At 38.8% G+C, this 60,948-nt stretch overlaps 6 protein-coding genes across 12 annotated transcripts; 3 read left to right on the forward strand and 3 right to left on the reverse strand.

The window, feature by feature from the left end:
- The first annotated feature begins 6,279 nt into the window (after positions 1-6,279).
- Positions 6,280-9,822, forward strand: egr2a (early growth response 2a). The gene is made up of 2 exons (XM_027172810.2): positions 6,280-6,596; positions 6,921-9,822. Exons 1-2 carry the CDS (start codon positions 6,455-6,457, stop codon positions 7,925-7,927), a joined length of 1,149 nt encoding a protein of 382 aa, XP_027028611.1. The 5' UTR covers positions 6,280-6,454; the 3' UTR covers positions 7,928-9,822.
- Positions 9,823-10,609: 787 nt separating this feature from the next.
- adob (2-aminoethanethiol (cysteamine) dioxygenase b) lies at positions 10,610-12,015 on the reverse strand. The gene has a single exon (XM_027172811.2). The coding sequence runs from the start codon at positions 11,743-11,745 to the stop codon at positions 10,984-10,986; it is 762 nt and encodes a 253-aa protein (XP_027028612.1). The 5' UTR covers positions 11,746-12,015; the 3' UTR covers positions 10,610-10,983.
- A 19,681-nt stretch (positions 12,016-31,696) lies between these two features.
- On the reverse strand, positions 31,697-37,820 carry znf365 (zinc finger protein 365). Of its 6 annotated transcripts, none has more exons than XR_003444639.2 (7): positions 37,425-37,820; positions 36,073-36,770; positions 35,795-35,966; positions 35,592-35,635; positions 35,047-35,166; positions 34,630-34,793; positions 31,697-32,198 (listed from the first exon to the last, which is right to left on the reverse strand). XR_003444639.2 is itself a non-coding variant. In XM_027172184.2 (7 exons), the coding sequence occupies exons 3-7, from the start codon at positions 36,762-36,764 to the stop codon at positions 34,769-34,771; spliced, it is 1,053 nt and encodes a 350-aa protein (XP_027027985.1). In that variant the 5' UTR covers positions 36,765-36,770; positions 37,425-37,506; positions 37,585-37,815; the 3' UTR covers positions 33,396-34,768. The 6 variants fall into 6 exon arrangements, 4 of the variants coding, with proteins under 4 accessions (XP_027027985.1, XP_027027984.1, XP_027027986.1 ...); XR_003444638.2 differs by having other exon boundaries at positions 31,697-32,549; XM_027172184.2 differs by lacking the exon at positions 31,697-32,198 and having other exon boundaries at positions 33,396-34,793; positions 37,425-37,506; positions 37,585-37,815.
- Positions 37,821-37,932: 112 nt separating this feature from the next.
- rtkn2 (rhotekin 2) lies at positions 37,933-43,815 on the forward strand. The gene is made up of 12 exons (XM_027172182.2): positions 37,933-38,161; positions 39,068-39,270; positions 39,351-39,403; positions 39,516-39,569; positions 39,979-40,096; positions 40,184-40,384; positions 40,793-40,887; positions 41,216-41,322; positions 41,444-41,575; positions 41,752-41,914; positions 42,030-42,137; positions 42,213-43,815. Exons 1-12 carry the CDS (start codon positions 38,027-38,029, stop codon positions 42,806-42,808), a joined length of 1,965 nt encoding a protein of 654 aa, XP_027027983.1. The 5' UTR covers positions 37,933-38,026; the 3' UTR covers positions 42,809-43,815.
- Positions 43,816-43,927: 112 nt separating this feature from the next.
- cfap99 (cilia and flagella associated protein 99) lies at positions 43,928-48,548 on the reverse strand. Of its 2 annotated transcripts, XM_027172180.2 has the most exons (16): positions 48,276-48,548; positions 47,897-48,038; positions 47,642-47,786; positions 47,442-47,536; positions 47,131-47,243; positions 46,747-46,924; positions 46,257-46,337; positions 46,089-46,157; positions 45,861-45,947; positions 45,665-45,753; positions 45,328-45,532; positions 45,078-45,219; positions 44,841-44,992; positions 44,540-44,745; positions 44,221-44,407; positions 43,928-44,065 (listed from the first exon to the last, which is right to left on the reverse strand). In XM_027172180.2, the coding sequence occupies exons 2-16, from the start codon at positions 48,002-48,004 to the stop codon at positions 43,955-43,957; spliced, it is 1,968 nt and encodes a 655-aa protein (XP_027027981.2). In that variant the 5' UTR covers positions 48,005-48,038; positions 48,276-48,548; the 3' UTR covers positions 43,928-43,954. The 2 variants fall into 2 exon arrangements, with proteins under 2 accessions (XP_027027981.2, XP_027027980.2); XM_027172179.2 differs by lacking the exon at positions 48,276-48,548 and having other exon boundaries at positions 47,897-48,196.
- Positions 48,549-48,725: 177 nt separating this feature from the next.
- On the forward strand, positions 48,726-58,841 carry zfyve28 (zinc finger, FYVE domain containing 28). The gene is made up of 14 exons (XM_027172178.2): positions 48,726-49,198; positions 52,315-52,455; positions 52,597-52,734; positions 52,917-53,119; positions 53,649-53,738; positions 53,965-54,054; positions 54,177-54,278; positions 54,602-56,005; positions 56,240-56,332; positions 56,533-56,696; positions 57,191-57,307; positions 57,392-57,493; positions 57,681-57,784; positions 57,884-58,841. Exons 1-14 carry the CDS (start codon positions 49,160-49,162, stop codon positions 58,013-58,015), a joined length of 2,919 nt encoding a protein of 972 aa, XP_027027979.1. The 5' UTR covers positions 48,726-49,159; the 3' UTR covers positions 58,016-58,841.
- Positions 58,842-60,948: the final 2,107 nt, after the last annotated feature.

The raw sequence follows: 60,948 nt of genomic DNA on the forward strand, positions 1-60,948 counted from the left end.
GATAGCAATAGATTATACATGCATTCAGGAGAGACATAATTTAACACTGATCAGGCAAACCCAGTTGATGTGCAACCCTACAATTTCCTTCAAATTGAAAATGTATGTGACTTGAATGCTGCTTAGTGCTCACTGACAAAAATGGCAAAAATTCATTTGTTTGTTGACTGACTGAGTGTTTAATTGAGTATGAATTAAATAACAATAAATAATATGATTCTAGTATATGGTCCTGACTCCTCAGCAGCACTAAATAGCTTAGAGTGCTCCATTACATAATTGGTGTTACACCATCTATAATCCAGAAAGTGTCTTACCAGTTCATTTTCTGTCCTTAATGAAGCTCCATATGGGAGATCCATAAATAAGCAAAGCAAATAAACAACAAAGGTACTGGAAAAGTAATGGCTTTAATTTCGGTAATTCTCATTTGGATTAATATTGATGTTAACAAGTTGTTTTTGTACACTGTGTAATCAGTCCTCAGTATGTATGATACAAATGTCAATAATAAAGCTAGCAGTGGTGCTACAAGCAGTTAAGGTTCTGGATTGTTGATCTGTGGATTGGAGTTCAATCCCCAGCACTGCCAATCTGCCACTGTTACATTTACATTTACAGCATTTGGCAGACGCCCTTATCCAGAGCAACGTACAAGAGTGCTTAAGTCTCTATCATTTGATGCATTAACTCTGGTTTACTGTTAGTCCCTTTAGTGAGGCCCTTAACCTTCACTGCTCCATGGGTACTGTAACATGGCTGAACCTGCACACTGACCTCAACCTCCAAAGTTAAGATATCCACAGAAAGAATTTCACTGTGCTGTAATGTAGATGTGACAAAGACTTTTATTCTATAGCTCAGTAGTTATGTTATGCCATCCAGTCTGCTGAGTGGAGTGAGATGTATGTCTTCCTCTTTAGTCACTCTAAATAAAAATATCTGTCAACAAATTTAATATAATTAATTTAGATCAAACTACTTTTTAAATGGACCTAATTCTCTTGTTCTGTTAATCCAATCATTTCTGCACCGAGTTGAACAGGAATTTCAGCCGCATTCAGAACACAATTGGTGTTTTTATTACTTCACCTTTTTCCTTTTTTTTATTATTAAATTTCAAAAAGGCTGCTGTTGAGCTCTGACTAAACTAAACCAAATTCTTAGTACAGCTCTATTGCCTCAGAGGGGCGCTCTTTCGATCAACTGTAAATCGCTCTGCGTCTAATTGCCATTAATTGTTGGTGTTTAGCGCCACCTTCTGTGCTGTGTAGGAATTATCAGATCAGACACCACAACAAGGTCAAATTAAAGACGCTTTAGAGTATCCCTAATAGCATTTCATGTCATGTCAAATATCAGAAATAAATATATATATTACTATTTATTTTTACATTTTACACAGTAAAATTCATTGAGTGGATCAAAGTGAGCTGACTGCCAAGAGAAGGTGTATAAAAACAAAAAACAAATGTTAATGACTTTGTAAACAAAATATTATTATTATTATTATTATTATTATTATTATTATTATTATTATTATTATCCTATTTATGTACAGCATGATGAAGAATTTGTACAAAGGTTTTTAAAGGCATTATAACTGAATTGAAACCTATATATATATGTGTGTGTGTGTGTGTGTGTGTGTGTGTGTGTGTGTGTGTGTGTGTGTGTGTGTGTGTGTGTGTGTGTGTGTTCTGAATTGTTATGTGTACTGTTATACACAGTACAAAGCAAAATTTACAAATTTAACATTATTTAGGAAGGAAGACTGGATAATACACCATCATGTCAAGCCCATTTTCTGGTCAAAATCAGAAACACAGAAAAAAAAGAAACACAGGAATCAGATACAGAAACTGCTTTGATTAGAAAAACATAGAAATACACATTGGTCATCATGTCATATATAAGCAGTTGTGTCGATTTTTTGGTGGGTCTATGTCGATTTTACACCTAATGATCAACACCCCCATGCAATCCATCCTGCTGCCTTATGTCTTTGTTTCTTGGTGGTGACATGGGCAATACCTATCACGCTTTAGAAGCATGGTCATCCATCTTCCTGGGCTCTCCACCCACGCACTGGGTAGAAGGGTGACTGGGGGTGCACCAGTCTCCAAAACAGAGTTACACTCATTCATTAGAATTACAAACTGGCTCTTCCTATATGTCCTATTATTTTATTACATTTCTTATCTCAAGCTCCTGTCTATGAGTTATCTGACATATACGTAATTGATCATATGATCAGTATAAGTTATATTTGTATAGGAGACTTTTATTTTACATCAGATTTGGATCTTTCAAAACTCTAAATAGCTGTTAAGATTACATGATTTATGTATGTTTACACAAATATGTACAGAAATATTAGGCAAGATAATAGATAATTCCCTAAATTCCTAAACATGTTCTAACTTTACAGCGCTTTCTTGTTATGCACTTCAAATAATATCAAAATAGAGATTGTGATATTCCATATAAAAAGTGTTTTAATTAAACATATTTAGTTTGCCACTAATACTTTTATGTTTGATTGGTGAGGCTGATTTCGGCAAAGGGTCAGCTGTTAGTAAACCCCGCCCTGAGCCTAGTGTGCATATGTGACCCAAACACCTACGGACTCCCCCCAAGCAAAGCTACATTTTCTGGTCCAATCTCCTAGCTCTCTCCAAAACCTTATTCATTATCATAACAATTTCCACTCTGAGGATGTGTAGAGGTGGGAACAAACCCACAGTCTGAATTATTCAGTTGCTTTCTTGGAGTACGAACTGAATATGAGCGGTTCTGCTCTTATAGGTCTATGAAAGAGTACTTGATAAGGTGTCCTGTATGAGTGTGTATTGGCAGCAACAGTAGGGAGGCCTAGAGTTTCAATATTCTGTGGATATTTTTAGCTAAATAATCCAATGTGCCAGAGAAGAACTGAAAGAGCCCAAGTAAGATATTGGTAAGTGTTCAACTACATTGTTTATAAAAATCAGTGTATGATGTGTTTGGCTACGTTTTTGTCCTACATCTGACAAATCCATAATATCGATTCTATCAGTATGTTTATATCTATTTTAAGTAAAATAGGAGCAAAATGTTAATAGTGCAAGCCAAACAAAGAAACAAACTTTGTCAGATTTTGCATTTTGTATTGCAATAAAATCAAGAAAAATTGTAAAACAAATGTTTATTATTTGAGGGTATGATTAATCTACAATTAATATAACTTAATATATTGTAAAATTATGCATTATCTAAATATGATCAACAAAACTATGAATTAAATTGTACTTATTTTTTAGAATGAAAGTCAGCATATAAAATTAAGTACCAACCACTATAAATATAACAATGTAAAAAAACGTACAGGTTTCAAAAGGCCCAGATAGCACTGTTTTGGGGCCCAATGTCCCAGTATACAAAAAAGCAGGCATTCAGTATTAGTCTGGTGTATAATGAAAGGGAATAATCTATTTTAAAGAAATCTCTCTGTGACGTTTGATTAATCGGTGTGCGCAGGGGTCGACAGACCCCCATGCAGCACCACAGCACACGCAAACAAAACGGGTGGTGAAACACGGCACGGCGTGGGCGTACAGGGCACAAGAGGCATGGGAGGGGCACAAAGGACTGGGGGTGGTCGAGGCTATGCCAAACAATCAGACAAACCATTATATTATATTTTAAATATATAGAAAATAACCAAATTAAACCAATATCCTAGTTAAAGATGAACTTTTTGTTTTTGTGCCATGAAAAGTTTCATTAACAAAGCATGCTGTTACTGATGTGACTAATTTAAATGCCCTGTAATTTTAGTACACTTTAGCTTCCATATCAGCTATTAAGTTGTGCCTATTCTCTTTTGATAGATTAAAATAGAAATCTAAAAGGGAAGCTGGCAAGCAGACACAATAGGAATACATTTTTGTGCCTGTGGGTGTGAAACAAAGGACAAGGACATGGAGTGGGACTGAAGCTCTGCCCCAACAATGCTGAAGCAGCAAGCCTGAATCCAAACTGCCTCGCTATTTAGATTTAAAGCTCAAAATAGGATGTGGAAGCCCTAAACCCATCCGTATGTAGTGCACTATGAGCTATTTGGAGTTTGTCCTTCATAGAAATAGCCAGGCATTTCCTCAAAACTTTGATATCCGTAATGTTTGTCAGCCTCAGATTTGGCCTGTACTTTGAAATGCATGTGAAGAACTCAGACAACCTACAATCATTTGACTATGTAAATGACTTCAGGGAAGACACTTTCTTAAAAAGTCATTACAACTAAATGTATAAGGATATTAAAACAGCTTATGAGATGATTTTCAGATTAGCCCTTTATCAGGACTGCAGAATCTCAGATGACAGAAGGGGAATTGATGTAGTGTGTATTTAAGCGTGGGAAGACAAACTCTCATTAGTGAACTGCCATCACACACAGTGTGTATATGCCATCACATTTATCTGTGAGTGACATGGTTCTTTAATCACTAGGTTTCCAAACTTGCCATAATTCCAGCTGCTCTGTCACACCCATGTATAAGTTAGAAATTTAAATAGAAAATGCACAGAATGTAGTCCAGAGTGATAACTCAGACATAGACTACTTGTGAAACTGGTTGCGTCACTTTGGGTTGTGTGAAGAGTTGGTGAAGACATGTGCATGCATGTGTGTGTGGGCGCGCAAGAAGCTAGGAGCGTGCGGTAGCTCGGCAGGGAGGAGGTAGAAGAGCGGCAAGCTGTAGGAGGGCAAAGCTATTCAGCAAGGAGAGCCTCGGCTTTGGCTGAGAATCCACGGAGAAGGGGCTGTTCTCTTGTGTGGGTGGCTTTAAAATTAGGCCTCAATCACAAGTACAGCAACTGCTCGATTGCTCACGCCGCCACAGATGAAAATAGATCATGGTGGCAGAAAAACAAAGAATGACGACAAGGGGTTTGATGCTGTGTCAGAGATACGGTATGTAAAGTGTCTTCCTGCCAGTCGAAGGAGGAAAGGAGAAGTAATTTTGCATTATAGAATTGTTGCATGGCAGTACAGTCACTCTTAGGTCTATTTGGAGCACACTAAAGATTTCCATTACATTACATTTCCAACATTTAGCAGACGCCCTTATCCAGAGTGACTTGCACTTTTTTAACTAAGCAATTGAGGGTTAAGGGCCTTGCTCAGGCTCCCAGCAGTGACAGCTTGGTGGACCTGGGATTCAAATTCACGACCTTCCGATTGGTAGCCCAACACCTTAATCACTCGGCTACCACATCCACATTCAGAATTTGCCTGTGTCATCTTTCCCATTACTTCTTTTAAGTTTGCAAAACATACACATCACACACTACAGAGCAGGAGGTAGATATCAAAAATTATACTGCTTTGTATAGAGTTGGCATTCACACGTTATTAATTGGAGGTGAGATGGGTTGGGAGATGATCATGAATTACACCTCTTTAGCTTGTTGAAGAAAAAAATCTGATACAATGAAAGTGCTGTCAAGTGCAATAATTCCAGACTAGAGCTTTGTAGGAGAGCAAAATACTGTAAACTCATTTGCATTTTTTTAAAAAATAGACAGCACTTGTCTTTTCAAGTTCAAACTACAATTGTAATTGTTAGCTATAACACTCGGGTTTGTCTTTGGCTACAATGAATCACACAATCTCCAATCTACAACAAACCGTTAGCAAGAGTTTTTGTTGTTGTTGTTGTTGTTGTTGTTGTTGTTGTTGTGTGAGTATCCTAAAAAAATGAAAAGAAAGCATCTACACGATTAATCCATTTTTCCTCAGAAAATAAAATAATTTTTTTTTCTCCAGTTTTATTTAAATATTCGTTTCCTTTATTCAGTCAAGGAAGCCGGGCTACGATTACATTGAACTGTGGTTATAAAAATGCAAATTTTCCGGATGTTCGTTTATAGAGCTGGGCGTGTTTAATCCGCCGGATTATATCCATCTATGGGATTGACCTGACCGGAATTCCTGATTACGATTAGGAAAGTTGGCTGCACGCTTTTTCCCAATCTGCAGAAGAAATGACATAAAACAAACCTGTAAAACAAGCAATAACAGACAGATGAGACTTGACATCTGGAAAAGAACAAACCTAACGCTTAGTAAGATCCCTTGATAGACAATGATTCTCAGTCGTGTCACAGTGTGTGCCTCCTATTAGCTGCCCAACCTTCTTTATCTCATATCCTTTTATGGTCAATGACGTAACACATATTGAAAGCCTCCTTTAAATGCCTACTAACGCACGAGCCTCGATTATCTACCGTCAGAAAACTGGCAAGTGAAGGGTGCGGATTAACAAGGGAGAGCAAGTCATCCTATTTAAGATATCCAGTAAATAATGAAAAACGATTGTTAACGATTTATATGGCCTAAATTATAATGACTGACTAAAGCTGAACTTTAAAAAAAAGTCAGTGCTTTTGAGCAACTTTGCAGTGGCTTAAAATGACAGCTAACAGTGTGGTCGCTGACTCGCTAAATGATTTCATACGTTGCATTGCAACCGATCCGTGTCCTATGGATGAAATCTCTACAGACATATCCAATGGCTTTCCTCATGTAGACGTGGGAAGCGAGGCATCAGGAGGTAAGTCCCCAAATATAAGCGATCAAACAGCTCTGCCACTCTGTCTATGACATGTCATATGAATGGAATAGTTTAGCTGTGCAAAAGTGAGATAGGCTTTAAAGTTTTTCTAGTTAGAGGATATGTCTTAATAACCTCTCTGCCGGGGAAAAAGTCGTATAAAAGGCATTAAAGGAATCAAATACAGAGCAGCTCACGTGTAAACCAACATTTTAATGGAATATATCAGATATATTTGTGTAGCCAAATGTTGCGTATTGTATAATGTGGTGAACCTAAAACGTCATGTGTGGAGTTATTTCTTTATTTCTTGTTATGTGACAGGTGGTCTGGGTGAGGAAAGTTTCTCTAAGGAAAAGCGCATTGATGACTTTATTGATCCGAACAGCACAGAGAGTTCTCTACTCGCCTACACGGGCAAAATTTCCATCGGCGCACAGTGCGCACACGGCAGCTGGAACTCAGACAGCTTGATAAACTTGGTGTGCGCAGAAGTACAAAGCGCTGCACCTTCCCTCACCTCTTACCCTACCGCGTCTCCAGGACCCACAGATCTCTCAGGGGCTCCAGCTTGTTTCAAAGGACACGAGAAGGATATGGAGCACATGTATACATCACCTCCACCTTATGCGGATGGCTACCAGGACCCCTCGACCTACTTACCCGCCAGTACATGCCCATTAACGTACCCGTCAACTTCCTACACATCCCCAAAATCCACCATAGACGGTGCGCTTTTCTCCCTCATCCCAGATTACGGAGGTTTTTACCAGGGCACCAGCCAAAGGGATGCTCCAGTCTTCCAGGATCGAAAACCGTTCTCCTGCTCTCTGGACTCCGTCAGAGTTCCTCCTCCTCTCACTCCGCTGAACATGATAAGAAATTTTACTCTTTCGTGTCCCGTGGACGGATTGAGGCCACCCACGGACTCAAACCCTCAGAGTGTCCCGTTACGACCAATATTGCGACCGAGGAAGTACCCGAGCCGGCCTTGTAAGACACCTGTCCATGAAAGGCCGTACCCGTGTCCAGCAGAGGGCTGCGACCGCAGGTTCTCGCGCTCCGACGAGCTCACGCGCCACGTGCGCATCCACACCGGCCACAAGCCATTTCAGTGCCGCATCTGCATGCGCAGCTTCAGCCGCAGCGACCACTTAACCACGCATATCCGCACGCACACGGGTGAGAAGCCCTTCTCGTGTGACTTCTGTGGCCGGAAGTTCGCCAGGAGCGATGAGCGAAGAAGGCACGCAAAAATCCATCAAAGACAGAGAGAGAAAAGGGTGAGCGCGCTTCCTGCACAGACATCAGGCGCTCAGGGCGCCATGTGAAAAATAAATGTCCTCCTGAACCCTGACACTGTAACACGAAAAGGGGACGTTGTTAACTGTTTCAGGACGAGATATATGGTTTAAATGGATACGTCCCAAATCGTGCACTAACTTACTTAACCAGGGCATGCAGAGTTCTACAGGGGCATGTGCTCAGATTCAAAACATGGCAGCCACACGTCTTGGAGTACCCACTGTCCTGCACAATTTGATGTCTTTCCTATTCTAACCCATTCGATTCATGTATGTGCAGGGTACTTCAGGACCTTGCCTCAGAACCCACGGTAGGCTTTAGATTCATTATCATGCAGTGGAAAGGCTGACCTAGACCTACAGACTGCATTTGCAGAGGGCCTAAAATGTAGAATATGAAATATAAACAAACACATGCTTAACTGAATATATTTTTATATTGTTATTTTACTTGATTGGGTAATAGATAAGAAAGTGACTTGCCCTGCAGCCTCTATCTCAGTCTTGCTTTCCAAAAGACAAGCATGTAAGACAAACATGTAGCCCCCATAGCTTATTCCTTTCTTATTCTATATATAAAGTGATTAAATTACCATTCAATCAAGTTCCTAACAGCTGCATTACAACTTGCTTACCAGCTTAGATGTTCAACCTCTCTTTAGTTCATATATCATATTTTGTTCAATACAGTAAAACAGCAATGTTTTCTTGGCAGGTATGAGTTTGCTAATTGATAAACATCACTGCCAAGGTTAAACCTAAATGCATTGGACATAATCACATTGTGACACATTGTACAACTGATTTAGTCATATTAACACAGGTTTTTTTTTCTTAACCCATTTTGCTTACATTATTGTTGTATATATTACATTGCCTACAACATATCTTTAACTGAAATGGGCTCGAAACGAATGCCCCGATCTCTGCATGTGCCTGGTCATAAAAACGTTATGTAAAAACAGTTTGATACAGAAAAGTACTATGCGATTTCTAACCTGGCCTGTGTGTACAAGTCAAAAGCAGCTTTTATATGAATCTTGTGTATGTTTATGTATTTTACATGATCATGGAGAAAAAAAAATATGCTGTTCCAAGTATGCTATTTGAGTTCTGTATATTTTGTTTCGTTTATGTCTTGGTCTACTGTTTAAAAGTTTGTAACTGTTAATTTTCATTGTAACATTCACAGATCACTTTTATAGTATAACTGCTGCTTTTTGTAACTGGTGACGTAATGCTCACTTTACTATCTTACTGTGACTTTTGAGCTAATTTAATTTGTGTAACTGGGTCCTAGCCAAGAACTTAATTTGTTTCTATTGCTCGTTCTGTACACAAAGGTGTGTTCAAATCATGCTATCAGGTGTGAATCTGTAAATAATTTAATTTAGATGATGTAGATATGCTGTACATGTTGTGCTGCAAAGTGGGAAGTTATAAAATGCCAGTCATTATATATTTATACCACTAGAGGCTACCCTTTGATATCTTTGGTGAGAAAGGAAGGTAACGTGAGTAAACCTAAGCTCTCCTTTGCACCTGGACATTTCAAACATCTTGTATCTGGGTTGGCTCCAGATGAGATATTAACCATGTGCATTTACACTTGTAGACAAATGTATCTATGGCCAGAAGAAATCTGCCTTCATATATGTTCATATGCAAATCAGCCCTTTACTGTTAAACACCAATTGCATCATTGTTCCTCACTTTTAGTTTAGTTTAGTTTTTGAAGGATGAAACATCAGGTTTTTTCATAACTTTTTATATTTCACTAGTATTAATGGCACCAACATTAGCATTCATGGAACATAAAATTAATTGACATGTATGATGTGGTCCTTTGTTATGGTTTCAATGTTATGGTTGTCTTGGGTGAATTTACACATTCATTGATCTGGGTGTAATATTGACATGAGAGAGAGATTTGTTCTAGAACAATCCAGGCATAGAATTAAGGAAATCAGAAATTTATTGTTTGTAATTACCCCAAATTGTTGGGATTCAACAACACTAAACTGAATAATTTACAAAATAGTTCAAGCTTCAATCATGCAGATAGCTGTGTAAGTGCTAAAAAAAAAATCAAAAAAAAAAAAAAATCACGTCATTCAGTTATGTAAGGTACTCTTTAGCAGTGGTTCTTAAGTGCTCTTGATTCACAAAGTCATAAAACCTTAAGTCATTACCCTAAAACCTACCAGTGTGTTGTGCTCTATGTAAATGTAAGGTGAAGCTGACTGGAAGATTTTTTTGTCATTGTTTACTGTCAGGCAACCAATACAGACAAACAAGCAGTGTAAGCAGTCAATTAATGTCTGTAAGTGGGAAATACCAGATGCCTTTCAAAATAAAAATGCATGGTTAAAATTTGTGCAAACCTATTCAACCTCTTGACTGAGAACATACCATTGTCCCACTTCATGTCCATATGCAATCCACTTTTTCGAGTGCGACCCAACAGATGAGAACCACTGCTGTAAAGAGTCTCATTTGATTTGGGCACAAGGTCCATAGTGAAACTGAAATGCGAGCTTGTAAGGAAATGCATGCTGGATACAAAATTACTCATTTACTTCAGTACAACATCAGCCCAGTGTGTATGACATACTGAAATGTAGATTAGCAAATCACAAAGCAGGGTGGGTAATAATAATAATAATATCAGGATTTAAAACCAAAGAAAATATGCCATAGGTCTGGCTCTTTAGAAAGATTTGTTAATTTATTACAGATTAAATTTAAATGTCTTTTCCACCACACACTATATACAAGAAACAGGCCTATTATGTGTTGAATATGTACTTATTCAAATAAGAGGCTAAAATAGAGTAAATCAAAGAGCATTTTGCTTGGAAATAGTCAACACACAAGGCAGTCTTAGCTAGACAGGCCATGATACAACTGTAAAATTGAGACATAGCAACAGGTCCAGGAGAGGTCAAAAATTGTTGTGGTTGTTTGCAGAGTCCAGCTTGCTGTCAGGACAATACAGTACAGGAGGAAAAACAGAAGTCAGGCTTCCGTAGATCTACAGTGCCTAATCCTTCAGTATTCCTTCAGTGGAGGTGGCAGTTCGTTTAAAGGATAACTTTTGGCCCAGGGTAAGGTTCAGCACCACACCAGAAATCACTAGGCTGAGGGATCTCCACTAGCCATAAATCTGTCTGGTCCTGGCCACCATCCTTTCTTTCTGCACCTTCAGGATTCTGCTGCAGAACTTTATAGTAGTGGCAGTCTCTGCCGTCGTCTGGGTCGTAAGGTGGGGCCAGAATATCAAGGAAGGCAGTGGGTCCGTCCACGGCCTCGATCTGATGCAGGTTGTCCCTTTGTGGGTATAAGACACACGGGGGGCTTTCCTCTGTGTACTCCCCTACAGACCGACGCACGGACGGCCGCATGGCGCTTTTCTGGAAGGGGAGCAGTGGAGGATTAAACTGTCTCCCGCTTGCGCTGTCGGGTGAGGAGTCCAACCTGTCGTAACAACTAACCCTGACCTTGCCGTAGAGCACTTTTAGCAAGCCGTACATGTTTGGGTGGTCATGCAGCGGGATCGAGGAGCCGTGCTTTAACAGAAACACCCCCATGCTGAAGGAGTCAGTCTCGCAAATGTGCATGTAGGTGACAGGCGGACCGAAGAGCTGCGGAGGCACAGAGGTGCTCTCTATACACCGAGGCACAATCTTCAGATCCGCCGTCCTGACCTCCGCCAGCAGGTTCCTCAGCTTGCTGTGGTTCTCCACAAATGCCTTGCTCTCCTCACTGGCCTGGTGGCGGAAGGTCGCGAGCGCCTGGCGAGCAAGTCTCTGAATCAGGGAGTTCATGTTATCCTGTGGCATCATATATGGAGACCAAATCCACTTGTTTTGGACGTTAGTTAGTGACTCAAATTCAAGCTCGAGCCTTATGGCTTATGGCATTCAAATCGCATCAGGAAACCTCGCAACTCCAAAAACGCACATTAACCGACTTCCCTGAATGATCAAACAAAAAAATCAACAATTTACCGAATACACATTACTTCAAGTCACGTACAACACGCAAGCCAAACCGTTCGTCATCAGCGCGATAGCCCCATATACAGAGATCTGATCTACACGTCCGCAATGACGACATGGCAGCTTGGAACGCGTTGAATTATGGGTTATGTAGTTCACCCAGATCCAACACGTATGTGATCCCGGGCGTTATGGACATAAAAAAAACGTGTTCTTAGGGTTTACATCTTTAAACGATTGGCCTCTATTCGGGATAATGTATCTTTATTTTATTTTAACACAGTACAAGAGTTTCGGAGGAAAATCTGTAAGCTACACTACAATACCCAGAATATCTCCGTGTTTATGGATAAGCACACATGGCCCACACTTCTCACGCACAGGGCACAGGCCACAGACCCCCGGGGTAAAAGAGTCTCCACGGAAACATCATCAATAGCATAATGAGAGACCCTTAGAGGGGCAGGTTCATAACAAAAAGCATTTTTCAAAAAAAACAACAACAACAAAAAAACATTCATAATACATCATTTCTCAATATATCATAAAACTAACATTCTCATACTCTTGTAATGAATGAAAGGCCCCTTTCCCCTAAATAAATACATTAGATAAATGAAATATTTGTATTCTGATGTTCATGTGTTGGTGCTTACAGTATGTGTTTTTATTATTTAATATATCATTGTTTTCTGCTGCTCTGACATCACAACAGGACAGATCTTGTTACTATGGTGTTTAATAGGAGAAAACAATTCATCGAAACAGACCTCATGTCAATAGCCTTTGGTGAGACTGGACGACATTATTCATAAGCAGTGTCGCCCCCAGAAACGTTTAATAGGGGTGGCCAGAGGAGTAAAATTTATTTATTTATTCATACTAGGGATTGCCACAGGGTTGGCCAGAGTTTATATAGGGGTGGCCATGGCCACCACTGGCCACCCCTTGGGGGCGCCCCTGGTGCTACTTAAGAACCACTTTTCCTGGTTCAGAGCCGGTGCTTTGGCTGTCGAAAAAGAAAAAAACTGGTTCTAAAGTAGGCCCTGGCTCTGAAACAGCACTCAAACTCAAAGTCCACTTAATTTGAAATGCACTTGAAATTAAGTGCACTTGAAATGAAATGCACTTGATATGAAGTGCACTTGAATGAATGTTTCAAATGCTCATTAATTCAATGCCCTCTTTTTATGAGCTATTTAGTTATGTGGTGCACTTGATATGAAGTCCACTTAATTTCAAATGCACTTAATTTAAAGTGCACTTGAAATGAAGTGCACTTTAAATTAAGTGCACTTCATTTCAAGTGCACTTGAAATGAAGTGCACTTGATATGAAATGCACTTGAATGAATGTATCAAATGCTCATTAATTCAATGCCCTCTTTTTATGAGCTATTTAGTTATTTGGTGCACTTGATATGAAGTCCACTTGATTTGAAATGCACTTGAATTGAAGTGCACTTGATATGTAGTGGACTTGAATGAATGTATCAAATGCTCATTAATTCAACACCCTCTTTTTCACCTCTTTTCCACCGAAAGAGTGCTGATTTTTATGAGCTATTTAGTTATGTGGTGCACTTGAAAAGAAGTGCACTTGATATGAAGTGCACTTAAAATGTGGTGCACTTGATATGAAGTGGACTTGATATGAAGTGCACTTAAAATGTAGTGCACTTTAATTAATGTATCAAATGCTCATTAGTTCAATGCTCTTTTTATGCGCCATGGTCATGGGTTCGAACCACAGGTCCACCAAGCTGCCACTGCTGGGCCCCTGAGCAAGGCCCTTGATATGTAGAAGTGCACTTGATATGTAGTGCACTTGAATTAATCAAATGCTTGTTAATTCAACACTCTCTTTTTATGATATATTTAGTTATGTGGTGCACTTGATTCTAAGTCCACTTGATTTGAAGTGCACTTGAAATGAAGTGCACTTGATTTGAAGTGCACTTGATTTGAAGTGCACTTGAATGAATGTATCAAATGCTCATTAGTTCAACACCCTTTTTATGAGATATTTAGTTATGTGGTGCACTTGATTTGAAGGTTGTCGAAAAAGAAGGAACCGGTTCTAAATTAGGCCTTGGCTCTGAACCAGCACTAAAATTGCCTTGGTGGAAAAGGTGCATTTATGAGCCATTTAGTTATGTGGTGCACTTGATATGAAATGAACTTGAAATGAAGTGCACTTGAATGAATGTATCAAATGCTCATTAATTCAACGCCCTCTTTTTTACCTCTTTTCCACACAAAAGAACAGATTGCTGGTTCAGAGCTAGCGCTGCTGCTGGATGAAATTGATGGGATGTGGTAGCTCAGTAATTAAGGTGTTGGGCTACTATTCGGAAAGTCATGAGTTCAAACCCCAGGTCCACCAAGCTGCTACTGTTGTGCCCCTGAGCAAGGCCCTATTTAGTTATGTAGTGCACTTGAATTAATGTATCAAATGCTTATTAATTCAACACCCTCTTTTCATGATCTATTTAGTTATGTGGTGCACTTGATTTGAAGTCCATTTGATTCGAAGTGCACTTGATATGAAGTGCACTTGAAATGAAGTGCACTTGAATGAATGTATCAAATACTCATTAATTCAACGCCCTCTTATTTATCCCTTTTCCAAAAAAAAAGAACCGAGTGCTGGTTGAGAGCTAGCACCTGTGCTGATTCAAAGTTGGTGGGATGGGGTAGCTCAGTGGTTAATGTGTTGGGCTCCTATTCAAGACTTAGCTGTAATGCTTTTCACACCAAATATTTATTCACAGCCCAGTTCAGAATCGGCGACGATTTTGAAATGCCATATCGCAGAAACTATGCATAATAGGCTAAAAGAAATATTCACCCCAAGTTAGTATAGGCTTACCATTTTGGGGGGTTAAAACTAGCATTTTTGGTATAATTAATGTGCATCTATCATGCTCCATAGCTGAGATTTTAGCTGGAATGCTTTTCACAGCCCAGTTCAGTGTCGGCGACGAATTTGAAATGCCATATCGCAGAAACTATGCATAATAGGCAAAAAAAATCTTCACCCCAAGTTAATATTGAGTTTCCTGACATGTATAATGAATTTGGGGAGAATCGGATTTGGGTCCGTTTTCGCCCAAAAATTCGTTGACCTGCCGGCTTACCATTTTGAGCATTTTTTGACCAAAAAATTTACGTTGTCTGATCTTTTTAAATTTTCACTATGTGAAAAGGGGGATTAAAACTAGCATTTTTGGTATAATTAATGTGCATCTATCATGCTCCAGAGCTGAGATTTTAGCTGGAATGCTATGATGCTCCAGAGCTGAGATTTTAGCTGGAATGCTATGATGCTCCAGAGCTGAGATTTTAGCTGGAATGCTATGATGCTCCAGAGCTGAGATTTTAGCTGGAATGCTTTTCACACCCAATCTTTTTTCACAGCCCAGATCAGATTCGGCGACGATTTTGAAATGCCATATCGCAGAAACTATGCATAATAGGCTAAAAAAAATCTTCACCCCAAGTTAGTATTGAGTTTCCTGACATGTATAATGAATTTGGGGAGAATCGGATTTGGGTCCGTTTTCGCCCAAAAATTCGTTGACCCGCCGGCTTACCATTTTGAGCATTTTTTTGACCAAAAAATTTACGTTGTCTGATCTTTTTAAATTTTCACTATGTCAAAAGGGGGGTTAAAACTAGCATTTTTGGTATAATTAATGTGCATCTATCATGCTCCATAGCTGAGATTTTAGCTGGAATGCTTTTCACAGCCCAGTTCAGTGTCGGCGACGAGTTTGAAATGCCATATCGCAGAAACTATGCATAATAGGCTAAAAAAAATCTTCACCCCAAGTTAGTATTGAGTTTCCTGACATGTATAATGAATTTGGGGAGAATCGGATTTGGGTCCGTTTTCGCCCAAAAATACGTTGACGCGCCGGCTTACCATTTTGAGCATTTTTTTGACCAAAAAATGTACGTTGTCTGATCTTTTTAAATTTTCACTATGTGAAAAGGGGGATTAAAACTAGCATTTTGGTATAATTAATGTGCATCTATCATGCTCCAGAGCTGAGATTTTAGCTGGAATGCTATGATGCTCCAGAGCTGAGATTTTAGCTGGAATGCTTTTCACACCCAATCTTTTTTCACAGCCCAGTTCAGAATCGGCGACGATTTTGAAATGCCATATCGCAGAAACTATACATAATGGGCTAAAAAAAATCTTCACACTGAGTTAGTATTGAGTTTCCTGACACGTATAATGAATTTGGGGAGAATCGGATTTGGGTCCGTTTTCGCCCAAAAATACGTTGACCCGCCGGCTTACCATTTTGAGCATTTTTTTGAGCAAAAAATTTACGTTGTCTGATCTTTTTAAATTTTCACTATGTTAAAAGGGGGGTTAAAACTAGCATTTTGGTATAATTAATGTGCATCTATCATGCTCCAGAGCTGAGATTTTAGCTGGAATGCTTTTCACAGCCCAGTTCAGTGTCGGCGACGAGTTTGAAATGCCATATCGCAGAAACTATGCATAATAGGCTAAAAAAAATCTTCACCCCAAGTTAGTATTGAGTTTCCTGACATGTATAATGAATTTGGGGAGAATCGGATTTGGGTCCGTTTTCGCCCAAAAATACGTTGACGCGCCGGCTTACCATTTTGAGCATTTTTTTGACCAAAAAATGTACGTTGTCTGATCTTTTTAAATTTTCACTTTGTGAAAAGGGGGGTTAATACTAGCATTTTTGGTATAATTAATGTGCATCTATCATGCTCCAGAGCTGAGATTTTAGCTGCAATGCTATGATGCTCCAGAGCTGAGATTTTAGCTGGAATGCTTTTCACACCCAATCTTTTTTCACAGCCCAGTTCAGAATCGGCGACGATTTTGAAATGCCATATTGCAGAAACTATGCATAATAGGCAAAAAAAAAATCTTCACCCCAAGTTAGTATTTAGTTTCCTGACATGTGTAATCAATTTGGTGAGAATCGGATTTGGGTCCTTTTTCGCCCAAAAATACGTTGACGCGCCGGCTTACCATTTTGAGCATTTTTTTGACCAAAAAATGTACGTTGTCTGATCTTTTTAAATTTTCACTATGTGAAAAGGGGGATTAAAACTAGCATTTTGGTATAATTAATGTGCATCTATCATGCTCCAGAGCTGAGATTTTAGCTGGAATGCTATGATGCTCCAGAGCTGAGATTTTAGCTGGAATGGTTTTCACACCCAATCTTTTTTCACAGCCTAGTTCAGAATCGGTGACGATTTTGAAATGCCATATCGCAGAAACTATGCATAATAGGCTAAAAAAAATCTTCACATCAAGTTAGTATTGAGTTTCCTGACATGTATAATGAATTTGGGGAGAATCGGATTTGGGTCCGTTTTCGCCCAAAAATTCGTTGACCCGCCGGCTTACCATTTTGAGCATTTTTTTTTACCAAAAAATTTACGTTGTCTGATCTTTTTAAATTTTCACTATGTGAAAAGGGGGGTTAAAACTAGCATTTTGGTATAATTAATGTGCATCTATCATGCTCCAGAGCTGAGATTTTAGCTGGAATGCTTTTCACAGCCCAGTTCAGTGTCGGCGACGAGTTTGAAATGCCATATCGCAGAAACTATGCATAATAGGCTAAAAAAACTTCACCCCAAGTTAGTATTGAGTTTCCTGACACGTATAATGAATTTGGGGAGAATCGGATTTGGGTCCGTTTTCGCCCAAAAATACGTTGACCCGCCGGCTTACCATTTTGAGCATTTTTTTTTACCAAAAAATTTACGTTGTCTGATCTTTTTAAATTTTCACTATGTGAAAAGGGGGGTTAAAACTAGCATTTTGGTATAATTAATGTGCATCTATCATGCTCCAGAGCTGAGATTTTAGCTGGAATGCTTTTCACAGCCCAGTTCAGTGTCGGCGACGAGTTTGAAATGCCATATCGCAGAAACTATGCATAATAGGCTAAAAAAAATCTTCACCCCAAGTTAGTATTGAGTTTCCTGACATGTATAATGAATTTGGGGAGAATCGGATTTGGGTCCGTTTTCGCCCAAAAATACGTTGACGCGCCGGCTTACCATTTTGAGCATTTTTTTGACCAAAAAATGTACGTTGTCTGATCTTTTTAAATTTTCACTTTGTGAAAAGGGGGGTTAATACTAGCATTTTTGGTATAATTAATGTGCATCTATCATGCTCCAGAGCTGAGATTTTAGCTGCAATGCTATGATGCTCCAGAGCTGAGATTTTAACTGGAATGCTTTTCACACCCAATCTTTTTTCACAGCCCAGTTCAGAATCGGCAACGATTTTGAAATGCCATATCGCAGAAACTATGCATAATGGGCTAAAAAAAATCTTCACCCCAAGTTAGTATTGAGTTTCCTGACATGTATAATGAATTTGGTGAGAATCGGATTTGGGTCCGTTTACGTTGACCCGCCGGCTTACCATTTTGAGCATTTTTTTGACCAAAAAATTTATGTTGTCTGGTCTTTTTAAATTTTCACTATGTGAAAAGGGGGATTAAAACTAGCATTTTGGTATAATTAATGTGCATCTATCATGCTCCAGAGCTGAGATTTTAGCTGGAATGCTATGATGCTCCAGAGCTGAGATTTTAGCTGGAATGCTTTTCACAGCCCAGTTCAGTGTCGGCGACGAGTTTGAAATGCCATATCGCAGAAACTATGCATAATAGGCTAAAAAAAATCTTCACCCCAAGTTAGTATTGAGTTTCCTGACATGTATAATGAATTTGGGGAGAATCGGATTTGGGTCCGTTTTCGCCCAAAAATTCGTTGACCCGCCGGCTTACTATTTTGAGCATTTTTTTGACCAAAAAATTTACGTTGTCTGATCTTTTTAAATTTTTACTATGTGAAAAGGGGGGTTAAAACTAGCATTTTGGTATAATTAATGTGCATCTATATTGCTCCAGAGCTGAGATTTTAGCTGGAATGCTTTTCACACCCAATTTTTTTTCACAGCCTAGTTCAGAATCGGCGACGATTTTGAAATGCCATAATCGCAGAAACTATGCATAATAGGCTAAAAAAAATCTTCACCCCAAGTTAGAATTGAGTTTCCTGACACGTATAATGAATTTGGCGAGAATCGGATTTGGGTCCGTTTTCGCCCAAAAATTCGTTGACCCGCCGGCTTACCTTTTTGAGCATTTTTTTTTACCAAAAAATTTTTGTTGTCTGATCTTTTTAAATTTTCACTATGTGAAAAGGGGGGTTAAAACTAGCATTTTGGTATAATTAATGTGCATCTATCCTGCTCCAGAGCTGAGATTTTAGCTGGAATGCTATGATGCTCCAGAGCTGAGATTTTAGTTGAAATTCTTTTCACACCCAATTTTTTTTCACAGCCTAGTTCAGAATCGACTCGATTTTGAAATGCCATATTGCAGAAACTATACATAATGGGCTAAAAAAAAATCTTCACACCAAGTTAGTAGTGAGTTTCCTGACACGTATAATGAATTTGGGGAGAATCGGATTTGGGTCCGTTTTCGCCCAAAAATACGGCTTACCATTTTGAGCATTTTTTTGACCAAAAAATTTACGTTGTCTGATCTTTTTAAATTTTCACTATGTGAAAAGGGGGGTTAAAACTAGCATTTTGGTATAATTAATGTGCATCTATCATGCTCCAGAGCTGAGATTTTAGCTGGAATGCTATGATGCTCCAGAGCTGAGATTTTAGCTGGAATGCTTTTCACACCCAATTTTTTTTCACAGCCTAGTTCAGAATCGGCGACGATTTTGAAATGCCATATCGCAGAAACTATGCATAATAGGCTAAAAAAAATCTTCACCCCAAGTTAGTATTGAGTTTCCTGACACGTATGATGGATTTGGCGAGAATCGGATTTGGGTCCGTTTTCGCCCAAAAATTCGTTGACCCGCCGGCTTACCATTTTGAGCATTTTTTTTTACCAAAAAATTTTTGTTGTCTGATCTTTTTAAATTTTCACTATGTGAAAAGGGGGGTTAAAACTAGCATTTTGGTATAATTAATGTGCATCTATCATGCTCCAGAGCTGAGATTTTAGCTGGAATGCTTTTCACAGCCCAGTTCAGTGTCGGCGACGAGTTTGAAATGCCATATCGCAGAAACTATGCATAATAGGTTAAAAAAAAATTTCACCCCAAGTTAGTATTGAGTTTCCTGACACGTATAGTGAATTTGGTGAGAATTGGATTTAAGGTCCGTTTTCGCCCAAAAACACGTTGACCGCCGGCTTACCATTTTGAGCATTTTTTTGACCAAAACATTTATGTTGTCTGATCTTTTTAAATTTTCACTATGTGAAAAGGGGGGTTAAAACTAGCATTTTGGTATAATTAATGTGCATCTATCATGCTCCAGAGCTGAGATTTTAGCTGGAATGCTTTTCACAGCCCAGTTCAGTGTCGGCGACGATTTTGAAATGCCATATCGCAGAAACTATGCATAATAGGCTAAAAAAAATCTTCACCCCAAGTTAGTATTGAGTTTCCTGACACGTATATATTTATATATATTTGTATATATTTAGACGTCATCGGGCATCAAGGCAGGATACACCCTGGACGGAGTGCCAACCCATCACAGGGCACACACACACTCTCATTCACTCACGCAATCACACACTACGGACAATTTTTGAGATAGGCACAGGCTCCCCGTGACCCGAGAAGTTCGGATATAGCGGTAGAAAATGAATGAATGAATGTATATATTTATATATATTTGTATATATGCTATATATTTGACCAAAAAATTTACGTTCAATTCAATTTTCAATTCAAGTTTATTTGTATAGCGCTTTTTACAATAGACATTGTCTCAAAGCAGCTTTACAGAACATAAACATAGAGCAGAAGGTAAACATAATTAATGATAAAGGAAATAACGAATAATAAAAGATAAGAATTAACAGAATAAAAATTCTAGATTATTATTAGATGTATATAGTTCACAGTGTGTATGTATTTATTCCCCTATGAGCAAGTCTGAGATGACTCAGGCAGCAGTGGCAAGGAAAAACTCCCTTAAATTGGTAAAGGAAGAAACCTTGAGAGGAACCGGACTGAAGGGGGAACCCATCCTCATATGGGTGACACTGGGGGTGTGATTGTAATATACAGTCAAACAAATGTTGTATTGGTGTGAGGTTCAAGGACTTCTGATCTTCTGAGTACCACAGAGTCTAACTGGAGATGTCTCAGGATTCTTAGAGTCGGCCTCGGCTCAGTGGATGTCCAAAGGCTTCGTCCCACAAAGGACGATGGGAGCTGGTACAGTGTCTGGATGCCTCGGGATGGGTACAAAGAGAAAAGTAGTGGAAAGGGATTAACATATCTGCCGTTCATAAAAATGTGCTGGTCTGATGTACTGGTGCATGATATTATGGGATGTATTATGTGTACGCCTGACTGAAGAGATGAGTTTTTAATCTACATTTAAACTGGGAAAGTGTGTCTGAGCCCCGAACACTATCAGGAAGACTATTCCAAAGTTTGGGAGCTAAATAAGAAAATGCTCTACCACCTTTAGTAGACAGATATTCTGGGAACTACCAGAAGCCCTGAGTTTTGTGATCTCAGAGAGCGTGAAGGATTGTAACGTGTTAGAAGACTAGTTAGATACATGGGAGCTAAACCATTAAGAGCCTTGTACGTAAGTAGCAGCAGTTTGTAGTCAATTCTATACCTAACAGGTAGCCAGTGTAGAGATGATAAAATTGGGGTTATATGGTCATACTTTCTTGTCCTAGTGAGAACTCTGGCAGCTGCATTTTGGACTAACTGTAACCTATTTATTAAAGATGCAGGACAACCACCTAGTAATGCATTACAATAGTCTAGTCTAGAGGTCATGAACGCATGAACTAGCTTCTCAGCATCAGATACAGACAGGATGTTTCTCAGCTTGGCAATGTTTCTAAGGTGGAAGAAGGCTGTTTTGGTAGTATGGGCAATATGATTTTTAAAAGACAAGTTACTGTCTAGTATAACACCGAGGTCTTTCACTGTCGAGCTACTTGTAATAGTACATCCCTCTAAATGGGAGTTAAGTTGTGAGAGTTTGTGCGCACTGGTTTTTGGACCTATGAGTAGTATTTCAGTCTTATCGGAGTTTAACAATAGAAAGTTGCAGCTCATCCAGTCTTTTATCTCTCTAAGGCACTGAGTTAATTTGGACACTGTGGCTATTTCATCTGGTTTTGATGAGATATATAACTGTGTGTCATCAGCATAACAATGGAAACTAATCCCATGTCTTCTAATAATGTTCCCTAATGGAAACATGTATATAGAGAAAAGCAGAGGTCCTAGAACTGATCCTTGAGGGACCCCATAATTAACTGGTAGTAAACTGGAGGATTCACCATTTAATTCTACAAAATGGTATCGGTCAGACAGGTAGGATCTAAACCAGCTTAAAGCCTGACCATGAATACCTGTGTAATATTGTAAGCGATCTAGAAGAATGTTGTGATCTATAGTGTCGAATGCAGCACTAAGGTCAAGTAGAACTAATAGTGACATACAGTCTTGGTCCGAAGCTAAGAACAAGTCGTTTGTAACTTTAACAAGTGCAGTTTCTGTGCTATGATGGGGCCTGAAACCTGACTGAAACTCTTCAAGGATGTTGCTCTCCTGTAAGAAGGAGCTCAGTTGAACAGACACAACCTTTTCAAGTATTTTAGACATAAACGGGAGATGTGAGATAGGTCTGTAATTTGATAGTTCATTAGGGTCTAAGTTAGGTTTTTTGATGAGTGGCCTAATAACTGCCAACTTAAAAGACTTCGGGACGTAACCTAAAGATAACGAGGAGTTAATGATATTAAGAAGAGGCTCACCAGCTTTATGTAACACTTCTTTCAGTAATTTAGTTGGGATGGGGTCTAGTGAACATGTTGTTGATTTAGCTGTAGTAATAAGTTTATCTAACTCTTCCTGTCCTGTACTTGTAAAGCTGTGTAAAGCCTTAGGTGAGATTGTGTCACTGGTTGCTCTCATATGTTGGGCGTCACCTATTTTATTCCTGATACTTTCGATTTTATCAGTGAAGAATCTCATAAAGTCCTCACTACTGAAATGTGATGGAATAGTGTGTTCAGATTTCTGATTTTTTGTTAAACTAGCCACTGTGCTAAATAAAAACCTGGGATTGTTCTGGTTATTTTCTATGAGTTTGCTCAGGTGCTCAGCCCTAGCAGCTTTTAGAGCCTGTCTATAGCTTTCCGTTCGAGGTTATGGGTTTCTCTCTTGAGGGTGTGAGTGTGACTATTATACCATGGTGCAAGTGTTTTATCTCTAACCTTCTGTAATCTGACTGGGGCAACAGTGTCTAATGTGCTAGTGAATATAGCGTCTATGCTGTTAGTCATTGCATCTAGGTCGTTTGAGTTTGAGGGTACATTAAGAAGTCCAGACAGATCAGGCAGGTTATTTGTGAATCTGTCTTTGGTGGTCGAAATAATGGTTCTACCGAGTCGATAACGTGGTGAGACACAGTTAGTCTGTTCTATAGGTAGTGTGTACATTATAAGGTAATGGTCTGTGATGTCATCACTTTGGGGTATGATATCTATATCAGTGACTTCTATTCTGTGTGATATTATTAAATCTAGTGTGTGGTTACGTTGATGAGTTGCACTAGTGATGTTTTGTTTGAGCCCAAGTGAGTTTAGTAAGTCCATAAATGTGAGTCCTAAAGCGTCGTTTGTGTCGTCAACATGAATGTTAAAGTCTCCTACAATTAATGCTTTGTCAAAGTTAACTAATAGGTCTGAGAGAAAATCTGTGTATTCTCTAAGAAAAACTGTGTAGGGCCCTGGGGGTCTGTATACGGTCGCTAGAGCAAGAGACATCAGGGATTTCTTCGTGTGCACGTGCGATAGTGTAACATTAAGTACGAGCACTTCAAAAGAACTAAATCTATGCTGTGTTCTCTGGGTAACAGTGAGGTAATCACTAAGGATAGTGGCGACACCACCTCCACGACCAGTCAGACGAGGTTCGTGCTTATAGATATATCCTGATGGTGTAGACTCGTTTAGACTGATGTATTCATTTGGTTTAATCCACGTTTCGGTGAGGCAGAGTGCAGTAAGGCTATTATCTAAGATCATTTCATTTACAATAAGTGCTTTGGGTGGAAGAGATCTAATGTTCAGAAGTCCAAACTTTAAGAACTGTTTTTGTTTGTTTCTTTGGCATTTTTCTGGTCTAATTACAGTAAGATTATTTCGAGGACTTCTCGTGTATTTACTTTTGGATCTCACTGCTCGGGGAACAGACACAGTTTCTATAGGGTGAGCTATGTGTGCATTTTCTGTGTCAATGTGCTGAGGTGAAGGATGGCTATTAAGATTTAAATTTAAAGAGTAGTTTACCAGTCAGAAGGTGTTCAGCGCCCTGGAGATGTGGTCCGAGAGGATCTCCGCTCCAACTCTGCTGGGGTGCAGGCCGTCAGTACGGAATAGCCTAGGACGCTCCCAGAAAACATTCCAATTATCGATAAAGAGTAGTTTCTGAGCCTGACACCATGACTGTAACCATTCGTTTAAAGCGAAAAGTCTACTGAACCTTTCAATTCCTCGCTGGTAAGTTGGAAGTGGTCCAGACACGATGATCCTCGTCGTGGGCGATGTGCTGCGAACCGTCTCCACCAGGGTGTTGAAGTCCCTCTTCAGGATCTCCGACTGCCTCAGGCTGGTGTCATTCGTTGTCCTATCTTTTTAATTTTTCACTATGTGAAAAGGGGGGGTTAAAACTAGCATTTTGGTATAATTAATGTGCTGGAATGCTTTTCTTCTTTAAACTAAAAATTATGTGAAAGGGGGGGTTAAAACAAACATTTTGGTATAATTAATGTGCATCTATCTCCAGAGCCGACTTTCCTGACACATATAGTGAATTTGGTGAGAATCATATTTGGTGCATTTGGTAGCTCAGTGGTTAAGTTGTTTGGCTACTGACCAGAAGGTCATGGGTTCAAACCACAGGTCCATCCAGCTCCTACTGCTGGCCCCTGCCCAAAGCCATATTTAGTTATGAAGTGCACTTAAAATGTAGTCTGCTTTAATTAATGTATCAAATGCTCATTAGTTCAACGCCCTTTTTATGAGCTATTTAGTTATGTGGTGCACTTGATTTGAAGTGCACTTGATTTGAAGTGCACTTGATATGTAGTGCACTTGAATGAATGTATCAAATGCTCATTAATTCAACGCCCTCTTTTTATGATCTACTTTGTTATGTGGTGCACTTGATTTGAAGTCCACTTGATTTGAAGTGCACTTGAAATGTAGTGCACTTGAATGAATGTATCAAATGCTCATTAATTCAATGCCCTCTTTTTATGATCTATTTAGTTATGTGGTGCACTTGATTTGAAGTCCACTTGATTTGAAGTGCACTTGAAATGAAATGCACTTGATTTGAAACGCACTTGATATGCAGTGCACTTGAATGATTGTATCAAATGCTAATTAATTCAATGTCATAGCACTGGTGCTGGTTGAATGTTGATGAGATGTGGTAGCTTAGTGGTTAAGGTGTTGGGTTACTGATCCAAAGGTCTTGGGTTCAAACCCCAGGGCTGCCACTGCTGGGTCCCTATTTAGTTATGTAGTGCACTTGAATTAATGTATCAAATGCTTATTAATTCAACGCTATCTTTTTATGAACTATTTAGTTATGTGGTGCACTTGATATGAAATGCACTTGATATGTAGTGCACTTGAATTAATGTATTAAATGCTCATTAATTCACCACCCTCTTTTTATGATCTATTTAGTTATGTGGTGCACTTGATTTGAAGTCCACTTGATTTGAAGTGCACTTGATATGTAGTGCACTTGAATGAATGTATGAAATGCTCATTAATTCAACGCCCTCTTTTTTATCACTTTTCCACCAAAAAGAACCGAATGCTTGTAGCTTAGTGGTCATGGTGTTGGGCTACTGATCGGAAGGCAATGAACCCCAGGTCCACCAAGCTGCCACTACTCGCCCCTGGCCCAAGGCTTTAGTTATGTGGTGCACTTGAAAAAGAAGGAACCAGTTCTAAATTAGGCCTTGGCTCTGAACAAGCACTCAGATTGCCTCGGTGGAAAAGGGGCATTTATGAGTTATTTAGTTATGTGGTGCACTTGATATGAAGTGCACTTGATATGTAGTGCACTTGAATGAATGTATCAAATGCTATTTAATTCAACGTCCTATTTTCAAAAAGAACCGAGTGATGGTTCAGAACTGGCGCTGGTGCTGGTTCAAAGTTGGTGGGATGTGGCAGGTCAGTGGTTAAGAGGTTGGGCTACTGATCGGAAGATCATGGGTTCAATCCCCAGGTCCATCAAGCTGCCATTTCTGGGCCCCTGAACAAGGCCTTATTTAGTTATGTGGTGCACTTGAATTAATGTATCAAATGCTCATTAATTCAACGCCCTCTCGAGCTATTTAGTTATGTGGTGCACTTGATATGAAATGCATTTGATATGTAGTGCAATTGAATTAATGTATCAAATGCTTATTAATTCAACACCCTCTTTTAATGATCTATTTAGTTATGTGGTGCACTTGATTTGAAGTCCACTTGATATGTAGTGCACTTGAATTAATGTATTAAATGCTCATTAATTCAACGCCCTCTTTTTATGTTATTATGTGGTGCACTTGATATTTAGTGCACTTGATTTGAAGTGCACTTGAAATGAAGTGCACGTGATTTGAAGTGCACTTGAAATGAAGTGCACGTGATTTGAAGTGCACTTGAAATGAAGTGCACTTGAATGAATGTATCAAATGCTCATTAATTCAATGCCCTCTTTTTATGAGCTATTTAGTTATGTGGTGCACTTGATATGAAGTCCACTTGATTTGCACTCAAACTGCCTCGGTGGAAAAGGGGCATTTATGAGCTATTTAGTTATGTGGTGCACTTGATTTAAAGTGCACTTGATTTGAAGTGCACTTGATATGTAGTGCACTTGATATGTAGTGCACTTGAATTAATGTATCAAATGCTCATTAATTCAACACCCTCTTTTTATGAGCTATTTAGTTATGTGGTGCACTTGATTTGAAGTCCACTTCATTTGAAGTGGACTTGAAATGATGTGCACTTGATTTGAAGTACACTTGAATTAATGTATCAAATGCTCATTAATTCAACACCCTCTTTTTTTTACCCCTTTTCCACCAAAAAGAACCGAGTGCTGTTCAGAGCTGGCGCTGATGCTGGTTCAAAGTTGGTTCCACTGGCGATCCTTCTAAGAACCGCTTTGCCTTTCCATGGGCTAGAGAGCCATCACAGAGCCGAGTCTGACTTCACTGTATACGTGTCAGGTGTCCCAGCAACTTTAGCGCAGCAGCGGCAAACACAAACACATCAACAAAGCGGATGTTGCTTTACTGTTAATTCTCATGGCTTTGTGAACCTACATTAGCATCCAAATGCACAAATCCAAAGTGTACGTGCAGCTTCATGTAATCTGTATAAACGGAGGTTGTAATCGAGAAAGTACATAGCGTTATTTTATCATTAACACAGAAAAAAGTTAGCCTATTATAGTTATTAAAGTTAGCCTATATAGTTATATAGTTAACTATTATGTGTGCTGATAATGTATCATATCGCGGTAAAGTAAAAATGTATTAAACATTAGTATACTTATGGTACATTATCAAAGGTGCTAACAGTAGCCCCGCCCACAGCCCCTAAGGCAAGTGGTTCTTAAGTCTACACCAGCAACGTTTTAGTGCTACTCAGTGTCGCCCCCAGAAACGTTTAATAGGGGTGGCCAGAGGAGGCCACAGCAATTCTTTGGGTGGCCCCAAAAAAATTAAAAATCAGTGTAGTATGTGTTATACTTGTTTCGTTTTGTTTCTGGTTAACAATATGACATTAAAGCTGTAGTCCATAGCTTTTTTTGGTTAAAATTTATCCAAAATCAATTCTTTCTTTCTTTCTTTCTTTTGATTATCTATCTATCTATCTATCTATCTATCTATCTATCTATCTATCTATCTATCTATCTATCTATCTATCTATCTATCTATCTATCTATGTCTAAATCTGCGTGATTAAAGCTCCAAGCAATTCTATTCTCTTCTTAATAAAGTGGACAGTGTATGTCAGTTGTTTGATACAGTAGGTGGAGTCCCATTACCACAGAAATGTCCAGCCCAACTATACTGTATCTCAAAAACACTCAAAATACCTGAAACTTCAAAAAAATAGACATTGGAAAAAGGGAGAAACAATTAATTTTTTTTCTCAGCCTATGCACCGAAACAGGGTCACAGTGGTGTACACACATTTATGATGTAAAGACATCCTCTCTATAAAACCCCTTTCCCCCTCTCCCTAAACTGTTATGTGTCATGTAATAGTTTTTGTTTGCATAACTTTATTAAATGAAATTTAAATTATTTGGACAATGACCTCAAAATATTTAAAATTGGCCCCAGTTGACAAAAAAATGACCCCTGTCAGTAATTGTCTTGTCTCCTCCTTTCCTGAAAATAGTCACAGAGTGAGCACAGGGGCGGCATATTTGATACAACACCGGTTTCGCACTTATTGCAGGTCCAATTATTGACCATTAGGACACTAAAAACATCACTGTAATAATATCTCTTTGGCGATAAATGCAGTAGAGAGTAGCATACATGACAAATTCACATCTAGAAAGGTGATCAAATAAATGGGAAAATGACTTAGTTTGCTCATATAGCAACATATTTTTAAAAAAAGCATTGGTCATTCAAAGGTTGAAAAAGGTTATTAGTATTTCAAGAGAATTTAAAATGCATGGAGTTGTGTTGTGATGCTAAGTGTATGAAGATTTTAAAAAATTGTTGAACTGTTGATATAAATGATGGGGCTATCACATACCTGCCTCTATGCATGAGCCACAAATTGGGTGAAGGTCAGTTTTGCTGATAATCCCCCAAAAATAAAAGAGCAGAATCGGCATAGACTTTTCTTTGAACTACCAAACATAGGCATCAAAATGCTGTACATGGTTCTTGACACAAAACCAATTCTGAAATCAAATGTAAACAATTTCAAATAAAAACTTGTTTTGTAAAACAATATGTATTAAATTACAAATAAATAATATAATACAGTATATTTCTAATCTATGCAGAGAAAATCAGATGTATGATGAGCATAAAAGGATGATATCATTTTTTGCATGAACAGATATTGTCATTTGCCATTTGGACATGAATCACAGCCTGTGAGTGTTAAGCCAATCTTTCATATTTATAACAAGAGAGACATGTGGATAGCTTAGTCATTTCAGTTTATCTGGCTATTCTTGTATACTTTATTCCAGACCACTCATGTATTTACATGAACAAACACATACAGTGTAAGCATAAAAAAGCTAAACCAACAGATTTTTCGAAATCACTCAATATAATCTATGATTCTGTGAATCTATTGAGTTATTTGAACACAATATCACTATATACATATTTATGTGTGTGTATGTGTGTGTTTGTGTATCCTATAAACTGTATTTTCTTCCAAATTTCTAAATGTCATTTGTAAAACATTCAGTGCAATGCAAGAAAACATCTGAAAAATGTTAATGTGAGAGGCCATGGTCCTGGTATGCATAATGTGATGCATGACGTTTGCCTGGACCTTAAAAGCGTCTCCCTGAGCTCAGCTCTAGATCCCAAATGGAACAAAGAATCAGAGTGCAACACTGCACCACCATTCTCTGATCATCAAGGGCCATGGAAAAAACACACAGAGTGAAAGGGTATGAACCATTTACGGTTTACTGAGGAAGGAATGAGTAAATGGTTCATACCCTTTCACTCTGTCATTCATGCAATGTTAATTAAAATATAATTCCTAATAGTCCTGTTTTCCAGCTTTTCCTTGTTATTTAAGCTTGGTTCTTCTGAACATTTGTTAATATGTATTCTGCCATCAAGAGTTTTGTTACTGACTTAGAGTTTGCAAACTGAACAAAAATTTCTGAGACTAAGCTATTGCAAATTAAGGAGAAAGAAATAGATAATCAGTAATGCTACGAAATAGCTCTTGACTAGCCATTGAGTGCTATGCAGATCTATCACTTCAGTTTCAGATCAGTATGATACATGGATTGATCATCACAATGACTAGTAAATTTCCTTTACACACCCAGTTGTTATTCAATCCGCACTACTTTGTAAATAACAGTAAAGAACATTCATGTACTAAGAGCATATAGATAATGGTATACAGTATGTCAAAAAAATTAGAGGATACATTTTCCAAAATCAAGCACAAGCGTAAGTAACCTATGTAACTCAATGACATACTCAAGCCTGATCATATCAGATGCAATGAAGCTGCCTTTATCTCCGCATTCAAGCTACACAATAGATGTGTGTTTTGCAATACAGTATCATTGTGAACACTTCCTGTGAACTTCCTTCTTGTATAACTTTCTTCTTATTCACACCTTAAAAATAACCACAGTCATCAATGTCATCTGCTAATCTGACACAAATAGAATATATGTTGTGACATCTTTAAGTTCCTGTATTACAGACTGGTAAATACACATACTGGCCATTTCATTAGGCTCACTGCTTTATAGCTACAATCATTATCTTTTTAAACAGATAAAACTATTTGAGTTGTAATGTACAGGTGAAAAACTGATTGTAGCCCTTCTCCTGCTTTGCACAGGTTGTACTTTACCTGTCCGTCAGTGTTAAGTGACCACCACAGAACCACGACTGTCCAAATGTTATTCTCATCACTGCCATAAGAGTGTATGCACATCTGCTGTGTCCAAACTTCCTGATGTCCTTAAACATTTTTTACACAAAATTGCTCATGCACAGTTGAACCACTCACGGCTTTATATCTTTCCATGCACAATTTGTTCTCATCATCTAGCTCTTAATGATCACCTTCAATACACAAGGCTATTAGCTGTATGTATTTGGTTGGTGGATAAAATCTCAGCAATGCTGCAACATTTGATACTGATCACAACACCACACACACTACCATGTGAGTGTCAGTGCTTCACAGTGATGAATGATTCACCACCCAAATATAGGATAAGACAGATAGGATAGATGCAGGCTCATAGAATGTGCATAGTGACAAATAATCAGCAATTTTATCTTTGCTACTTAACATAAATAAATAATTTATTTAAAATAATCGGTGTATTTTGTAAATTGGGCAGTAATTGACAAAAAACTGACATGTAGAAATTTGTACATAAGCCTTTGATGGATTATAAAAAGGAGCACAAACAGACAGAGTCAAAGCAGAATATCTCATTATCTGGTCAATAGTGTCCTCTAGTGGAAATGTATCCATGTTTCAGAAAAATCATGAACTCGATGGAAAACGTTTTACTAGGTAATTTTACATGAATTAAACTTCGATCTAATTTAAAGGTAAAAATAGAAAAAATAGCCACATAAATATTTAAATCCGATTGCAAGATCATTACTATCCTGTGAACAGGAATCTGCAATCAAACTGAATTCATTCGGATGGAGAAATATGGGTGCATGTAAACATACCTAATGCTTATTGACGCAAGAACAGATTATAACTATGCATGAAACTGGCTGAATATTTTATTCAAAGGAATTTATATTTGAGAAAAGTGGGATTTGAAATCACAGCCTTCTGACCAGTAGCCCAAATCAATAAAAAAAAAAAAAACATCACCATTATATATAAAAACCTTAGTATAACAACTTCAGTTTCACACGAAAGAAAGAAGACAGTCTGATGAGTTGTATTGCTTGATATTCTGATTTTAATCATGTTTTAAACAATAATAATCACATTTTTAGAACATCACACTGATCGAGAGCACAAATCTTGCAAGACTTCACAGTGTTGCATGTGTAATGATACCAAGGGTTCGAGAGAAAGGCACACACAGTGGCTATATAACCTAAGGAAACAAAGCTTAACATCTCTAACAGAAACAAACATGGCACATTCAAAATCAGTGAAAGTCAAAAGAGACTGATTTCTAACGATAATCCAGAAACATGAACAACTTAATCAGTTCCAACTTTTGATTGTCCTTCATAGCAAACTATTATTTTGTTTATAAATACTGTACATTGGATGATTGCACAATCTTTCTTTCCATGGGCCTTACTACAAACACTGCCTTCTCCTAAAAAATAGTCTCACATATTGCAGTAGTTACAGGACACCTACGGCATGCTCACACACGATATACAACGGGTGGACCTCGGGTTCTCTAAAAGCTATTGCAGGGTCTTTCCAGCTGTAGAGCAATCACAGCAAAGAGCTTCTAATCAGTGATTGACAGGAAAAACAAACAGGAGTGAGATACGAACAACTAAACAAGAGTCAGTATAGAGCTGTGGAATAAAGCACAGCACTGGACAGCAAATGAACACCACTTTTTTTCTTCAAACATATTTGAACAAATAAATGCTAATATGTGTGACAATTTTCTGCTTTTTAACTTCTACACCAACAGTATCTGAGTCTGTGTTAACAATATTATTTATAATGAAGGAGTTAAGAAATCCAATTCCATTCTGATTTCAGTCAGTGCTCGCATCAACAAACGAACGAACAAACATGCATGACACCAGTTATATTCAGCATTCTGCAATAGATAAGAGCCTGTAAATGAATCAACATTTTACAGTGTGCACTGTAAGCATATTATGTATTAATAATAATTACGTAATGTTAAAGAAGCACCTTAAATTTAAAATGTAACCAGTCTGAAAAAAATTAAGAAACTTCAACGTACTGTAATATTGCAAAATCACAGTAATTTTTTTTAAATACAAAAAAAGAAAGAAAATTCAAATGTTAGGAAGTGCGAGTTTAAATGTTATGAAGTGCAAGTGTCAGGAACTGGGTAATCATAAGTTAACTATTTAAACGAATAACCAATCCTCACACCAAGGTTTGACAATTATTAATTTGTTCTATAACTGCACTGCCACCTAAATTATATAACACAGTAGAATGGCAGAAGTTAGATTTTGAATGAAAAAAAAAAATGAAAAAAAAAAACCTCAGTATGTAAAGAGATTTGATATTCAAGTAGAAAAGGATAAGACAATTGTGTACAACATTTAAAGATCATTTAGACCAAGATCTAACTTCTAAGATCAACTATTTTCTTTTTTCCACCAAAAACATATTCACAATAATTATGAAACAATATGCAAACTATTTAATACTTTGGAAAGTACAATAAAGTGAGCGATAAAGTTTGTTTTTTAAAGAACATTTTTTTCTTTTTTTAACTGAACATGTAGGCTACTGTAGGCCAAACCTAATATTTGCTACATAAATGTATTAAAACAGAGCTTAAAATGTGCTACTTCTCATTTCTCGCTACTGTTGCTGTCATTTCAGCGTTCAAAGTTCAGAGTGCAGTGTAAAATGTCTGACCCACAAACATTTCTGCTTATATGAAAAGCAAGCTGAGCTAATATTGACAAGAAGATATTTTTTTATTGTTATATATTGTTATGTGGAATTTTTCATAACCCTGGCTACTATTGGGAGGCATTCGACACAGCACAGACAATTCTGGTTATGATAATACTGGCTGTGACATGGGTATACAGCCCCAGGCAACGGCACCACTAAAATATTGATTAAATGTATTAATGTATTCAGATAATATCAATATCTAAAACATTCACAGTGTGCAACAGCACCTTCAAATGAAGAAAACAAACACAACAAAATTAGCATTTGTCTTGCATTACCATTATCTTTTAGCGTGTGTCATCAACTAGCATACACAAATTGAATCAATTCTTTGCAAGATAGTTTGCATGAAGTGGGCCTTGCATAAGTATTCACCCCTTTAAACTTTTCCCAACATAGTTTGCAAAATTATTTGCGAATAAAAACAAATGTTGATCTGAAACCCCTAAATTAGTTCGGGTGCAATCTGTGTATGTCTGCACGTGCACAAGTAAAACTTTACACGATCTCAATATAAATAGACCTCTTCATGTAAACACTTGTTGAAAAACATGACTAAACCAACAGCACCATGAAGACCAAGGAACAATAAAAAAAAAAATTCTAAAATTTTAGCATCCCACAAAGCACATTAAACAAGTAGAACTCTATGCCATCTTGACTCTATGCCGACAGGGATGCCTCCATTGCCAATTAGACGAACAAGAAGAAAGCTATTTAAGAAAAACTATTTCATACATCTTATGGACTTATGACCATGACACTGTCTATAGGCATCTATCAACTTGTCTATAGGCATTGGCCCACCAAAAGGTTAGTGAGATGTAACCAAGAGGCTAAGTGCAACTCTCAACATGATGCTACCATCACCATGCTTCACCGATGGGATGGTGTTCTCAGGGTGATGAACAGTGTTAAGTTTCCACCAAACATCAGAGCAGAGAGAAGTGGTGGAGGGTCTTAGCTGAGCAGAGAGGTGGTTGGGTTGTAAACCAAAATCTGATTGATATTTTACTACTAAATCTTTGTCTTGGAATTGATCGATTCTTGGTCTTCATCAGCTGCATATTTAGGTATTATTTAAGTACTCAGAAATACTGAATTAATTTGAGTAATGGTTAGATATAAACAGACGTTCAATTCCAGTAATATAGAAATAGTCTGCATTTCTTCAGAATGTAAACTACTAACTTAGGTAGTCATTATTTATTAGATTTAAAGGGCAGTCTTACCATGTGTCCACAACGTCAGCAGTATCCCAGAACCTTATCAGGACTACAGAAGGAGTGTAAAGGAAGTGTAAAGGCATTCCACAGGGTGAGTTTTCGGCTGATCAGAACCGTAACATGCTGTCACTAGACACAACTGTGTCTACAGGACCCTACAGGACCCTGACCTAAACAATATTCCAAGCAGGTAAGATAAGGAGCGCTACCAAGATGAACTGCCTTTCCACATTTCACTGAAAAGGATCTCTCCATATGAGATCCATGTCAGATTTTTTTTCAGGAATGTTATATGTTCATTAATGCTGATTTTCTTTATATATATTTGCTTAAAATACAATTTCAATGCACTACATTTGAAACATATACAGTACATTCAGTGAAAGGCTCAAGCCAAACACCTAAACCTCATAACTATCTGACCTCCTGCTCTGGACCCAGCCAGAATGGCCCCGTCTCTCCCCAGATGCCCGGGATGCTCCCCATCCAGCCTGGTGCCCATGTGACATTTCCTCATCATGGACCAGTTGCTCTCCTGTAGACCTAGATGTGAAAAAATAATCAGAGGATGCAGGATGCAGATCCTTGTAGTATTCTCTATAAATAAGCAGATGAAGATGCAGATACAACTTTATGACAACTAAACTCTTTGAACTATTTGAAATCAGGATATATCAGAAATATGCGAAAACCACATACAGAAAATAAATAAATAAAACCTTGGAAAGAATGTAAAGAAATACAGGAAACTAAGAGAGAGTCCTCAAAACCCATTGTTTATACACTAAAGAAACATTACTACTAGCTTTCAGGGATTCTCAATGAATAAGTAACACAGAAAAGAAAGACTGCTACAAAAAAGATATTAAGAAAAGATTTCTCAATTTCTCAAAATCTATGTGAAGACTGTGAAAATTATAAGATCAAAATTAAAACTAAAAATAATTTCAAAAAAATCCATGCCATACCTGCTTTTAGTTATTTGGGGACCTGCCTCAGCTAAAGGACCCACCTAGACAAACAACATCATTGTAAGAGAGAGTTTTATGTGTCATACAATAGACAATTCATAATACTTTATTTTGTAGCCAATATTGTTACTTTTAAAAATGTAGACATAGATTAAGTTGTGTAATAAGCCCCAAGTCTAACAGTGTGGCCTGCAACGTACCGTGTGGGCTGTGCAGTAGTGCTCATGGGGAGTATTCTGGTAATACTCCAGCAGCCTTTCAGCCAGGGCAATGCGTCGCAGGAGGCCCTCGATGAACCGTCGCAAACGAACTTTCCCGCACATCTCATGCTGCACTGCTGCTTCCAGAAATTTTTGAATAGCAAGCACTTCCCTACAACCAGTAACAGACTATTATTATGCCAAGGTGTTAAATAGTTTTACTAATCTGGCAATTTAAAAACACAGAATTTTGTTGGAATGTTTTAGGTTGCACTCACTGTTCCCTCCGTTCCAGCTCATGCTCGGACAAGCTGAGCTGTTGGCGCAGAGTGGCGATAACCATGACAGCGGCGTTCACCTGTCTGCTAAGAGCTTGCTCCCTCTCCAGCACTTCCTGCCGCTCCTGGGCCAGATGGTGCGAGTGTGCACGCTCACATAGAAGTGCTGTGTCGGTGTGGGCCAGTTCTGAGCTGAGCCGCAGCAGCCGTCTCTCCATGCTGCTACTGGCCGTCCTCATCATGCCCTCCAGCCTCTGCCCCACCGAGGGCACTGGAGCAGAGAAGAGCTTGGTGCCAACGGACAACTCCCCACCAGCAGCACTTTTCTTTGGGGTAGCAGGCTGTTCTGGGCACGTGTCTTCTGTCTGGTCATGTGGAAGGGGATCAGAGCTGAATGGGAACTGGTGCGAACGCGTGTCAGTGCCCGCGTCCTTTGTTGTCTGTGCCTCAGCAGTGGCTATTTTGCTGTCAGAGCGTAAGTACCCCCTGCTGGCAGGAAGGCTGAGGTTGTGCCTTGGATCGTATGTGTGGTTGTAGTCGAGGTGGGCCCGTAACGCAGCCAGGCTGTGGAAGCGCTCGTGCTCTCCACATCGGGGGCATCTGTACGGGAGTTGAGATGGAGCACCTGCACCACAAGCCTGGCCGTTTTCCACAAATAAGGTTGTATTGCGCGTGTACAACTTTTGCTGCATGTCAACCTGCCAGTAAAACATCACAATTTCTTAGAACCTAGTCAGAATTCAATAACCTGACAAATTATTGCAAAGTTTTACTTAATGTTCTCATTTGATCTGCAAAATCACCTTTGACTTAGTCCTATTAAACAATGTAATATCCATCAGGCTGGATAACTGAAACCTTTCAGTTACCTTGTAACCAGATTCCTATAAGTTACAATAAGCCTATACTCCACAATCCCACAGTCTAATGCATGCTCTTATTAAAATATCCATTCACATCATCAATCAAATTCCCTTGTTTTGGGCCCAGTTCACAGGTAGAAGAACCCAACTATATTGCATGCATTATACACTGACTTGCTAAATGCAATCTCATGCTTTGTATGCTTTAACATATTTCAGTCTGTATTGTCTTGGTCATTACATCATACACAACCACAGTATTCCGTATTACGTCAAGCACAATTCAGATTCAGGGCTTTTTCTACAAATGCATGAGTTTCATCTTTCCCTATTGTCGTCACACCATAGGAGCTGATTTCAGAAGCAGCTCTTAAGGCGTATGCACTTATTACAGTGAGCTCCTGAAAGAGCAGCACAAAGTCGGACCAAGTCATGCAGTCAGTCATCTACATAGTGTTATATCATCTACCCCATGACTCACGTGCATACCTTCTGAAGCACCTTTTCAGATGATGATTTGTTGGACCTGTAGCTGACTGGCTGTGATGCTTGTTTTTATTCAGCTAGCCTGCTGTGATAAAGGTGTCACAGACATCACTCCTGAAATCCTGATCTTCGATAACGATCCGAACACAAATACGACACTAACCTCCTTTCACTGATACAGTGATATTGTCCAGTCTCTGGGTCAGCTACAGTGATTTGATCAGCCTTGCTGAGAAGAAGTCATTAGCATTCAGAGTGCGACAGGCAATCGGGTCGATCCATTCCGGAACAGACGGGAGAGCCTAACAAAAAAGCACTGGAATTACAACCGTTTCTGTGCTACGGTGTACACACAAAATAATAACATATGTTAGCTAAAAAATATAAGATGTCAAACTATTAATAAGCCTTCATGTCAATCAAATTTAACGAGCGTATTTATGAATGACCGTTTTCGATCCTAAGTTTCAAATTCAAAAGTGGTACATCCCTATGGTTGCTTAAGCAACGGCGATGTCCGAAGGAAAGCGATTGGTGGAATCAGAGCTGTGGAGTCTGTCGGTTGGTCGAGCCGGTGAGGGGCTTGTCTCAGGGAAGACGCCAGTATGGAGTCACCGCGGGACGTTCGAATGTTTAAACGGAACCATAGGACAAGGTCCACTATATCGTCCTGTTCATCACTCGCCATGGAGATGAAAAGAAAGAAGATAAGAGATGGTGTTTTGCTTTCACAAAACGAGGTAGGTTTACGCTGTTTAGTCAAGTTGTGTTTGACGTTACCTTGTAACAAGGGGACAAAAGACAGCCATGTTTTCATCTTTATTGTTTTTATATTGCTGGTAACGTTATTAGCTGTAGCTCGCGCACTGCTCGACCTAAATAACCGTTAAGATTTAATGACGTTCAATTGTTTTTTTCACTAGTAGTCACTACGTTATTTGACTACGTTATTGGACTACATTAGTGAACAGGTTATGACAGGTTATGACTCCAGCCCAGCTAATGAATGAGTTGTTTATTCAGAGCTACTTCAGGTGAGAACAAGATCAGTTAAACGGTTTAAATACCAAACTGACACAATACAAGGCTGGATTTATTCTTTTCCAATTCTGTGGGAAAATTAACCTTGAAATTGCACAGATATTTCAACCTAAACTGGTTTTGTAGGTCGCCCATTGTACAGGTCTGTCTGTGTCTTCATTCATTCACCAGATGCTATTTCGTCTCCATTCACTTGCATACAAAAGATCTTTCTCATGTCTCTCTCTCTCTGTTCTTGAGGAATGATTTCCAGCACAGCAAACACCCTTATCCAGAGAGATTTACACTCTCATTTTTTTTATATACAACTGAGCAATTGAGGGTTAAGGGCCTTGCTCAGGGGCCCAGCAGTAGCCTAAATGGGAATTGAACTCACAACCTTCCCATTACTAGGATTACTCCAATTACTACATCCCCCAAATCAAAAGGTGGACTGCTGGAAATGCTTATCGGTCCCATTCTTTGTGATCGTTCTTGTGCATTTAGTGGCGTAACCTTGATTTTAAAATGAATTCTTCCTTTTATTGTGTATCCACGGTTGTCTGAAATTACCCTGATTTGAACCTGCAAAACACTGGCTGATCTCCAATGCCGGCTTTTTATAGGACTATAATCTCCAGGAGCTGATAGACTTTGAGATGCGAATGAGAGCAGGTGCATATAAGCTTCTGGTGGCCAGTACAAAGAGAGAACAGATCCTGGATGCAGCTAAGAGCCTGTTAACCTGCAACGCACGAATCAAAGCTTACATGACTGAGGCAGGCAGAAGGAAGGAAGAGCAAGATGTGCCCGAAAGACTTCAACAGAGGTCTGGCATGGTGTTTTACACAAAAATCGTGTGGTGGGAAACTGTGATGCCTTTTAGTGAGATGTTTTTGTCTCTTACAGGACTTCAGATTTACAGAATGGAGTACCTTGCAAGGGCAAAGTTGCCATAACTGGTAAGATAATGGAATTTTTTTTTTCAATATTTGATACAGTAATTGCAATCATTTAGTAAGGGTCAGTCCTGTTCTTTCTCTCCCTCTCCCCCCACCCACCCACCCAATGTAGGTCTTCGGCTGCCACTATTCTGGAAGGATTCTGAACACTTTAACAACAAAGGAAGTGAGTAACTAAAAATACAGAAATACTGCCACAAACCAAATGTAATGTTATTTTTAGTGTATTATCTTTATTTTTAGTGATTTCAATAAATCAATACTTATTTTAAACATTGCTTGTCTTATGGATTGCTGTTAATAAATATATATATATATATATATATATTAATATATATATATTAATATAAATGACATTTATCTTCTGTTGCTGTTCATATTTTTGTTATTCTCAAACCCCAGTTTGTGTTTAATAATAAAACTACATCTATTTGCATATGTCCATATGTTTAACTTTACCTGGCTTTTTGGACAACTATCAGAATGACCTGGATGATGAGTTAATAGCTTGCTTTATTTCACACTTAAGGAATGCAAGATAATTATAAGACTGTTTACATGTCTTCTTTCTATAGACTCTCAGAGTGTTGCAGTCTTCTGTTTAATGAAGCTTGGTTCTGAGATATTTGACACAGAAATGGTGATTGTTGACCGAACAGTGACAGATATCTGCTTTGAGGGTGTAACTATCTTGTAAGTGATCAATAGAAATGATAACTGAAATGCAGTATTAAAGTGTACATTGGGTCCATCTTCAAGCGTGTTTCTGTGCTGTTCCAGTTCTGAGGTTAAGCCAGACTTTAAACTAGCTGTTGAGCTATACAGCTGTCCAGTGGAAGAGGAAGGAACTGTGGTCAACACACCAAAAAAACTGGCCAGGAAGCTGAGGTCCTCTTTTGGGAAGGGATCTGGAAGGAAACTCTGCCCCCTTCTGGATGGAGGAGATCCTGAAGCTTTTCTTCAATCCAATCCAATTCCACCGTATGGATTGCCTTCATATCTATACACACACACGCACACAGAGTACAATGTGTAAAATCATTACATTTCAAGAGCTTCGGTGAATGCTCACATAAGGAAGGGTAAAAATACAATCGTTCAGTGGTATGCTTGTTTGTGCTGGAAAAGCTGGTCTGAGTATTTCAGAAACTGCTGATTAGTGAGCCTGTGTTCAGTGTAGCATTAGGTTCCTGTCCTTGGCTGACATAAGTGGAACCCGATATGGTCTACTGAGATCTGAGACTATTTTCCTAATTCTGATGTTTACATTAGCTGAAGCTTTTGACTCTGTACCTGCATGATTTAATGATTGGAAAATCATATGACTGTGCAAATGAACGTTACTATTATAGTAGCTGATGACTGCAGTTTATGATTGCTTTATTTCAGTGGAGCAAAATATTCCCTTTTGGCACACACCACTCTGGGATTGGAGCATACGGGGAAGTCATTCCAATCTCACTCACTCATAGTTTTACAGAGCGGTAAGAGAAAGAGCAACACCATTGTGCTCTTCTGTTTCTGCATGTTTTACTAGAAGTCACTGAGCTTTAGCATAAGGCAAGCAAAAGTTTGTGATCTGTTGGCAGTAATGTCAATTAAATTTGTTTGTATAGTGCTTTTAACAATGAACATTTGTCTCAAAGCAGCTTGTACAGAACATAAAATCTTTTATGTAAATGTATCCCTATTAATGTACCACCCTTTAATGCTAAGCTTTTCATCATATCTGCCTTTGACCATATTTGATGTAGGTGAGTAATTTAAGATAGTTGAGATCATTTGGAGTTGTTCCTTACTTTTTTTGCTCAGTGGAGATGTCATCATGGCTGCCTCTCTATGGAAACTTGTGCTGTCACCTGGTGGCACAGCCTGACTGCATGACTCAGAATGTGATGAGTGGTTATCTTAGCCAGCAGGTCAGTCACACACCATTATGTGTAAAGCAATGATCTATCTAAATCATTTTGATGGTGTAACCAATTGATATGTAATACATTTGAGATGTAAGTTTTATATTAACTAAAATCTCTTTTTTAGCAAAGTATTGAGGGTTTGCAACACTGCTGCAGGCTGTACTGTGTGCTGAAATCCAGTCAGATCTCCTGTTACTTCAGTCCTGAGGAGATTGAAGCTAAAATAGAGCCCAGTGTATTAATCCCCATTAACAAGGTAAGCCATGGACATTAAACAGTGGCAGTCTGTATGTCTTCGGTGTAGGTTGCATGTCATTGTGTGTTAACTGAACCCTGTCTTAGTGGTTATCCAACTGTTTGTTGCATCAGGTATTGACATAAATATCAAAGCCAGTATACATCTGTAGATGAAACAGAAATATGTGTGTTCAGGATACTCGCCTTCGTGTTGTGGAGGGCAACCCAAAAGGTGGAGCTAGGCTGAGCATCATTAATCCCGGAGCAGGAGACCCTGCTAGCCATATATTCATAGCTGAGACACCTGAATTACTGCAGGACTGGCTCAGTGCTCTATTGCAACATGTCTATGACCAGAGTGAGTGAATAAAGGATATTGTGGTGCATTTTAATGTATTTTAAATAAATAAATTGGCATGCTACTTCCTGTTTTATATTAATAAAGAATGAACAATAATTTGCTTGTGCAATAGGTCAATGGCAGCACGCCTGTGATAAGCTGATGGAAATTGAGGTCTTGTCCCCACGGAAACCCCCACTTTTTCTTACAAAGCAAGCTGACTCAGTCTACAATGATCTCAGTAAGTAACGTCCTTGTCAAAAAGGTAAAATGATTAGACACAATAAGCAATTTAATAACTGAGATTTCTATTTAGGTATTGGCTCACCAGGCAAATTCGAGAGTTTAACAGATCTAATTCATAGTAAGATTGAAGAAACCGATGGACGCTTTCTTATTGGTCAGGAGGAAAGCGAGCCTCCTCATTGGACAGCTTTGTTCGAGGGCTCCCGGCCAATGTTGGTGCAGAAGACTGTGTTGTCCCCAGGAAAAGACGGGTCCCCGTTCATGACCAGTCCAGGCTTAAACAGCAGTAAGAAAAGAAGAGCACCTCCACCACCCCCTGACAAATTACCATATGTCCATCCCACATCATGTCCTCCATCATACCAAGAAAAAGAGAATTCCAGCAAGGGTATCAGGCCTCGGACCGGGCGTCCATCTTTGGATGCTAAATTCTCAGCCATTATTCAGCAGTTACAGAAGACCCATGGGCCCACCCGCAAAAATCCACCTTTAGCCCAGGTCGAGCCCTCTTGGAACCTTTCCATTCCAGTCAAGATGGAAACAGAGCTCAACCTGTCTAAACATGCAGAAAAAGCAAGCAGCCAGGCCCCTCAGCCACCTCAGCCTGCCCCAAGAAACAAACTGAGGAAGTCTTTTAGAGAGAAAATGAACCCCAAAGCTTGGTGAACATCTATGGTTTCTTTGAATGTTAAACCCTTAAAACTTCTATTTTAGATGAAAGACCTTTATCCCTATCTTTTCCTACTAATTTCCAAACCACTACTGCTGTAATTTATAACAACATCTTGAGCTTCTCTGTTGGGCTTAAAAATATACCATGCATGTCTTCAAGCCTAGCTTACTGAAAATAGAGACTTGACTTGTCCATCCTTATCATATAGTGGGCAATTTTCATTTAAAATTTTGACACATGGATTTGTGACACAATAGGGGACTACAAACGGCATTAACCTTCGTCTTATGTTCGTTTACAGCATACAGCCAATGTAGGTTTTCATTGTTTACCTTGGGCATTAGTCTTAAACTTTTGATATTAGAAATTATAAGAAATAACCACTAGTCACAATCATGTATAGACAGATTTTTAAAATTGATTTTAATGTCATGCACATTTTCTTTTTTCATTTACATATAAATGTATCACTTGTCATTTCAGAAGCGTGTTGTGTAGATGTTTCCTGATTGTTGATAGCTATATTGTGACTACATTCTGGAAAAATTATCCGTAGTGTGTGAGTGAATGAGTGTGTGTGTGTGTGTGTGTGTGCCCTGTGATGGGTTAGCACTCCGTCCAGGGTGTATCTTGCCTTGATGCTCGATGACGCCTGAGATAGGCACAGGCTCCCCGTGACCCGAGGTAGTTCGGATAAGCAGTAGAAAATGAGTGAGTGAGAGAGGTTTGGAATGATTCATAATTGAGATGTGCAGGATGAAGGTGAACTGGAACATTGACCCTTTTTTTACTTTTTTAAGCTGTGATTGAGCCGAATATTCTTAGTAGAAATGATGCGAGTTAATTCAATCAATTAAAACCTTCATTTCCCAATGGTCAAGAGTTATTATGCAATAATTATCTTTTTACTGTAATTACTTGCTTTAATTCATATAGAGAACATTTCTGTTCTTTGCAGGTATCTTTTCTGCTTGGTCCAGAATAAAGCACTCTAACATTCTTTTGGTTTGTCTGTGTTCATTTTAGTTGCATTTAAATAAAAAATATTTAATATATTCAAATATAACTTTGAAAATATTTATTGTTCCCATTAACTGACAATAGTCCTAATATTGTAATTATACTATTTTATTTATTAGTTAGCTATTCCTTGGTTCAGACGTGAAGTGTTTTTGTTTAGATGCCTCTTTCTGGACCTGTTTCTCTAAAGCCTGCTCCAGCTGCAGCCAGTGCTGCTTTTCCAGTACCTGCTGCTCAACAGGAGAAAAAAAGATTTTAAATAACATCTGAAGATCACTAGTGGTTTAGTACACATTTATCTAAATAGCTATGGATATAGAGGAAGATAACATGTAATCCCTAGCTACAGATGCATAAAAAGTGGTTCTATTGAATGTGTTCTTACCTTTTCATGACTGTAACTCATAACATTTTGAGCAGCTGTCTGTTTGTTTAACTTTGATTTGGCATTTTCAGTTTCCTTTCTCTTCTGTCTCTCCTGCTGTTTCATCCCCAGGGCTGTCTGCAGGGCCACCACTCTCTCATCCATGCTGACCACCTCTGGCAACTTCAATCTCGGTTTCGTCTCCTGTCTGTTTTACACAGAAAACAATTCACTGACACTTTGTAAGCTCATTATATGAGAATCTTCCACTCAATAAATATGCTTTTCCTGCATTTCAGGAGAAGTATATTTACTTCTGTAAAAAGTAAACCCTGTTTACTTTTGAAATGCGGCCTGTCCTGCCGCAGTCCTGCATGCAGTAATGGTGTCCAGCTGCTCGAGCAGTAGCTGTTCTTTGCTCTGTTTCTCCTCCAGTATCCTTTGCCTCCTTTTTTCTTGCTCTCGCTGCTCGTCAACCTTCAGCCTGGCTAAGCGTTCCCGCAGCTCCGCCAAAGACATCTCACAAAGCAGCTCATGACTTCCTGTCTTTAACAGCACAGGGACAGATGAAACATTATTTGCTTTCTCCGCTCTGGGAGCCTGCAACAAAATTACTGTATCATGCATAAGATGCTCAGCACCTCTGTGTCTTCCACAAACTTGTGATTGAGATGAGGTACTGACTCAATGGCTCGAATCTGACGAATGAGCTCAAATTTCCGGGTCAGTTCAGCCTGAGCTTCTTCCAGTGCTTGCCGAAGTAGTTCCTGGCTTTGCTCAGAGACCTCTTTAACTGCAATATACACATTATGTGTACATTAGCATAGTTTTAAAAAACCTACATGCAGTAGTTCTGGTCTAGAAAGAAAGAAACACACCAATGCGTTTTTTGATCTCTAGCAGTTTTGCTTTGGCAGCTTTAGAGTTTTTGTGGCCATCAGCCACCATCTGCACGAGCTCCTTCATCTCTTCCTCCTCTCGCATACGCTTCTCTGCATATCTGCGCATCAGCTGTGCAGTCTGGGACAATCATGTAGACTAAATCACAACTAGTCACATCATATCAATCTGATTTAAGTCAATTATTCTGTTAACAAATGCTTAAATAATTAATACATGATAACTCACCTCCTCTTTCTTGAGCAATGCTTTGTGCAGATTAAGTTCATGGACTCTTTGACGTGCCAGCAGAGCATCTTCATGGCTAATCTTTCCCTCCAGCCTCCTGAGCTCCAGATGAACCAGCTTCTCCTGTAGGTCCTTCTCCTTCATCTCCTTCTGCCACTTCAGGAATGCTGAGGGCTCCTTGGCTCCCTGCACCAAATTCTCAAGCCTGCAAAAGCACAAGTGCAGGTAAATACTTACTTTAGATATTGCATTTAGACATTCAGACAATTCTCACCATTTTACACCATAGATCTATATGCTTTTATTTTAATTTCCCACTGAACAGATTTATGGTTACCTGTTCAACTCCTCTTCCATCAGTCGATTATATAAAGCTCCCTCCCGAAGGATCGCTGTTGTGTTCAGTCTGATGGGCAAGGTGTTTGTCTGTAACAATACGAACCAAATTTACAGGCCTGGATAGTATAAGATATGCTGTGTGCATGATAATGGGTTTAATTTTGGACTTTGTCACTGTAACCTTTTTAGTCTACCTTATGTGTAGCTGGAGTTCCAGAGCAGTACACTGAGTCAAATTTGAGTTCATATTCCCGGTTTTGCTGAATCTGGGACATTATGCTCTAATCAAGAGAAAACACAAACCACCTTTTTACATGATGAACAGATTCTGCAGTGTATAGGATGTTTATGTCTATACCATTGTGATACAAAGCCATACAAAAGTGAAGAAAATACAAGTGTTCAATGGCAGATTCTCTTACTTTGGTTTTCTCTGACTTCTCTGGATTTGCACATCGGAACCGCTGAGTGTTCGCCTCATACAGTACCCTCTATATGAGATAAATATAAATAATGTAAACATATCTAAAGCCTAAATACAAGGATGGGCTTTGTTAACACAACTGGATGTAACATCTGTAATACCTAACCTGTGCTTTCAGGTGGTTCTTCTGTTTGATGTCCTCCAAAACCTGTTGATCTTTTGGAGCTCTGTGGGTACTTGTAGGCACCTGTGTAAAAACCAAATGTGTGTGATAACATTGAGGTTTCATTGAGTAAATATACAATAGATAGTATTGTCTAATATATAGCATGTACTTTAGAGCCGTCTTAATTGGTGTAAGTGTTCTGTAGGGTGAACAGGTGGAGACCACACAATTCAGAAGCTAGCGTCTGTGCCAGTCCTATGCTTAGATTTAGCAGTAGAAGTTTAATAGCATTTAGCACTTGTTTGTTCTTTGCCTACTTGTCATCTGGCAAAGTGCATGATATATTAGTGTTTGATCTACAATGACTAAAAATAAAATGCCCTTTTGCCCGCCCTTTTAGACAGCCATGAGGTACTTCAATTAGGAGCACACTCATTAATTCATCTTAAGCATTAATCAGCTCAAGAAGCTTGAAGTGATTTATACTAACCGGCTTTACTTTCGCCTGTTGTGGAATCAGTTCAGGAGCAGGATGCGGACGAGGTTTGGGCTTCGTCAGATTAAACTCCTGAGGTTCTGTTGACTTCTTAGTGAATTTCTTTGGCTGGCTGCCCTTGGTTGTTTTCTGCTCAAGGTATCGTAACAGGCCTTCAACCTCAGTCTGCCATCTAATTGAAAGTACAGTGGTGGACTGGAATAATAACTGACAACAAACAGGTATCATACTGCTTTTTATATATTTTTATTTGTCTACTTGATGATGATTATACTTTTATGAAATCATAAAACTTCTGTCACCCACCATTATCCTACAAATGTGTGTAGGTATTTGTAAGCCCCCTAGATGCCACAGTCATTAGTACCCTTGTGTTACCTCAGAAGTGGAACTATCCACTTGCTGTCTACATAGGTGGCCTCATAGATCTGACTCCACTCCGCACGGATCCATGTGGTCAGGTTAGTGACATTAAAGAGGAAACTCAAGAGCTGAAAAGAACATATTTGTTTAAAATAAAACACCGGAAATCGATTAATACTTGATATACTACAGAACATAGTGAAACTAGCTAAGGAAAAGACAAGATATTATGTTAAACAATGACTATATTAGTCCAATTAAAACTCAGGTTCATGTGAAGTGCGCGTCTCATTTTGTGATAACAAATATACTGTGTATCGCCTTACTTTGAACATTTTTGAGCAGTCTAGTGACTTTATAATTGTATTGAACTGCTCCAAGCCCAGGTCCTCCAGATGGAACATGGCAAGATAAGAGACCACTGAGAAATTAAGTAACAGTACATGATGAAGTTATAATAATGCATGTTATTTTCTTAACATATAACTCCGATTTCTGGTGAAAATGGTAAACGTAGAAAACTTACCAACAAACTGGTTTCGATTGGCTTTGAGAAAATATTTTCCCTCTCGATCATAAAATCCATCAATCACAATATCCAAAAGTTTCTGATGCACTAAACACCCATAAACTGTGTCATTGATAAATATCCGCTCAGCAGTAGGCCGATTCTGGGGCAGAGAAAAAATTACAAGGTTCTCAGGGAATGTTGCAATGACATATCTGATAGTACAAACTACAAAATGTGACTGAAATGTATATCCAAGTATGTATACTATACCTCTAGGGTCTTGTTAGATTCCTCGATGAACGTATCCACACACTGTTTGTCTGGTTTATACACGTCCAGCAGCTTTATGGCCTCTCTGACCAGCTCCTCATAGTTCATCCTGACAGTGCCTTCATTCAACGTGACCTCAATTCTGTGCATATTTTAATAGTTATTACAATATGAGAAATATTTTTTACACAAAAAAAAACATTTTACATATATACAAAAAAACAACAACAACATAAACAACAACTGGACGGAAACAAAAATAGAATCTACGGTTAATATGCACCAAGACAGTTTCCTACAGAACCTGACAATAAACTGATTCGGATTCGGATTCGAAATGAATGAGACAGATAGCACACAAATACTATGGACGACTTACCCCTAAACTGTTCAGGTTATGTTTGGATTATCGCTCCTATAAGGCTGAAAATATTGTGCTATAAATGCGTACTACATACTAGTCTCCAGGCCCGGAGGTGCAGGAGATGTTTTGCTGTCGCTTAGCAACAGTGGGGCGTTTCCCATAGTGGAGTCTTCCTCGTAGTTTACATATTTTAACCCACTACAACTGCACCGAAAATTATACTTTTGTGTCGTTAAAAATGAATAATTAACAAAAATCTGGCCCGGCCACATAATCTCACAAGATAAATATTTATCTATACTGCTTTTGACACCTGTTTTCTGACCAATTTCACGTTGTAGTAGTTTTAACTCACAGGAAAGCTTTGAATCTAATTGGCGGATTGATTGTCAAAAACAAATACCAGCCAATCCGAAAATAGATTGCTGGAATATATGAAGCCAATCCTAGAGCTAGATGTAGGGTTAGTCTGAAAACGGGTGGGGAAAAACGTTTGTTAAATCCAGGGCTTATAAGTCTGATGCCACTTCCGCAGTTGTTCTCCGTTTCATTCGCCAGCGGGCTGTGGAGCCTGCAGTGTACCTGTTTCAGCTCAGTCATGAGAAAGGAAAACAATTGGGCGTCAGGACAAGCGCTTATAAGCCGCGACGTCAACGCTGCTGTTATAAGATACTGTTATAAGATATCTTCAATGGACTGATATTGTTTGGATGAATTGAATGTATATGTTGAGCCGCTCGACACGGAGTCGTTTGACGCCAGATCACCACTGAGAGCTAGCTAGCGTTGTTAGCTGTCCAGGTTTCAGTGGCTGGTGTTCTGGAGCTGCTTTACTCACCAGCCCGGCTTTATCTGAGGGGACAAAGGGTCGGTAAAGCTGGCGAGGTAAAGCATAGCCCATGATGAATCGCTTCAGAAAGTGGCTCTATAAGCCAAAGGTAAGTGTGACACAATCCTGCAGAGTGATTTACATGTATCTTGGCTAGTAATGCAGCTAGATTAGCTAACTTATGAGCTCGTGTGTGCTCGTGTCTGCTGACATACACTGCTTTTATCTAAAAAACCTTGAGTGACTTACTTCATTGTGCCCTCATAGATCAAAATGAATTTTTATGATGCTAAAATGAGTAATTGACCTTTTATTTATGTGGGAGAAAAGCACATTAAGACGTTTAGGTAGAGACTATAGAGCTGTACTCAGGTTACAAAGTGTATCACACATCCCTTATTGTGTATTGCAACAATTTTATTTATTTATTAAAAAAAAATCTCTTTTGTTGTAATGTGGAAGGTCTATGTGCACAGCAAGAGTCCAAGAACATCACAAAAACCTCAGTAGAGCTGATTATGAACACAACACAATTATTCAATAGTCATTGTATAAATGTGTATGAAATATTTTTGGCTGTTATTCACATTTAGAGCCCTACAAGAACCATGGCTTCAGTGCGTTTAGCTTATAAAGCACGCTTGTGATTCTGAAACAAGGATTGATAGGATAATTAAATCCAATTAATCCCACAGTTGCTGAAATAGGTTGGCTGATTCTTGTGCAGAGGTCTGAAAAGTGTTGAAATGAAAGGCTGTAGTTTTCAGTCCCCAAAGAGAACAATGTAATTCAGAAAACATTTTAATATCTTTTGTTGTAAAAATATTTCTTCTACTACACATTAAATAGTTTAATATTGTTGTTTTATTTATTATTTTTATTAATATTATTATTGTTATTATGATAGAATTCCTGACCTTCTGGCATAGCAAGTAAACTTAATATTGAAAGTCTTTAAAAAAAAAAAAAAAAAAAGTAAAAACAGGTCTTGGAAACTGCAAGAAGTACTTCTCCAGTGCACAGGTTTCACACATTTAATCTTTGTCTACAAATTAGAAAAAGTATCAGTAACATTTAGTGACAAAGATCTGAACATGGAGATTAGCTTCATCATATGTTACAGCTCCTGAATTAATGGCACAATATTTGCATTAACATTGTGTTTTAAAAATCGTATGAAAATGGCTTTGTGGATAATTAGCTTAATTTCAAATATGAAAAAATAATCCTTTTTTGTTTTACATTAAAACCGCTATTATTGGTACCCCTAAAAAAAGATTTCCCCCTTATTCTTAAGCAATCAACCACACTTTCCTGTTTGATTGGAGTTTAATATGAAGTGAGACAGAGGGCAGGTTTCCTTAGTCACTCACCAGCCTTCATAATTCAGGCAGACATTTCTTTAGAACCATTTTCCCCTTATTAACTTATTACCTTAATTCTGATTCGTCGCTTTTTTCCTCTGGAAATCATGGCAGCCTGAGCTTATCCTTGTAATTAGTAAATAGATGACTGTGAATTTGTTACATGTGCATGTATGCAGGAGCTTTCTGTGAATGCTGATGTGGATGAATGTAGTGACTACCCAGGACGGATCAAGTCGCTGTTATTAGTTTGTACTTCCTGCTTCAATAAAATCACCTAAAAGAATTTGCATCACATGCCGAGAATAGTCTTGTAGAGCATGACATCATCATTGTATTACAACAGGAACATTTTGCCAATTGTTATTTCAGTGAGGCATCGTGTTGGAGCTTTAACAATGTAATGGCTGACCAGTGTTCTGGCAGGAGTTCAGAGTGGAGTAACATGTACTTACCATCATCATTGATTTCATTTTAGCACACTTGTCTAACTGGTGAATTTTCAATGTCTGGCACAATTCAATAAAGCTTTGGGTGAGTCCTCGTGTTTGTCCTTATTGCTTAGCCTAATTTGCTCTGACTTTGCATCTCAGGGATATGATATCCATCTAACAGCACGGATCTGGCTAACCCTGTATAGTGCAACTTACTAGAAATAAGAACATGATACCAGGATAAAGAGGCACAGAGCCTTGCTGTTTGAGTCTCCAGGTTTATTGGGTTAATAGCTCAATAGTCCAATAGTCCAGGTTTGTTGAGGGGCTATGGGATTGGTTACTTAAGATCAGAAGTTATTCTCAAGCTCTTTTTTCACACTGAGTAGCATTTAAGTGTGATGTAGCTATAAAAACACCACCCTTATAATGACCTCTGGTCAACCACTTTAGATAACAAGTCAACAACAAATTTGCCTGTTCTTTCATGTCATTAGCATACTGAGGTGTGTGTAATTACACAGTGTAGCACATACGTCTGATGGAAGGTGTACATTGCAGGAGATAACAGATGACGAAATAAGACAATCCCTTTGTCAGCAAACAACATTTTCTTTCAGGTGGATTATCTAATGAGAAGCAGTCATTCTTTAGTGGTTAAATCTGCTGAAGTATACATTTGCTGAGTAAGTATGGTAGAGGTTTGCTGGCTGGACAAATCAGCTTATCCCCCTCAACACCAGAGTGTGTGCCAAACATGTGCCATAACCAAGAACAGTTCTTAACACGCATGTGTACAGTATATTACGAATGCACTTTGCAATATTTTCCAGATGCTATTGCTTGCCTTGGGAGAAAAACACCGGATTCAAACATTGCAGCCAGTTCTGCTCTGGGTATCTGGGTGATCATAAATATTCCCTGAGTGTTTCTTTTGAGTTAGCAATGTGACCATAATAGCTAAGCAGAGAAAACCATAATAATAGGAACAGCATGTCATAAGGCCTTACTGGTTAGTGTGAGGCACAGAGATGTGAAAAGATTGCTGGAATTCTCTCTGGAACATTTCCTTCCTAAATGCATGATGTACTGCCTGAAGAATGTTCCTTGTGGTGTGTGGAATGCGGCAGAAGAAGGCCAAAGGTCAGCCTGTGGTTTAGTTGAGGTTTAGACTGTTTGATTCTAGTTTTGGTATATTTCATACCATCAGACAGCAGCCTGTATTACTTGCTGGTCACGTTTCTCATTTGAGTGGGTGGCCTTTACTTCATGAGAATGTTCAGCACTATAACACATACACTGGGCAATGGAAAGTGGTCACTGTTCACCCAGATACATGCATAGTCATCTAATCACGTCAGATTTTTATTCAATGCTTTATGACTGACACTGTTTTTTTTCTGTTCTGTGTCTGTTGTGTGGTGCAGAGGACGGACCCTCAGCTTCTTGCCCAGTTTTACTATGCAGATGAAGAGCTGAACCAGGTGGCCTCAGAACTGGATAGTCTGGATGGCAGGAAGGACCCTCAGAGATGTACGCTGCTCGTCAACCAGTTCCGCTCGTGCCAGGTGGAGTTTCCCATGTGTTTCACGCTGCAGGAGGATCACTGCAGTGTTTTGCGAAATCATAGTAAACGTAAAACGCACACACACTGTAACTTCATTACAACTATGTTGAAACTTATTTGTGTTCCATTTACTCTGTTACAGGACAACGTGCTGAATATCATAAACCAGATCATGGATGAGTGTATACCAGAAGATAGAGCAAACAGAGACTTCTGTGTAAAATTTCCAGAAGAGATCCGCCATGACAACCTTGCAGGACAGCTTTGGTTTGGGGCAGAGGTACATTCATAGGTCCTCTCTTGGTTTTAACATGTGTAGTCCTGAGACTTGCGTAAATGTTTCTCTGTCCTCTCAGCTGAAGAGTTATGTTATATGTGGTAGCCATAGTTCCATGGTGTAACAATGCAAGTTGTACTTACTCCAGTGAATAATTTTTTTTCAAACACTGGTTCTGTGTCCAGTGCCTAGCGGCAGGCTCAATCATCATGAACCGTGAGATCGAGAGTATGGCGATGCGGCCGTTGGCCAAAGACTTGACACATAGTCTGGAGGAGGTGCGCAACATTACTCGTGACCAAGCACTGCGAGACCTCAACTTCTACACGGAGCGCATGAGGGAGGTGCTGCGCCAGTTTGACAGCCTTTTTGCTGAGTTTGAACTCAGGTACATGTAGCATTCTGCTTATTAAACCACTGCACAGTTTACTTCTTGTGTTTTATTGGTTAGAAGGTAATAATTAATTTGCTTTAGATCATCAAATAGCATTAACGCGTATGGATTTTACACTAATTAGTTTCTCGATGTCAACACAAGTTAAATTTTTTTTGTCTGATTGGCCGAGAGAGAGAGAGAGAGAGAGAGAGAGAGAGAGAGAGAGAGAGAGAGAGAGAGAGGGGAAAAGAATGCTAACTTGTTTCCATAACCATTAAATATAAAAATAAACGGATGCAAATACGTCATTCCTTAATGAATACAGAATTATTACAATGAACCATTTGCCATAGTATAAAATAAATAAAATACTTTGGGATGTGCTGTTAATTTTTTTGTTATAAATAATTCAGGGTGGTAACAGCATCATTCTAGATTTGATTATGTTCCTATAACAACAATTGTAATTGCTGTTATAAGTGAACCATATGTGTGTCAGTATTGTGGAGTAATTTATCTTGCTGGTTGTGTTGGATCACAGTTATGTATCTGCCATGGTGCCTGTAAAGTCTCCTAAAGAGTACTACGTCCAGCAGGAGGTGATTGTTCTCTTCTGTGAGACTGTAGAGAGGCAAGTGATATTGACAAAGTTTTTATAGTCTTAACACACATTTCTTACTAATTTTTGATATTTACTATCTAACTTTATTCTGCTTGTGAATTCTGTTATTCTGCTTTTAAGCAAGTAAACCAGGCATTGAATGGAAATGTATTTATGTACTTGTGGTTATCATTACATGGTTAAACACAGTTTACTATTTGAATTCAGTCATTCTGAAAGTACTATCTATTTCAAGGGCCCTAAAGCTTGGCTATCTCACACAAGACATGATTGATGATTATGAACCCGCTCTCATGTTTACAATCCCCCGACTAGCTATCGTATGGTAAGTGATTCTTGTAACTACAGTTTTTTTCACTACTCAAGATTGAAACGAATAATCCTTTCAGTTTTACTTCAGAGAAATAGTGTTTCTGATTTCTATAAAAAATTTGTTTGGCGTGTTAGCGGACTTGTTGTGTATCCTGACGGACCTCTTAACCTGGAAAATAAGCCAGAGGACATGTCCGAACTCTTCCGACCCTTCCGCACGTTACTGAAGAAAATTAGGTATGGGTGTTCAGTGTTTCATAACAAAAATTTAATCAATACAAAACCGGATTGTTTCCCTTGAACATTAGTTGGTTACAGTAAATGCAATTATGTACTGGCTAACGTACATAGTCATTTGGTCGTAGCTTACTTCTCTTACAAAGCCTTATAACGACGTTTGAGAGATCAAGGCTTATTGTTCTCATAGTACTAATAACAGCATGGTTCCTAGGGCTCAGTGGTTAGCCAATGGTTGTTGTTTTTTTGTTTTTTTTGCATGTTAGTGCAACATACTTTTAAGTTATGTTTTGTTTTTTGTTTTTTTGTGTGTGTTTATGCAGGGACTTGTTGCAGACTCTGACAGAAGAAGAGTTAACAACCCTGGAGCGAAATCTGTGTATCTCACAGGATGGTGAGTTTCCTGGAGACCCCATCTCCTCTGCCACAGAGTCTGCTCCCTCTGTCAACTCCAAGAGTCAGGTGGAGGATGCACAGAAAAGAGAAGAGCAACAGGAAGTGGAGAGGGTGACAGAGCTATGTTCCTCTCAGTGTGAGGAGGATGAGGCATGGGACCAGGAACAGCAGGAGGTTACAATTGAAGGTGAGAAGGACACTGAAGTTGACCTATCCTGTTCCATGCAGTATGACGAAGAGGAGATTGAGCAGCTCAACATGATGGTGCACCGTGTTGGTGATCACATGTCCACACTGCTCTCACCTCCAAGCCAGAGACCATCTACAGCTCATTATCTCAGAAAAAAACAGCCCAATGCGGGCATATCTAATGTGTCTGCTAGCTTTGGGGAATCAAGCACAACCTCAAGCACTGAAAACTCTCCTCAGCGAGCTCCAAGCTCCCAACACGAGGAAGAAGACCGGGTCTTCTTTATGGATGACCTGGAAGGCATGGGCAATGGTAGAGATGCTGGAACAAGCTCAGGAGAATTATTTCAGGGACAGCACATCTCTCCCATCATAAACCTCAGAACCCTTAAGTCTGTCAGGCCAGAGCCTACAAGTGACTCCACCTGCAATGGATGGTTGACGGCCTGTCAATCAAACGAGGATTTTCATCAAAGCAGCCAGGAAAAACTGTGCCTCTCTTCTGGACTTGCAGGAACCTCAGAAACATTACCCCTTGTGAATGGCTGGGAGGGACAGCTGGACAGTGAGGAAGGGGGAGAGCCTGCCGAGGTCATTGCTCACCGGACTGGAGGAATGAAACTGTCAGCCACTGTGATCTTTAACCCACGCTCACCCAACCAGGCTGAGTTGGTGGTTTTGCCACGCTCAACTGAGGGAACTGCTCACCGCCTGCTCAACTCCTGTGTGTGCTGCGCTGCTGGATGTGTCGATGCCCATGATGACCCCACTACCACAGATATCACTTCTGGAGATGAGAATCTGGACTTTAGCAAGTGCAAGCTTGCCATCACAAGCACTGTTATCCAGTCAGCAATGGGTGCCTGTGGTACGGGGAAGGGAGATGCACCTTTGCCCCTCCCACCTCCACCTGGCCCACAACAATTGATGGAGGAGGAGGAGAACCAAGAGAGAGGAAGGTTTACTCATGGCCCCTGTTGTGAGAAGTGCCTTGCCAACAGCTCCAAGCTCTCCCCACACAGAGACACTGGAGAGGTCGAGTCAAAAGATGGATATCCCCATCAGGAAAGAGCTTGCCTAGTAATGGCTAGCTCTGCAGCAAAAGAGAAACAGTCCAAAGAAGACAGCAAAAATGAATCCAGGTTTGTTGTTTAGTGTTTCTTCAACAAACACTGTGAGAGAGCACAGACAGATTTATTCTTCCTTATGTTTTTATTTTATTTGTCTATTTTTCGTTGTTTGCTCTCCATTTATTTTAATACTGTTTGATTTTTGTCTTTTTTTATGTTTGAGATCAATAATTAATTCTTATTTAGTTGTTTTTGTTTCTTTTCCTTTGACTTTACCCCATATATTCCTTGAATGCTGGTCTGCAGTTTACAGGTATCCCCTCTCAGTTCAGGCACCAGCAGTGACTATGAGTGTGTGTCTGTCACCACATGCAGTCTGTCCAGTTCATGTACACCCAGGTAAATTAAAATAGCTTTTAACCCAATTTGAAATGAGTATAGATTAATTTTCTCATGTTTTGGACAAAATATCGTTGTTACAAAATATCGTAAAGTGGACGCGCTAGCCTTTATTGTATTTAGTCTATACTCGTTATACGTGTCTATTTTTACCTTCTTGGGTCATGTTTCTTCTCTCTGTGTGTCTGTCCATTTAACAGTTCTGTCAGTAGTTTGACCACCAGCTCAGAGATGTCTGAGGAGCTTGATCACCAGGAGCTTCAGCTGGCACTGCAGGCTTCTAAATTGGTTGCTCACAACAAAATACGAGCTCGCTTCCATAGCAGTAGTGACCTCATCCATCGTCTGTTTGTCTGCATATCAGGTTTGTGCACAATTTACTCATCTACATTTGGATTTGTTTAATATATCACATGACATGACATTAGACAGTGAGGCAGTGACCGCCACAAAAAAAGACAGCAGCAAGGATCTTATTACAGCAGCAAGGAGGGATGATGCAAAGTTGGTGTTCCAGTTTATTTCAAAGGTGTTCGGTGGGATTGCTGTGTGGAGGGCTCTGTACAGGACACTTGAGTTCTTCCAAAATTTGGCAAACCATATGTTTATGGACTATGCTTTGTGCACAGGGGCAATGACATGGAGGAACCACATTTGATCCCTGTAGTTCCAGTGTAATGAAATAAAAATATTTCACAGCATGCAAAGAGATTCTAGAAAATTGTAGGCAACCAACTTTGTGGAAACAAGTTAAGAGAAGTTCAGGATTATTTAAATGCTGCAAAGCACCTCTGTAGATTATAGAGCACAAATTATTAAACTTAAAGTTTTTCTGATGTTTCATTCTTTTGTCCTCAGGTGTGGCAGATCAATTGCAAACAAATTATGCAAGTGACCTAAGGAGCATCCTGAAGACACTGTTTGAGGTCATGGCAACAAAATCAGAGCAAGGGGACAATGAGAAACAGAAGAAAGGTGAGCGAGTAAGAGGATGATTTAATCTTTTTCCTGGTTATGTATATCAGTGATACAATTTATTAAGAGATCTTTTCACTGCAGCACCAAGAATAGGAAGCGCTGGATTAGAAGACTGTGCGCTTTGTCAAGAGACCATGACCTCGTCGGAGCTTGCGGCAAAGGCACGGGACGGCCAGTTTGAAGGTCAGTAACATGTTCTCATCTCCTGCCTGTCTTCTGTATGTAAGAGGATATTACAGTTGAGTATGAAAGTCCTACACCATCAGGAAACTTTATTTGATCACTTATAAAAATTTAATACATCACTTATGCATCACTTATGTTTAGCTTGCATGTTTTATAGTTTACTTATTGTATATCCTCTCCTTAGACCCTCCTGAGTGGGTTCCGGATGAGGCCTGTGACTCCTGCATTGCCTGTAAGGCTCCTTTCACTGTTATCCGGAGGAAGCACCACTGTAGGAGCTGTGGAAAGGTACAGTACCATGCACTAGACATGACAATTATAAATCTCAACCTTGATATTAGATGTATGTGTATGTACACTGTGTGATCGCTGCCCCGTCTATTGTAGATCTTCTGCTCTCGCTGCTCTTCCCATTCAGCCCCATTACCCCGTTATGGTCAGATGAAGCCTGTGAGAGTGTGCACTCACTGTTACATGTTTCACGTCACACCTTTCTACAGTGAGCGGACTAGTGTTTGACTGTAGCCCTGCTTTATACCACCAACTCACATGGACATAAGCACATTTACCATGCAGCGAGATGGAAACATTTAGCCAGTGCTGCGTTTTTGTTGTTTGTTTGTTTGTTTGTTTTTGTTTTTAAATAATTAACTGGTTGAGTTTGTGCACGTGCACAGACACGCACATTTATTTAACTTAAAATTCTATATGTACATGTAAATACGGATACACAACAATATCGGAGAAGCAACCCTGAGCAAAGAACAAATTAGCCTTTAAATAACGCTTCATAAATTGTCTAAAGTTAATAAATGCTTATTTTCAAGCACATTGAGAAATGGCACCAAAGTATTTGCTATAATTTTCTTAACTAGAGAATGAAGTAAATTAACAAAAGTGAATTCTGATCAGAGGTTCAGTCTTGGGGACTTTTACTCAGTGGTTAGTTAGATTTTAAAATTGTATTAAACTTTTGCTAACAGCGATTTGATTAAATAGAGTCAGAAGTTCAATAGGACTCCGATTCATTACTGAATGTAAACCATGACGAACATATGAGCAACTGTGACAAGTATAAAGACAATAATACTAACATAATTTGCACCATTGATTATGCCAATATGTGGCCATCATAAAATAATGAATAGTTGGTGTTTTTTTTTTTTGTTTGTTTTGTTTTTTACTATACTCAGAAATTTTTATTTATGAAAAGATGCTGCTCTCTGTACTATAAAAAGTGAGGCTTTAGAATATTTCAGAATGGCTGAAAATGATATGTATATATGCTGAATTGGTTATGTATCTAATAAATAAGAAGATTTTTCTTCTATGCTCTTAATAGCCATGAATGTGTAATCATGTAGAAGCTTTTATTTCTATTAGTATTTACTGAGCTGGAAAGTAATTGCCTTTTAAAGCAGTGTCTGATCCCTCAGCTACTCTCTTAGACAAGTCTGTCCTGCCTTTCCCCAAAACTCAGTTGTGTGTGCGTGCGTGTGTGTGTGTGTGTGCGTGAGTGCGTGTGTTCACATGGACTTTGATATTTTGCATGCTTCTGAACAGTTCTTGAAGTGACCACATCTCTAAACATACTCATTTGACCTGGTTTAAAAAAACAGACATGGGGTATTTGATTGGGGCATTACACAGTGCTGTAAGAATAATCTTTCAGCACTATTTTTGGTAGACATGAACAGTCCACCCCTACCTCATATGTTCAGCAGATTTAATCTCAGTATTTTGCCACTAAACCTCAACCTTCTGACTTCCAAAAAAATTGTTACAATGATATGCTTCTTTAAGGCACAGCTCTGCCCCAGCACATAGTGTCTTCTTTAAGAATTTATTAGAAAATGCACTTTTATTTTTGTGTTTGAATCTTCAGCTGTCAAATATAGTCATAATTGTCGTAAAAGGCAAGCTGTTAAAATCTTCTAATGTCATTAATGAATTTTATCAGACCTATACACATAGAATCTATTGTTTGTATTCTTATTAATAACTATAAGCTATCAACTAACTGTAAACTAGAATGCTATCCACATTCATCCCATTAGTTCTTTTCTTTTTCTTTTTTTTTCGCGAATATTTTATTTGGAGAGAATTCTGTATGAGATTTTTTTTTATTCTAGTTTCTCAGTTCTTACAGTTGCCTTCTTGTTCTTGTTTACCTCATTGCCTATACCTCTATGCTCATATAAAGTTCAGAGATTTGACCAACTTGGAGAAGTGGGAACAGATTAAAATATTAATATTCACATCAGTGTTCACATCACTGCTAACAATTCCACATTATATTTATCAGATTCCGCAGTGCTTACATAACATTAAAACAGTTCATATGGTAGCAATTGCCAGCCCTTGTTAGCTCTTGAATCTTGAATCCATCCTGCTTTTTCAGACACCGTTTCTGGTTTCCTCAGTGTTTGAGGTCCTCTACAGCAGTGCTCAGTGTACATGGTACACCGGTGTCTGCTAACTCAAAGCTTTAAAATAAAGTACCTCTTAACTGCTCAGTCCTTAGGTTTAGATGATTTTAGTTATTTCTTTTCATTTTCAGTTAAATAAGCTTTTTTTTTGTTGTTCCCAAATAGCTGGGCAACCAATTGTCTGCTGCTTCAGTTCATGGGAACGCTCTGTTGCTACAAAATTGCATACAGTTGTTTACATAAGATGCATCTATAGCATAAGAAGCTTATTTATCTGCTCTTTTGATAGCTGTATACTAGGTTCCTTTCTGACATGGCTTCCTTTGTAATATTGTTGCTGCTCTTCAGAACTATGACTCTACTTTTCCATGATGCTAGTGAAAGGTTCATCTTTAAAGTTCTGAAAACTCAAATTTGATCATGCAAACCAACGAATCAACCAAAAGTTGAGATCTTCCCACAGTAGCTTTTTTTTTTCTTAGCAAATCCAGCTATTGTGATCTTACCTGGTGTGTAAGAAGTGTGAATTGTACCTGCCACAGATCCTCAGGCCTCAATAATTGTGTGGTCTTGTTGCATTCTAAGTACAGATTCTTTTTCTTTTACAAAGAACAAAAACGATAATATATATATATAATATAAATGTACAAATAAGTTTTTTTCTGTATAAATCTGATCTGTGAGAGAATTGTACACCCTATTTATTCAAAGCTTGTTTTTATTTTATAATGGCTGTTTCAATTCAATAAGGCATAAAGAAGAGCTTTTCAAAGTCTTACATTGAGTATGTGTCATGCAATGAAAGTAATAAATGACTCTTTTCCTTTAAAACCAAAGCTTGTCCTTTTTTCATTGTATATCGGTTTGAGCTATTCATTATTATACACAGAAGAAGAAGAAGAAACCCTTATTTTGGCATATACATTAAAGCACTGTGAAATTATTTATTCACATATCACTTTTGTGGTTGGGGTCAGAGCACAGGGTCAGCCATGATACAGCTCCCCTGGAGCAGAGAGGGTG

The sequence above is a fragment of the Tachysurus fulvidraco genome, chromosome 12, assembly GCF_022655615.1.
Source record: "Tachysurus fulvidraco isolate hzauxx_2018 chromosome 12, HZAU_PFXX_2.0, whole genome shotgun sequence".
Lineage (NCBI taxonomy): Eukaryota > Metazoa > Chordata > Actinopteri > Siluriformes > Bagridae > Tachysurus > Tachysurus fulvidraco.

Coding starts and splice junctions, on each gene's coding strand:
- egr2a (XM_027172810.2), top strand. CDS start 6,455: ATGACAGCTAACAGTGTGGTCGCTGACTCGCTAAATGATTTCATACGT. Junction 6,597..6,920: donor GGGAAGCGAGGCATCAGGAG/GTAAGTCCCCAA, acceptor GTTATGTGACAG/GTGGTCTGGGTGAGGAAAGT.
- adob (XM_027172811.2), bottom strand. CDS start 11,745: ATGATGCCACAGGATAACATGAACTCCCTGATTCAGAGACTTGCTCGC.
- znf365 (XM_027172183.2), bottom strand. CDS start 36,764: ATGCAGCAAAAGTTGTACACGCGCAATACAACCTTATTTGTGGAAAAC. Junction 35,636..35,794: donor ACTACTGCACAGCCCACACG/GTACGTTGCAGG, acceptor TTGTTTGTCTAG/GTGGGTCCTTTAGCTGAGGC. Junction 35,167..35,591: donor CCCCAAATAACTAAAAGCAG/GTATGGCATGGA, acceptor TTTCACATCTAG/GTCTACAGGAGAGCAACTGG.
- rtkn2 (XM_027172182.2), top strand. CDS start 38,027: ATGGAGTCACCGCGGGACGTTCGAATGTTTAAACGGAACCATAGGACA. Junction 41,576..41,751: donor TATTAATCCCCATTAACAAG/GTAAGCCATGGA, acceptor ATGTGTGTTCAG/GATACTCGCCTTCGTGTTGT. Junction 42,138..42,212: donor CTCAGTCTACAATGATCTCA/GTAAGTAACGTC, acceptor ATTTCTATTTAG/GTATTGGCTCACCAGGCAAA.
- cfap99 (XM_027172179.2), bottom strand. CDS start 48,046: ATGCACAGAATTGAGGTCACGTTGAATGAAGGCACTGTCAGGATGAAC. Junction 45,948..46,088: donor AGAAGTCAGAGAAAACCAAA/GTAAGAGAATCT, acceptor TCTCTTGATTAG/AGCATAATGTCCCAGATTCA. Junction 44,066..44,220: donor TGAGTTACAGTCATGAAAAG/GTAAGAACACAT, acceptor CCTGTTGAGCAG/CAGGTACTGGAAAAGCAGCA.
- zfyve28 (XM_027172178.2), top strand. CDS start 49,160: ATGATGAATCGCTTCAGAAAGTGGCTCTATAAGCCAAAG. Junction 54,279..54,601: donor ACGTTACTGAAGAAAATTAG/GTATGGGTGTTC, acceptor GTGTTTATGCAG/GGACTTGTTGCAGACTCTGA. Junction 57,308..57,391: donor CAATGAGAAACAGAAGAAAG/GTGAGCGAGTAA, acceptor TTTTCACTGCAG/CACCAAGAATAGGAAGCGCT.